This window comes from Sarcophilus harrisii, chromosome 5 (genome assembly GCF_902635505.1).
Source record: "Sarcophilus harrisii chromosome 5, mSarHar1.11, whole genome shotgun sequence".
In the NCBI taxonomy this organism is placed as follows: Eukaryota; Metazoa; Chordata; class Mammalia; order Dasyuromorphia; family Dasyuridae; genus Sarcophilus; species Sarcophilus harrisii.
Window position 1 is genome coordinate 233,851,198 of NC_045430.1, and position 72,089 is coordinate 233,923,286.

Genomic DNA, 72,089 nt, shown 5'->3' on the forward strand with positions numbered 1-72,089 from the left:
GTTCCATGGCTAGTCATGTGGTTTTTGCTTTTCTATGAAGAGATATAATAAAAAAGCTTCTCTGCTTTAAAAGAGTGCTGGCAGTGGTCACCTATTTTTCTATGCCAAATATATTGGGTCTTAGATGAGGGATTAAAAATTAGAAATAGAAATTAGGTTTAGGGAAGCTAAGGGACACAGTGGAATCATGCTGCTGAATAACAGAAAATGACACATATACTAAGTCCTTATTATATACTAGACACTGTACTAAGTGCTGATGATACGAACACAAAAATAAAAACCAGTCCCTATTCTCAAGAAGTTCACATTCTAGCAGATAAAGGCAAAACATAATAAGTACAGTGTCTGGAACATAGTAGGTATTTAATGTATATTGCTCAGTTGATTAATTATTGCCTCTGTCATCACCACCATCACCACTCACCACCATCATCATTATCATCATCATCAATTAAGAGTAATTTTATATACTAATGGTATATATATAGTCATGGGAAAATATGCTATATTTATGAGATTTTTATTGCTAAGTTTCCTGCTATATCAGGGCAACTAGATGGCATAATGGACAGATAGCACACTGGACCTGGAGTCAGGAATATCTGAGTTCACACATACCCTCAGAAACTTATTAACTATGTGACTCTGGGCAAATGATTTAATCCTGTTTGCCTCAATTTCCTTATTTGTCAAATGAGCTGGAGAAGGAAATGGCAAACCACTTCAGTGTCTTTGCTAAGAAAAAACCCACTAGGTCACCCACAAATTCACATATTTGAATATGACTCAAAATGACTGATGTACCACAAAGACATGTTAAATCCCCCCCCCCCCAATATTTTCCTTAGTTTATATAGAAGGCAGCAGCATCTGCCCAGTTCCTCAGTCATCCTGGACTCTTCACTATATCTTTCTTCCCTTATCCAAGCTACCACCAAGCTTTGTTGGCTTATCTTTAAAATGTCTCTGGGCAGCTAGGTGGTGGAGTGGATAGAGCACCACCCTTGAAGCCAGGAGGATCTGAGTTCAATTTTGATCTCAGACACTTAACACTTCCTAGTTGTGTAATCCAGGGAAATCTCTTAACCCCAATTGCCTCAATAAAAACAAAACAAAAATCTTTCTTAAATATGCCCCCTTCTTTCCTCTGGCATTACTATAACCCATGTTGATTGCCCCCTATCACCTCATTCATGGACTATTGGAATAGCCTGCTGGTAGCTTTGTCTGAAGGATGCAGAGTATCAATTGAAAGGATGATCCCCCGAAGCTATCTTCCTTCTACCTATTGTTCTTGATTGTGCTATGAGAAGCCAAGTAGAACAAGTCATGAAGGTTTGGTAAGGAATAATGGAATCTGCCTGCCTTAATTCTCACCCTACTCCAATCCATCCTTCATTCAGTCACTAAAATTCTTTCCCTAAAAAGTAGATCTGATTGTTACCCTTCACCCCCCTCCTACCCCCCAAATAAACTCAACTAGTTCTCTTCTGTACTCAGGATTAAATATAAAATATCCTGTTTGGCATTCAGACCATTCAAAACCTAGCTCCCTCCTAGTTTTAAAGTCTCCTTATATCTTGCTCCTTGATTATTCTTCAATCCCAGCCACTGGCCTTCTATTTCACAGAGGCTCAATATATTAGTTTAGGGCATTCTCTTTAACTAGCCTGCATAGACTCACCCCTGAACTATTTTCCCTTCTCTCTCACTACTGACTTTCCTGACTTCCTTTAAGTTCTCATTCCAATCTGACCATTCCACAACATTTAATTCCAGTGCCTTCCCTCTGTTAATTATTTATTTACTCTGTTTATAACTCATTTTGTATATATTCGTATATTGTTTCCCCCATTAGATTGTAAGTTCTTTTATGACAGGGATCATTTTTCCCTTCCCCCTTTTCCCTCTTTTCCCTTTTCCCCCTTCTTCCCTTCCCCTTTTTCCCCCCTTCCTCCCTTCCTCCCTTCCTTCCCCCTTGCCTTTTTCACAGTGACTGGAAAATTGTAGGGGCTTAATAACTGTTTATTGATTGATTTAGATGATATTTTAAAGCACTTGGTAAACATTCAAATACTTCATAAATGTTAGTGATCCTGTCATTCTCCTCCTCTTTTAGTTAAATTTATAAACATTGCTTTTGAATGATCTAGAACACAAAGAGTACATTGCCCATGGGAAAGCTTTGTCTGGAGATTCAGTATATCAATTGATAGGATGTTCCTGAAGCAATCCTTCTTTCACCTATTGTTTGTGATTGAGCTATGAGAAGCCAAGTAGAACAAATTATGAGGGTTGATAAGGGTGGGTAAGGAATAATAAATTCAGTTTTGGATATGTTGAGCACATGATGTCTACAACACAATTTGAGATGCCCAGTAGGCAGTTTGGATTTGTTTCTGGATTAGTCAATTTACTAACCATCAACATAGAAACAATTGTATACAGGGAAGTCATATGCCCTATGATAACCTTTCAGATAGTCAAAAACAGTTATCCTTCTCATCCTAATTTTTTTTTTTTTAAATTTTCCGGCTTTTAAATAACTCTAGGATCTTCTACCTCAGTCATCATAAGACTTGATCTCCAGAACTTTAACCATCTTAGATTCTCATCTGGTTATTCTCTATCTTATCAGTATCCTCTCCAAAATTGGTATCTGTAACTGAATACCATGCTCTGACTAAGGAATATAACCAGGGAAGAGTACAGTGAAGTTATTACCTTCTTATTCCTTGACTGAATTAAATTGTCTCCATTATATAAAGCCCTAAGGGAATTATTCTATTCAGTAAGTAATTGCTCTATTTAAGACCTCAGATTGTGGGAGGAAAAATAGAGAGGTCCCTGCTGATTCAAATCTGTTGTACTTGGTCCTTCATAAAGGTTTAATGTTTTGACCTGCTGAGTTTCAGGAGAGGGATTAACTGGATTCTATTAAAGGGACAGGGAATTTCAGGTGCTTTGAATTCATATTTTATGTTCTTATATTTTCATTTAAATATTCCTCACCTTGGAAAGTGGAGGAGTAGTTTTCGTTCCTCCTTCCTAGAGGAAGATGGAGAAGCCAGAAACAAAAAGAGGCAAACTATTATTTTAAAAGATTCTGTTTAAAATAATATGCTTGTTTTATTTCTTTCAGTACAAATTCTGCGTCCTAATGCAATTTCCCAGAAACACTTGAGCAATCTATTACAGCTGAAAGAATAGCAGCTGCAATTCCAAAGCTGGTAGGACCATCTACCTGGTTATAAACTAGACTGAGAGGAATTTTTTTCATATCATAAATCACATAAAACATGGTGTAAGGAGTTCATAAAATCAATGAGTAGGTTCTAAAAATATACTGGCAAGGAAGTTGGTTTGGGAAACTTTGAAAAAGTTTGTATTTCCTAGAACAGCTGAAGACAGAATTATATATTAGTCTCACCTTTTGCCACTGTTATATCATAGGGAGAAAATTCGACAGGTGTATATAAAAACAATAAATTTGACAATATGAATGCTTCCAAAAGACAAGGCCATATTTTGTGTTGGGAATAAAAGTGTGACCTTGTGTACAATATAAAAAAAAAATTCTCCCCTTCATTACTATTTTGCCTTGGCCATTATTATGTTTAGGCAAATCAGTTTTGTTTTTGCATAATTTCAGTCAAAGCAATTATTATATTTTTTGTATAATTTTTTCTTCCCTTTCCTAATATTTTCTCCACCTTCAAATATTATGGGAAAAAATTACTTAGAGTGAACCAGTGTAGCCAAGAGCATAATTTCTGGGCTAGACCAAGCCTGCCTCTCCTTTGGCTTGCCAATATTTCAAAGAGCACTTATAACCATGTAAATATAATAGGATTAGACATGAACCTGCTTTGGGTGAGGTGTCTAGTTTGTTTAATTCCTAGCAAACCAGTTTAAATTTATATTAGGGACAGCTAGGATTTGAGGATTATATTTTTACTTCTAGGGAAAATAGACTGTCCCCTAGTACCCACTATCAGCATACCTGAAAAACCTGTGGTAGAAGAGAATATAAGGAATACAACTTTTATTGATCTTGTAAAGTAGATTCATGACATCCAATTCCCTTAGGTTATATCTGGGATTTAAGTTCTAACCTATTTGAACAATGAACATATATCCTTCATGATGATTCCCCTGAGGCAGAGGAGAGGGGAAGATAAGAAAGATACATATAATAAAGCTTTCCAGAGTTTTCCCCAAGGGAAAGCCATTCAGACTGGGCTGAAAACACCCTAAAGGAGGAGAACCTGGAGAATTTCTAGTGTTCTCCTGCAGACTGCATTACAATCTGATCCAACTGACTCAAGTTATTATTTTGCATATAATATTAATTTACTCTGATAATTGCAGGTTCAAATAAAAAATGAATTATCAAACATTTCTTAAAAACCTATTACATGCCAGTTAATATTTCCGGTTACTGAGTATATAAAGATAAAAAGGAAATACCCTCTGTCCCCAAAGTTGGAGAGACAATACATATCTAAAATCTATATGTAGCACAAACTCCATATTCTTCCTTTCTCAGCAGGGAGGGGGTGGAGGGGGTGTTGTGTTCCTAAATGGTGAGAGTTGTATCTTCTCCCAGGGAGATCTAGCAACAAAATATCATGTACAATGTAGCAGTGGCCTTGTTCAGGTTTGATTTGGGATGGAAGTATGCACTAAATCATTGAACAATTGATAGAAAGGATCCCTAAAACAGAAGGAAAATGCAGCAAGAATGTAGTGAAAGTTACTTAGTTTCTCTAGATGTCCCCTCATTCCCTTTTCTCCATAAGGAAAAACAAGTCTGGTCCAAAGAGCAAAGTAACTCAAGTGATCTTTAAACATATGCCAAGTTGGAGGGACCCTGATCTATATATATATATATATATATAGGAATTTTTATTGCTTTAAGTAACTAGGATGTTGCATCACAGGATGCAGGAGTCAGTCAGCTTCTAAGGACAATTTTGTTGCCTTATAGAAAGTACTGAAGAAAGGAAAAAAGCATTTATAAATTACTTATGTGCCAGTCATTGGCTAAGGACTGGAAATACAAAGAAAGGAAAAAAGATCATCAATCTCTTTCCTATTATCCTCTATAATATGGCTCCTGACTTCATCATTCAACAGAAACTTCTTTCTCCAAAGTGAATAATAATATCTTAATTGGCAAGACCATCTCTAATCACATTTTTTGAGTCCTTATTCTTTTTTTTTAATAACTTTTTATTGACAGAACCCATGACTAAATAATTTTTTACAGCATTATCCCTTGTACTCACTTCTGTTCCGATTTTTCCCCTCTCTCCCTCCACCCCCTCCCCCAAATGGCAAGCAGTCCTATACATGTTAAATAGGTTACAGTATATCCTAGATATAATATATGCATGCAGAACCGAACAGTTCTCTTGTTGCACAGGGAGAATTGGATTCAGAAGGTAGAAATAAGCCAGGAAGAAAAACAATGCAAGCAGTTTACATTCATTTTCAGTGTTCTTTCTTTGGGTGTAGCTGCTTCTGTCCATCCTTGATCAATTGAAACTGAGTTAGGTCTCTTTGTCAAAGAAATCCACTTCCATCAGAATACATCCTCATATAGTATCGTTGTTGAGGTATATAATTATCTCCTGGTCCTGCTCATTTCACTCAGCATCAATTCATATAAGTCACTCCAGGCTTTCTGAAATCATCCAGTTGGCCTATTTCTTTAGAGAACAATAATATTCCATAACATTCATATACCACAATTTATTCAGCCATTCTCCAATTAATGGGCATCCACTCAGTTTCCAGTTTCTAGCCACTACAAAGAGGGCTGCCACAAACATTCTTGCACATACAGGTCCCTTTGCCTTCTCTAAGATCTCTTTGGGATATAAACCCAGTAGTAACACTGCTGGATCAATGGGTATGCACAGTTTTAAAACTTTTTGAGCATAGTTCCAAATTACTCTCCAGAATGGTTATTCACAATTCCACTAACAATGTATTAATGTCCCTGTTTTCCCACATCCCCTCCAACATTCCACATTATCTTTCCCTGTCATTCTAGCCAGTCTGACAGGTGTGTAGTGGTATCTCAGAGTTGTCTTAATTTGCATTTCTCAGATTAATAATGATTTGGAGCATATTTTCATATGGCTAGAAATAGTTTCAATTTCTTAGTCTGCAAATTGTCTGTTCATATCCTTTGACTATTTATCAATTGGAGAATGGCTTGAATTCTTATAAATTAGAGTCAATTCTTTATATATTTTGGAAATGAGGACTTTATCAGAACCTGTGACTGTAAAAATGTTTTTCCAGTTTATTGTTTCCCTTCTAATCTTGTCTGCATTAGTTTTGTTTGTACAAAAACTTTTTAATTTGATATAATCAAGATTTTCTATTTTGTAGTCAATAGCGATCTCTAGTTCTTCATAAATTTCTTCCTCTTCCATAGGTCTGAGAGGTAAATTATCCTATGCTCTTCCAATTTATTTATAATCTCATTCTTTATGCCTAGGTCATGAACCCATTTTGACATTATCTTGGTGTATGGTGTTAAGTGTGGGTCAATGCCTAGTTTCTGCCATACTAATTTCCAATTTTCCCAGCAATTTTTGTCAAATAATTCATTCTTATCCCAAAAACTGTAGTCTTTGGGTTTGTCAAACACTAGATTATTAAAGTTATTGGCTGTTTTGTCCTTTGAACCTAATCTATTCCATTGATCAACTAGTCTATTTCTTAGCCAATACCAGATGGTTTTAGTAACCACTGCTTTATAATATAATTTTAGATCTGATACAACTAAGCCACCTTCATTTGATTTTTTTTTCATTAATTCCCTTGAAATTATTGATCTTTTGTTTTTCCATATGAACTTTGTTGTTATTTTTTTCTAGGTCATTAAAATAGTTTTTTCAGAGTCTGATTGGTATAGTGCTAAAGAAATAGATTAGTTTAGGTAGTATTGTCATCTTTCTTATATTTGCTCACCAATCCAAGAACATTTAATATTTTTCCAGTTGATTAAATCAGGCTTAATTTGTGTGGAAAGTGTTTTGTAGTTTTGCTCATAAAGTTTCTGATTTTCCCTTGGCAGATAGATTCCTGTATATTTTATACAATCAGTAGTTACTTTAAATGGAATTTCTCTTTGTAACTCTGACTGTTGGATTATGTTAGTGATATATAAGAGTGCTAATGACTTTTATGGGTTTATTTTGTATCTTGCAACTTTGCTAAAGGTGTGGATTGATTCTAATAACTTTTTAGTAGAATAATAACTTTTAGTAGAATCTCTGGGGTTCTCTAAGTATACCATCATATCATCAGCAAAGAGTGATAATTTAGTTTCCTCATTGCCTACTTTAATTCCTTTAATCTCTTTCTCAACTCTTATTGCCAAAGCTAGCATTTCTAATACAATATTGAATAGTAGTGGTGATAGTGGCAACCTTGTTTCACTCTTGATCTTATTGGGAATGGTTGCAGTTTGTCCCCATTACATATGATGCTTACTGCTGGTTTTAAATAGATGCTACTGATTATTTTAAGGAAAAGTCCATTTATTCCTATACTCTAAAGTGTTTTAATAGGAATGGATGTTGGATTTTATCAAATGCTTTTTCTGCATTTATTGAGATGATCATATGGTTTTTGTTAATTTGGTTATTAATATGGCCAATTATGCTGATAGTTTTCCTAATATTGAACCAGCCCTGCATTCCTGGTATAAATCCTACTTGATCGTGGCGTATTATCCTGGGGATGATTTTCTGTAGTCTTTTTAATAATATCTTATTTAAGATTTTAGCATCAATATTCATTAGGGAGATTGGTGTATAATTTTGTTTCTCTGTTTTCAACCTACCTGGTTTAGGTATCAGTACCATGACTGTGTCCTAAAAGGAATTTGGTAGGACTCCTTCATTCTCTATTTTTTCAAATAGTTTATAAAGCATTGGGGCTAATTGTTCTTTAAATGTTTGGTAGAATTCACATGTAAATCCATCTGGTCCTGGGGATTTTTTTAAGGGATTTGATTAATAGCTTGTTCTATTTCTTTTTCTGAAATGGGACTATTTAAGCCATTTACTTCCTCCTCTGTTAATCTGGGAAGCCTATATTTTTGGAGATAGTCATCCATTTCTCTTAGGTTATCTAATTTATTGGCATAAAGTTGGGCAAAGTAACTCCCTATTATTTCTTTAATTTCCTCTTCATTGGTGGAAAGTTCTCCCTTTTCATTTATAAGACTACTAATATGATTTTCCTCTCTCCTTTTTCTAATCAAATTTACCAAAGGTTTATCAATTTTATTGGTTTTTTCATAAAACCAACTCTTAGTTTTATTTATTAGTTCAATAGTTATTTTTTACTTTCATCATTATTAATTTCTCCTTTTAATTTTAGAATTTCAAGTTTAGTAATTGATTGGGGGTTTTTAATTTGGTCTTTTTCTAGCTTTTCAAGTTGCAAGCCCAATTCATTGATCTTTTCTTTCTCTATTATTCAAGTAAGCCTCACAGGATATAAAATTTCCTCTTATTACCGCTTTGGCTGCATCCCACAAATTTTGGTATGATGTCTTATCATTGTCATTATCTTAAGTGAAATTATTATTATGTCTATAATTTGCTGTTTTGCCCAATCATTCTTTAAGATGAGATTATTTAGTTTCCAATTACTTTTTGGTCTATTTATACCTAACTTTTTGTTCAATGTAGTTTTTATTGGATTGTAATCTGAAAAGAAAGCATTTACTATTTCTGCCTTCCTGCAATTAATTTTGAGGTCTTTATGTCCTAATATATGGTCAATTTTTATGTAGGTTCCAGGAACTGCTGAGAAGAAAGTATACTCCTTTTTGTCACCACTCAGTTTTCTCCAAAGATCTATGATACTCAATTTTTCTAATATTCAATTTACCTCTTTAATTTCTTTCTTATTTATTTTGTGATTTGATTTATCTAATTCTGAGAGTACAAGATTGAAATCTCCCACTATAATAGTTTTGCTGTCTATTTCTTCTTGCAACTCTCTTAACTTCTCCTTTAGGAAGTTAGATGCTATACCCCTTGGTGCATACATGTTTAATACTGATATTTCTTCATTATCTATGGTACCCTTTAGCAAGATATAGTTTCCTTCCTTATCTCTTTTAATTAGATCAATTTTTGCTTTTGATTGATGTGAGATAAGGATGGCTACCCCTGCTTTTTTTTGTCTTCACCTGAAGCACAATATATTCTGTGCTTGCCTTTTACCTTTACTCTGTATGTATCTCCCTGTTTTAAATGTGTTTCCTGTAAACAACATATTATAGGGTTCTGACTTTTGATCCAGTCTGCTATCCACCTCCGCTTTATGGGAGAGTTTATCCCATTCACATTTATGGTTAAAATTACTAATTCTGTATTTCCTGCCATCTTAATATCCCCAGATTATGCTTTTTTTCCTTGCCTTCCTTCCCAACTTCCTTAGTATTAAACTTATTGGTCCCACTTGCATCACACAGCTCTCCCTCTTTAGTATCCCTCCCCCCTGCCTTTGAATTCCTTCCCCTTTCTTGTACCCTTTCCTTATTACTCTTTTTCCTTTTTCCTTTTCCTCTCCCACTTTTTAATGAGGTGAGAGAAGATTCTTTGTAAAACAAATATGTTAATTATTTCCTCTTTGAGCCAACTCTGATGAGAATAGGATTCACACAATGTTCCTCCCCCACTCTAAGTTCCCTCAGATATGATAGGTTACCTTTGCTTCATCATTGCATGTAGTTTCCCTCTTTATCTCCCCTTTTCCCCTTTTTCTAACACTATCCCATTTCCATTTCAAAGTATACATGTGGTTTTTATGTATATCCACAACAGAAATACAGTTCTCTAGAGTTCCTTTTACCTTTTTCTACTTGTCTTGAGTCCTGTGGTTGGAGATCAAATTTTTTATTTAAGTCTGGTTTTTTCCTTAGAAACAAATGGATTTCCTCTTTCATTAAATGTCCATCTTCTTTCATGGAAAAAAATGCTCAGCTTAGCTGGGTAGTTTATTCTTGGCTGCATTCCAAGTTCTTTTGCCTTTTGTAATATCAGATTCCAGGCCCTTTGGTCCTTTAATGTTGAGGCAGCCAGATCTTGTGTGACCCTTATTGTGGCACTTCTATATTTGAATTGTTTTTTCCTGGCTGCTTGTAATATTTTTTCTTTAGTCTGAAAATTCTGAAATTTGGTCACAATATTACTTGGAGTCTTTATTTTAGGGTCTTTTTCAGAAGGTGTTCGATGAATTCTTTCAATGGCTATTTTACCTTCTGGTTCTATTACTTCTGGGCAGTTCTTTTTGATGATTTCTTGTCAATTAGTATCTAGGCTCTTTTTTTCATCATAATTTTTGGGTAGTCCAATGATCCTCAGGTTATCTCTCCTAGATCTATTTTCCAGATCTGTTGTTTTTCCAAGTAAGTATTTGATGTTTTTTTTCCAATCTTTCATTGTTTTTTGGTTTTGCATGACTGATTCTTGATGTCTCAATGAATTAGTCATTTCTATTTCTTCAGTTCTGATTTTTAGTGAGTTATTTTTTTACCTTTTTTTGTACATATTCAATTGAATTTTTCAATGAGTTGTTTTGCTCTATGGAGTTTTTTTTTTCCCCATTTCATTAATTTTTTTTTTAGTGAGTTATTTTCTTTTTCCAATTTACAAATTCTGTGTCCCTGCACTTCTTGGAAGTTTTTTACCTTTTCCAATTCACATTTCAGGAAGTTGTTGCTCTCATGCATAGCTTTACTTTCCTTTCCCCATTTTTCTTCTAGTTCTCTTTTAAGTTTTTTAATAGTCTCTTTTAGGAGACTCTAGGAGAGCCTTTTGTTTTGGGCACCAACAATTGTCTGGAGACTGTCTGCTCTTAGACTCTTCAGGGTTGAAAAGCTGCTCTCTTTCTGTATAGAAACTATCAATCATCCTTCTGATTTTTTTTACTCATTTTTTAAAGTCTATAGGGTCTGCCTTCAGGGCCAGGAGGTTACCCGTTTCCTCTGCAGAGCAGTGATAGGTGTATGGATGGGTAGCTGTCCTGCCAGCCAGGTACAAAAAGCTGCAACGCACTGGAGTGTTCTGGGAAAGAGTTCCCCACCTGGAAGTAACTCAGGCCTGCAGGGCCAAGCTGGGAAAGTACTCTGCAAAGAACTCCAGCTGTGTGGGATAACAACTAACCTGGGCCTAGATGCTGAGCTGGAGAGTCTCACTACCCCAAGCCAAATCCTGCCCTGTGGCTGTGGGTATTAGCAACTGAGCAGTGAATGGCCCTTCAGGGACCAGAAGTGTTTCTGCCCAGGGAAGCACAGTTGTGCTGGGGAAGTTCTATTGCCCCAGGCTGAGCCCCCTTCTGTGCAGATTAGAGGCTTCCCCATACTGTGCCATACTGCCGATCCCCACAAAAGCTCCAAATTGCAGTATGTGGGCACAGGGCTGTGTTAAGGTCTGCTTGAGTCACTTCCGGGTTTGAGTGGTTACAGCCAGATCTTGTTAGGTTCTGGCATTTTTTAGAGTACCCTCTGTTTTAGGCTTTAATTTCTCTGCCAGTTTACTGCTTTGTAATCAAGGCAGAGCAGTTAGCCTATAATAGAGTGGTCTCTGTAACTTCTCTAGCCACAGAGATCACCCCGTCCCTGGTTTGCTCAGGTTGCTAGTCTCTCACTGCCTGCTGCTAGTCTATTCCTGGCCCCTCAGGACAAACCTTTCCTGGAAATCTTCCAGATTATCTTCTGCTGGTAAATTGTGTGCTTCTAATCTTCATGAATTTAAAAAGTGAAGAGCTATTTTTGAGGCTGAATTAAATAGTTGGTTGAGGGGATGAGAGGAGCTTGGAAAGTCGATTGTGCCTTCTCCATCATCTTGGCTCCGTTCCCACTCCCCACCCTGCCATTCTTCTTGTTCTCTCTACAACCTTTGGACACTTCCAGTCAACATCTTCTCTAGGATAGTCTCTTCTCTCTAGGTTTTCTAGATTATTTTCTCTCTAAATTATTATCCTCTTACACAGCTGATCATTTTTCCACTTCTTTTGTTTGTTTTTCATCCAACCAATACATATGAATTGCGGGCATCCTTGTACCAGACTCATTTTTTTTCTCTGTATGCTATTTTATTTAATGATCCTATCAACTCTTCTATATCTCTATGCTGATGATTAGTAAATGGACTTAACCAGTCTTGCATCTAAACTGACTATTGGTCAACTCAAATTGATTTTGCTGTAGACATCATGAACACAACATATCCAAAACAGAACTTATCCCCACCCCCAACCCTTATCTTTTCTTAATTCTCTATTTGATGTATTCCTTCTGGGTTAATCTACAAATGATCTTGTCAATATTTGATTTGGTTAATATCAAGTTCTCTGCATATTTCTTTTCCCTTATGGTTCCCCTTTTTCTCTTTCATAAATTGCTATTGCTTAATTTATTTCAAGTATTTTCCACAATTATTTGCACATGAATATCCACTTTCAACCTGGATGTACTTGGTTATGCCTTCCTGTTGCACTAGAAGATTGTGTTTTTGTTTGATATGATTTCTGATTTGAGCAGTTTTGTTGAAGTAACTGTTGTGAATGAAACTTCTTTGAAAAACGGTGATAACAAGAATCAGTTAATCAACAATTATTTATTAAACATTCAGGTGCTAGGGACTGGAAGGAATGGAAGAGAGGGAGGGAAGAAAAGAGGGAGAGAGGGATAAAAAGAAGGGAGGGAGAGAGGGAAAGAGGGAGAAAGAGAGGGAAATAGGAGGAAGGGAGGAGGGAAGGAGAAGGGAGAGAAGAGGAAGCAAGGAAGGAGGGAAGGAGGAGGGAGGGAGGAGGAAGGAAGAAGAGGGAGGGAGAGAAGGAGGGAAGGAGGGAAAAGAAAAGAGAGAAAGGGAGGGAGAGAAAAAGGGAGAGAGGAAGGGAGGCAGGCAGGGAAGGAGGAATAGTCCCTGACTGGGAGGAGCTTATAATTTAGCCAGGAAGGTATTTAAAAAAAAAAAGAGAGAGGGGCAGGTAGATGGCAGAGTGGAGAGAACACTGACTTAGAGTCAAGAAGACTTGAGTTTAATTCTCGTCTCAGACATGTAATAGCTGTGTGATCATGGGTAAATCACCTAACCCTGATTGCCTTGCAAAACAAAAACAAAAACCCCAAACCAAAAAATTCTCCCCACCAAGAACAAAAATAAATAAATAAATAAATAAAAATAAAAATAATAGGGATGGAACCTAGACCTGTGATTTTATTGGCATAAAGAACTTTCAGATAAAAAAAAAAACTGTGCTAGGAAGTACAATGGATAGAGCTAGATCTCTAGATTGCATAATAACTGAATATTATCCATAACAATATGAATTATGTATGGCCTCAAACCTTCCAAGTAGTGTGAACTGGGAACAATCACTTAAACATTGCCTATCTAATTTACCTTATCTAAATAATAACCCTTACCTTCCAGGAATATTATATTAGTAAAATAAGATCATATTTATGAAATGTTTTGAATAAATGTTATCATTTATATTATTATTTTATTTGTATTTTATTTTATATATTATATATTTGTTTTCATTCTATTATAGAATAAATTATAATATCAAATTGTTATTTTTGTCATCATTAATATATCAGTGTGGCCCAATATCTTTTGTGAAACTTAAATAATTTTAGATGATAGTCTAGACCAAGGCTTCTTCTTAAAAAATATTTATTTTAGTGCACATTACTTTATGAATCATGTTGAAAGAGAAAAATCAGAACAAAAGGGAAAAATCCATGGTAGAGGGGAAAAAAATCAGAAAGAAGACATGAACATAGCATGTGTTGATTTGTATTCAGTCTTCATAATTCTTTTTCTGGATGCAGATGGTATTTTCTATGTAAACTCTATTGAGATTGCTTTGGACACCAAGGCTTTTAAAACTTTTTCCTCTTGTAACCACTCTTTTCCTAAGAAATCTTTACATGACCTGAGGTACAAAAAAAAAAAAAAAAAGTATACAAATCAAATGAACTGATAAGAAAGCATAATTTTGTGACTGCCACCTTCTGTTATGAGACCCTATATGGTGTCACAACCACAGTTTACAAAGCTAGGACCCAATACACTGAGAGGTACGGGGACTTGCTCAAGGTCACATAGCCAGCATATGCCAGAGGAGGGATTTGAATTCATGTTTTCCTGGTAGTAAGGCTATTTCTCCATCTGCAACAGTGTGCTGGTAAATAGAATGCAAAGTAAATATGGGTTTTAAAGATCATAAGTTTCTTTGAGCTTGATGTACCATCCAACAGAGCCAGAATATCATTGTAACTTAGAGCTCAGACAAGTTCATCCACTTAGTGTGGACTCAGCTGCATAATAGAATGACTAAGTGGTCCTGTTAATTGTTGGGCAGGAAGAATGCTCTGGTTGCTTGGATGGAAATGATGGTTGGGGTCTTTGATGACTACATGTGCAATTTCAACCATGCTTTTGAAGAAGCATTTGGCTCAATAAATATTTTATCATCACTGTTTTCCAACACTTAAAAATAATTATTATTGAATGGTAGTTACCAGATTTGCTACCACATTTCTTTTTCTGATCATCAGCTGAGGAGGAGCAGAAGTTGATGGGGGTTGTGGGAAGATGGTAGGGAGCAGGATTCCCAATTTCTTCATATTTCATCATGACATCAATAACTTTCACAGCATTGCACTGAGTCATTGTTATTAATTTTACACAGAACACATTAAATGTTAATTATGATGATGATGATCCCCTGAGAAAACTTTTATTAGATTGTTAGTCCTTTTCTTGGACCATTAATTACTAAAATACCTGCTAATGTTAGCCATGAAGCACATTAAACTAAGTGAGAAAAATTAATTTTTTGCAAGATTGCATATAAACTTTAAATTCATTATAGAAATTTTACTCTAGTAAGAAAACAGTGGAATTCAACCCATAGAGCCTGTTATTCCTAGTATATACTTTTTTTTATTTTATCAGTTTAAAAATGGTGATCCCACATAGATCTGATTGATAATACAGTCTTTACCTCTTAAGACTTTCATTTTGGTGTACAAAAATAATTTATTCTCACCAAAAGGTGCTTGCTCTTATCTCTTAATATATATATTTTTTAATATTCCATTTTTGGTTTTCATTTAAAAAAATCTTAAAAGTGTAAGACTCCACACTGGTTTAAAAAAAAAAAAACAAACCTCTTCCTCCACATAGACATACAATACTTCATTTTCTTGTCATTCCTGATTCTTTTCCATCTCTTTTCACTTCAGCTATTGTAAGCAGTCTAGGAACCTTTTTTCTTCATTATTTTTCATTTTCACATGTCTTCTGGTTTTAGAGATGTGGGAGGCATATGTACACACATACACATTTTCATGTCTTTTATGACTGAACTCTGAAGAATATGAATAGTCCAAATTATCAAATGAGCTCTCAGTGCTCCCTCTTATCTAAAATTAACAGACTGTGTGGGTTATTTGGAGCTTTACTCTCCATTTCCTATTGCTGAAGGATTTGATGGGAGTATCAGAAAAAGTAAACAGCTGGGGAGGGTATCTGTGAATGTGGCAGGACTCAGAAGTAGCTCAATGCAGGACTTTGCCATGAGAATATGTGGATAAGGTTCTCTTTTAGCATTATGATCACCTAAGCATTTCTGCTTTATACTGTTCCTTAATAGAAGATTCTCCTTTGTTATTCCCATTTCATTTTATTCACATAGAGCTTTTACCTTTTGAATAGCCATGAACCAGCGTGATTTGTCAGCTGCCCTTGTTCCCCAGTAAGCAGCATGAATAGCTCCATACTGTATTTCATTGTGTCCCAGAAGCTTTCTCTAGTACGAATGGCCTTCCTTCAACTTTCCCACTAGCAGCTGGTGAAGCCTCAGAGAGCCATTTAATGTTTTCTTCAGACCAGCTGAACTCCATGACCGTCTTCTCATTGAAGCTTCCCTCCTCCCTGAACCTGGAAGACAGGCTTGTGGTCAGGGCCATTTAACAGAGAAAAAACAACAACTGCCTGGAAGGCAATCAGCTGTGTTAAAAAGCCAGTATTTTCTTTATGAAAACAGTAAAATTCTCAGCAAAAATTTTCCAGTTTAAATTCTTCCAGAAATATAAATACAGAGGTAGTAGACCAAAGTAAATTAAAGGAAACCTTTACTATAAAACTATATAGTTTGTATGTCTCTATATAGTTTTCAATCATCTGATTACTTTTATTTTTTTTTTCCTTTTCTTTTAAACTTGACACTCAGAAAAATCAAGGACTACATGTATCTCCTGAGGCTAGACTCTATACTGCTATTTGTGAGACATTTTTAATGTAAAGCTTTCTTTAATAGGGAGTCAGGTGGAGTGATAAAATCTGAAAGCTTAAATGTGCTATAAAAATGGTTGCAGATTCTTCCTTTAATTTATTAGTTTGTCACAAAAGAGAAAGATGAGCACTGACAAGCTTCAAACCTAGCTGCAAATGACTAATTGTAGAAATTTTTAATGAGCTAAAGTACAAAATAAAATGTCTTTTAATGGCTTCTTCCTAGAGATCAGCATATAAAATTTCATTGCGTTAAAGCAGGTAAACACATACATACATATATTCCTATATCTTCATATTCATAATAAATATATACCTCTAAGTAACAAAACATATCATCTTTGTAGATGATATGATGATATACTTGTGAATCCTAGAAAACCATCCAAAAAACCTACTGGAAACAATTAGCAACTTTAGCAAAGTTGCAGGGTATAAAATAAACCCACACAAATCATCAACATTTCTATATATTACTGAGAAACCCATAAGTAAGAGAGAAATTCCATTTAAAATAACTGTAGACAATAAATAAATACCTCTTCAGGACTTCAGGTACTTTTTGTCAGGTATGAGGGCTTTATCGACAGATAATAAATCGTGTACATTTTAGGAGATAGTTTTTATAAAGAGTTGTTATGTCTGGAAGCACACAGCACTCTGAAGTCAAATAATGATGAGCCTTCTGAACTTAACTAAGGTAACCTTTGGAGAACAACCATGAAATTCATCACTGGGTCTCTCCTTATGGTAGCATTTTCCAAAAGTCAAGCTTTTCTGGAATAACCTTACTTAATCCTTCATTACTTCCATTTCAGAATGAGACGATAGTAGATGAAATGAAAAGAGAGATGGGCAGCTAGGTAGCTGCCATAATACATAGAGTGCTGGGCCTGTATTTTGGAAGACACATCGACTGTGTGATCCTGAGCTAGCCATTTAATCTTTTTTGCCTCAGTTTCCTCATTTGTAAAATGAAGTAGAAAAGGAAATGGCAAACCGCTCCAGTATCTTTGTCAAGAAAACCCCACATGGGGTCATGGAGAATCAGACATGACTGAAATGACTGGACAACAAGGAAACATGTCTGAAATGTCTGGAGTATACACATAGATATATGTAGGAAGTTTCCTTATTGATAAAATAAGTATAAGAGCATCATTTACCTCCTAGATAAAATGAAATAGCACTTAAGAATAAAATGAAATAATATTTGTAAAGCCCTTTGCGAATCTTAAAGCACTAAGGAAATGTTATACATTATTTCAAATGATCCTCATTTGGCATGGTTTTAAGTTCCCTTTTCTCTCTTTGGACGAAATTGTACTCCTCTGGACCCTAGCTAAAAATGTCAGTGTCTCTTCTGTGATAAAGTAGACCAGAGCTGAAGATGATGCTCATTTTAACTTTTTAATCAGTGGCTGACATGAAGATAATCTTGTCAAATCTGTAGATAACATGAAGCTGAATGAGCTCACATTTGGATGATAGAACCTTAATCCAAAGTATGTCACAAGACTACAATTATGGACAAACTTATACAATCAAAATCATCATGGATCAATCTAAAGACCTGCTTTTTGTTTAGACAAAATCACCAATAAGAGAGGGGAAGATGAGGTCAAACTTTTTAGAGCCAGGAAGTTCTGCAGTGTCCTAGGATATGGTGCAGTCTGTTAACCTCTAAAGAGAACCCCTTTTCAATTTCTTCATAAAGTTTCCTCAATTATTGTGGCAAATATCCTTACTGAGGATCCTTTTTTTGGAAGTATACTGTGTTTTTGTACTCTTCATGTAATGTAGTGTTCTCTTTTCTCAAATATAATGGTTCTCTGGGAGCAGATTTCTGGGGTGGGGGGGTGCTTCTGGAGGCAGCCTTAGTTTTCAGTTCAGATCAATAATCACCTCAAATCAACAGCAGCCAGCTGTTAAAGTACAGTCCTTTATTGTCTCTTCCAAAATAGCCCGGTTGGTTCCAAGAGCTCTCGTTGCTAGTCATTTGCCTCTGCCAGTTTCAGCCTCTCCTCTTCCGAATACTTCATTCTCAATCTTCATCAATGGACTCCTCCTTTTATGTTCTTTTAGAGGTGTAAACTCAAAGGTTGACTCCTCTTCCAAGAGTGGGATTGTGGGTTCCTGACTGGTGAATCTCCCTGACTTGTGAACTCTAATGTGTGAACTCTCAAAGGTGTAAACTTAAGTACATAAGCATTGTTTCTATCAATTCCAGTGAGTTAACACTTTGTAAGGATTCTAACACTGGGATTTATTTTTGAAAGGTGAAGCAAAATCATCTCATTATAGATTTGAAAGAACTTGATGTCTGGAAGAAGTGTGATTTTAATGAATCAAATGCTTTAAAAAATTCAACAAATCATTAGCATAATGGGATCTTATTATCTACATGTTTCAGTGAATTGATTCTTGCTGTTCATCCTTTGTTTTCAAAGAAGACCAATGACATCATGGGGCTATATCTTGACTTGGGTTAAGGTGGAAGCAGAGTTGCCCAAAATGATTAGCTTCACTCTCTCTTCCAGAATCATTGAACTCCAGGAGCAGGACAAAAGTCAGGATGATTAGTTATAGCCTGGGATTCAGAGAAAGATCTTGGCATCTTTGATGTCTGACCTAGCTCTAAATGCTCCACAGCTCTGGCTTCAGCTGCCTTCAGGTCCATTGGAATAAATTGTTCTCTTCCATCCATTCCACGAGGGTCAGAAGTGATAGTAAAGTCAAGTAATACATCTTCAAATTATCATTGAGTATTACTTGTGAAAATCTGACTGTTCCTTACTGATATCTTCTTCAAGGAGGTGTTCAATATGTATCATGGGTTATCAAGATAGTAAAATAGACTTCCATGTCAACAGCTGTCAGTATTTTCTCAGAATTCAAATGTATCTGGAAATCACTTATCTGTCCATTTTGTTATGCTAGAAATGCTATTTAAGTGACATATTTAAAACAGATATGTCCCAATATACAGTAATATATCCTCCAAGATAGTCCTGTTATTTGAATTCTCCTTGTATATTTCTACTGGACTGGAATCAAGGATGATATATTAGAATAAGTGAGTAGTATAAATTTATGTAAAGTAAATTAGGAGAGGCAGCATACTTATTGGAAAGCAAAATGGTCTTGATTGCTGACTTCTGACACATAATGGTGTGTAACCTTTATACAATCACTTCTATGTATTTCTTTAAGATAAAGTATAGAGAAGATGGGATTCTGTATTAGTAGAAGTATTTTCCTCACTTTGGAGTTCACTGCGCCAATAAAATCACATTTCTAGTCCTTCTCTTTGAGTAATTACTAGCATTCCTTAAAAACTGAGAACGTACTCTTGGAAGAGGATTCAAAATATGAAACTACAGCATTATGTACATGGAATGTCATAATTTTTAATTATGTATCTTAAATTTGGATTTAGTTGCCAAAAGCCAGTACTCTATAAATAAATCACTTCCCTAGGCCAACGCCTTACCACCTGTGTTGGTTTGGTTGTTTTCTTAAGAATGGATTCCCAGAAATAATGAACTTGTAGGACAAAAGGGTACTCTTAAAGATCATCTGAACATTTTCTTCCTCAATGCAATAGGACATCAGGGAATATCTATTCCTGGGCAGTATTTATCTGCTTATAAAAATATTCACATATATCATCTTGTTTGATCATCATGATATTTATGATAGGCAGATCCTATTGTCCATAAGGAGGAAACTGTTCCTTGAACTCTTTTATTTTTAAGAATTTCCCAGGCAAAATCAAGGATGTCCAAAAAAAAAAAACCCTTAATGTAGGTTTAATGTCTTAAAATTGTTGAAGTTTAAACCTAAAGAAAGACTTTATAGCATGTTGCTTAGACAGCACTGAATAGCAGATATAGAGTCAGAAAGAATGAAGTTCAAAAGGCACCAATTACACCTATTGACTATGTCACCTCAGCAAGTCATTAACTTTTCCTAATCCTTAGACAACTACCAAATCGTATATGTAGTGGTATTAGTATCAATGAAGAGACTCCCCATGTCAGGAGTTCCTTCTACTGATTAAATAAATCATGGATTCTTATGTATTTATTAATAAAGCATTTGTCAAAAGCATTGGTGGAGATTACAATTTCAGTTATAAGATGGTAGAGCAAAAAAGCACCTTAGAATTCTCTCCATCTTCTTATGTAGAGGAGACAACAGAATTCCAAAGAGTTTGCCTACAGTTTCAAAAAGAATTAATGACCCAACTGAGATGACAACCTATATCTCTTGACTTCCAGAATTTGAACCTTTATGGCAAGGATTTTAGAAATAGCAATAAAACACCATAATTTACTTTCCCAGAAATTTTGTACTTTTCTTCTCTTTTCAATATCAGGTTTTCCTCAAATGAGACCCATATATAAAGAACATGACAGCTTCTTCTCGTCTATCTATATTACGCATCATTGATATATCTATGTCACTATTTCCATCATGTAATAGGAAGATAATCAGTCAATTTCCCTGACTGTGAAAGGCAATATGGTAGAGAATCTGACTGTGATAAGAATGTAGAAAAATTATTGCTTCCTCCCTCCATTTTTGCCTCACTATAAGGTGAATTATAAAGGCAACTTTGGACAACTTTGTTTACATTAAATTAAAAAAGGTTTTACACAAACAATAAAAAAAACTAGTATTAATCAAATGAAAAAAGATACAAAAGCTAACTAAAGAAAATCACATGTTAAAAAGTATGACAGGGAAATGGAAGCTAAAGATTGTGAGACAGCAAGAATCAGTCAAACAAATTAAAACTATGAAAAAAATGGAAGAAAATGTGAAATATTTCATTTAAAAACAGCTACCCTAGAAAATATATACAGAAGAGATAATTGAAAAATTATTTGTCTACCTGAAGGCCATGACCAAACAAGCAAAAGTCAATAGCCTGGATAACATTCTTCAAGAGATTATCAAGGATAACTCTCCCAATATTTTACAAATGCTTTTGGAAAGAGATCCTACAAGGAAATCCCCAAGGAACATTTTGTGAAACTTCAGAATCACCATCTCAAGGAAAAAGTACTACAAGTTGCCTGAGAAAAAACAATTCAAATATCAAGGAGTAATGGTCGGAATCACCCAAGATCTGACAACTTTGATTGGATTGGAATATAAGGATTGGAAAGCCTGAGATACCATATTCCATGAAGCAAAGAACCTGTGGTTATAATCAAGAATTAACTACCCATCGAGATTCAGCATCATTTTTCAGGGGAGGTGATAGAACTTCAGTGAAGTAAGAGACTTTCAATTATTTCTATTGAAAAAATCAGAACCAAAAAGAAAATTTAATCTACAATCAGAGGACTCAAGAAAAACACAAAAAGGTAAACAGGGAAAGATATATATTTCTTAAAAGTTAAACTATTTTCATCCCCAGATGGGAAAACAATGTCTGTAACTTTTGAGAATTGTATCTGTTCTAAAATTATATTATAGAGCAGCAGTTACCAAAACCATTTGGTATTGGCTAAGGAATAGATTAGTTGATCAGTGGAATAGGTTAGGTTCAAGGGATAAAAAGTCAACAAATATAGCAACCTAGTCTTTGACAAACCCAAAGACCCCAGCTTTTGGGATAAGAACTTACTGTTTGATAAAAATTGCTGGGAAAATTGGAGACTAATATGGCAGAAACTAGGCATTGATCCACACTTACACCGTACACCAAGATAAGGTCAAAATGGGTTCATGACCTAGACATAAAGAATGAAATTATTAATAAATTAGAGGAACACAGGATAGTTTACCTCTCAGACCTGTGGAAGGGGAAGGACTTTATGACCAAAGCAGAACTAGAGATCATTACTGATCACAAAATAGAAAATTTCGACTATACCAAACTGCAAAGTTTTTGTACAAACAAAACTAATGCAGACAAGATTAGAAGGGAAGCAATAAACTGGGAAAATATTTTTACAGTCAAAGGTTCTGATAAAGGCCTCATTTCCAAAATATATAGAGAATTGACTCTAATTTATAAGAAATCAAGCCATTCTCCAATTGATAAATAGTCAAAGGATAACAGACAATTCTCAGATGAAGAAATTGAAACTATTTCTAGTTATATGAAAAGATGTTCCAAGTCATTATTAATCAGAGAAATGCAAATTAAGACAACTCTAAGATACCACTACACACCTGTCAGATTGGCTAAGATGACAGGAAAAAATAATGATGATTGGTTGGAGGGGATGCGGGAAAACTGGGACATTGATGCATTGTTGGTGGAGTTGTGAACGAATCCAACCATTTTGGAGAGTAGTTTGGAACTATGCTCAAAAAGTTATCAAACTGTGCATACCCTTTGATCCAGCAGTGTTACTACTGGGCTTATATCCCAAAGAGATTATAAAGAAGGGAAAGGGACCTGTATGTGCACGAATGTTTGTGGCAGCCCTTTTTGTAGTGGCTAGAAACTGGAAACTGAATGGATGTCCATCAGTTGGAGAATGGCTGAATAAATTGTGGTATATGAATATTATGGAATATTACTGTTCTGTAAGAAATGACCAACAGGATGATTTCAGAAAGGCCTAGAGAGACTTACACGAACTGATGCTGAGTGAAATGAGCAGGACCAGGAGATGATTATATACTTCAACAACAATATTAAATGATGACCAGTTCTGATGGACCTGCCCATCCTCAGCAACGAGATCAACCAAATCATTTCCAGTGGATCAGTAATGAACTGAACCAGCTACGCCCAGAGAAAGAACTCTGGGAGATGACTAAAAACCATTACATTGAATTCCCAATCCCTATATTTATGCCCATCTGCATTTTTGATTTCCTTCACAAGCTAATTGTACAATATTTCAAAGTCTGATTCTTTTTGTTCAGCAAAATAACGTTTTGGTCATGTATACTTATTGTGTATCTAATTTATATTTTAATGTATTTAACATCTACTGGTTATCCTGCCATCTAGGGGAGGGGGTGGGGGGGGTAAGAGGTGAAAAATTGGAACAAGAGGTTTGGCAATTGATAATGCTGTAAAGTTACCCATGCATATAACCTGTAAATAAAAGGCTATTAAATAAATAAAAAAAAAGAATTGTATCTGTTACTAGGATAGACAAAATGGGACATGACATGGACCTCTGATGTGATGACAAAGAAAAAGACATTAAGGATTGGAAACAGGTCTCTACTGGATAAAGAGGAAAGGGGTGGTATTATGGTGTTAGAGTCGCTTGAAGAGGTATAAAAGACCTATTACAATCGTCGAAAAGAAGAGAGGGGGATGAGCATCATCAAGCATGATCTCATCAGTTTTGGCTCTAAGAGGGAATAACTTATTCAGTTGGGTATAGAAATTTATTTAACCCTATAAAGAAGTATCAGGAGAATTCTCAGTGAGGAGGTGTGGCAGCCTCAGAGGGGTGGGGAAGTCCTGGGTAAGGTCTCTTCTTTGCTATTGGGGATGGATCTAGGGGGCTCATCCCTCCTCCAGGCACCCACCCCCCAGCCATGGTGGGTGATTTACCCCCACTAAATGCTTGATGCTGTAATGGACTCAGCCCACAAAATGGAGAATAAGGTCTGATGAGAACCATGTTGATAGGAGCATTCTATTGTGAAAGAAGAAAGAAGAGGTCCTAGAGCCATCATAGAGGTGCCTAAATTTGTCCTGGAAAAGGTATCAATTGGTAGCTCTGTCACTACCTAGTTCTGGGTCCTCATCAAGGGTAGACTGAGAAGGGGACCTGTGCTGAGAAATGGCATTCTAAGTTGGCATTTGAGCATGAGTTTTCTTATGATTATTGAAAATGTAAAATTGGCTTGTGAATATGCTTTGCTAGTAAACTCTGACATGATCTATTATCAGAGAATGTCTGATCAAATGAACAAATATCTGTATTCACTCAAAGATACATATCTCCAGAAAAAATGGCAATGTATTTGGCAACAGACAAGTGTGGAAGATAAGCATGTTAAGGATATCATGAAAATACTAGAAAGCTTTACATTAGTTAGCACTGCTTTGAAAGCTGCTCATTAGGAACTTCCCACTTCAGACTTCAACTTTTCCCTTTCAGAATCAGAAAATTTTGTTTACAAAATAAATAAGAAAGAAACTGGGGAGATTAATAGAATCCTAGAATATCTAAATATGATAGACCAAAAATTGTTTTATACAACTAGAAACAATAATAACACAATTCATGTGGAAGAAAAAAGATCAAGGATATCAAGGAAATTAATAAAAAAATTCAAAGAATTATGGCTTAAGCAATACTAGACCTAAAACTATATTAAAAAGAAGCAGTCATCAAAACCATTTGGTATTGCTTAAAAAATGGAGTGGTGGATTAATGGAATAGATTAGATGACACATGACACAATAATCATAGTTGACAGCAATCTAATATTTGATTAAACCCCCAAACTCCTGCTTCTGAAATAAGAACTCACTATTTGACAAAAATTGCTGAGAAAATTAGAAAACAATATGTCAGAAATTCAGCATAGACCTACATCTCAATAACACAACAAAATAAGGTTAAAATGGGCACATGATTTGGGCATAAATGATATTAATTTGGGCATAAAGGATATATTAACATAAACAACTCAGGAGAGCAAGGGATAATTTACTCATCAGATCTTTGGGAAAGGGAGGAATTTATGACTGAAAAAGAACTAGACAACTTTATGAAAGACACAATGGACAACTTTGATTACATTAAATTAAAAAGTTTTTGCACAAGCAAAATCAACACAAACAAGATTAAAAGGGAAGTACAAAGCTGGGAAAAAAATCTTTACAACTATATTCCTGATAAGTCTCATTTTTAAAATATATAAAGAATTGTCTCAAATGTATAAGAATACAAGGCATATCCCAATTGATAGTAGTCAAATAATATGAAAAGATAATTTTAAGATGACAAAATTAAAGCCACTTACAATCATATAAAAATGCTTTAAATCACTATTGATTAGAGAAATACAAATTAAACAACTTTGTGGTATCACCTCATAGTTCTCATATTGGATAAGATGACAGGAAAAGATAATAATAAATGTTGGTAGGGATATGGGAAAACTGGAACAACAATGCATTATTAGTAGAGTTATGAAATGAAAGAACCATTTTGGAGACCAATCTGGAACTATGCCCAAAGAGCTGCAAAACTGTGCATACCCTTTAATCCAGTAGTGCTATTGATCTGTATCCCAAAAAAATCAAAAAGGGAAAAGGACCCACATGTGCAAAAAATGTTTGTAGCAGCTCATTTTGTGGTAGCAAAGAATTGGAAAATGAGTAAACACCTATCAATTGGGGAATGGCTGAACAAATTAGGGTGTATAAAGGTAACAGACTATTATTTTTTCCATAAAAAATGATTAACAAGATGATGTTAGAAAGGCCTGGAAAGATTTACATGTACTAATGCTGAATGAAATAATCAGAACCAGAAATATATTGGTCACGATAACAGCAAGAGTGTGCGATGATCAACCATGAAAGTCTTGGTTCTTCTCAGTGGTTCAGTGATCCAAAGGAATCCCAATAGACTTTGGACAGAAAAAGCTATCTGCATCCTGAAAAAGAAATAAAGAGACAATGTTAATCAACACATGCTATGTTCACTTATTTTTATCTTATTTTTAATCACTCCCATGCTTTTTTCCCATTTGCTCTTTCTCTTCCAGTATGATTCATAAAGTAATGTATATTAAAAAATAAATAAATTTACTAGAAAAAAGTAGGCCTTAGGGGGAAAATGCTATTCTATTTGGCATTTGAGAAGCCACAATAAAGTAAGAGCTAGCCTTTTGCAAAACATCATATTGCTTTAATATTCATGAAATACTTTATCATTATCTTATTTTTTCCTTACACTAAAGTGAGGCAGATGGCAGATTTGGCCAGGGTTGTACAGCTAATATAAGCTCATGGAAGGATTTGAGCTCAGTTTTCATTGATTCTTGGACTAACATTGGTGCCTTTAAAGGGGAAAATTTCAGTTGAGAAATGGCATATATAATCAATTAAAATATATTTTCCACTGTAATTACAAGCAGTTTCCCCGAGTACTTGATAAATAATGTCTTTCTTCACTTTATTTTTTGAAGGTTGCCCACCTTTTATATACATTTGATTGAATGTCTGGCATCTGTATTCTATTTTGATCTATTTTTCTATTTTTTCCATTTCATCATAATATTTAATATTCTTATTTGTCCTCTTTTTGCCATACAAATTTAATTGCGATTTTGCTTAGTCTTCTTCTCTTTCACCCTGAAAGCAAGGTGGTATTGGGAAAGATATTAGAAGAAATAAACAAATTGATTTGAGGTTTATAATTAGTAATGGGAGAGCATAAATCAGGATACTGATTATGAAACAATGTCTTTGCTAGTATTAACTCTTCTGGGACATGATGAATAATTTCCTTGATATACATTTATCTCAATCTTGGCTAATATATTATTTAGCATTTTTGTCTCTATCTGCTAGTAAAATTGGTCTATAATTTAATTTTACTGTTATATTCACTTGATTTTAAAGTCAACACTATATCTTTAAAAATATTGGATAATATTTTATCTGTTTATTTGTGAATAATGTATGAAACTGAAATGATTGCTTCTTTGAAAGTCTGAAAGAATTTAGTTTACAAATTATATGAATCAGTTTGTGTGTGAGTGTGTGTGTGTGTGTGTGATACTTTGGCTTTTTATTTTCTTCTTCTAAGATCAGTCATTATAAATTATCTATTTCCTCTTGTGTCAGTTTTGGAAGCTACGTTTTTCCAGATAATTATCTCTGGTTTGAACAGCTATGTTTGCTGTTTCCTAAAAATACTCAGGCTTTCTTTTTTTGTTTCTTCCAAACTTTCTTTTTTCATTTGTAATTCTGATTCCCAATTTTGTCTCTCATCTTAAAATTATATTTGGTAATGTTTTTTCCTGTTTATTGGTCTTTTCAAACTTATCTCCTGGCTTAATTTACCAGTTTTATTTTTTCTCTTTTATTTGATATCTGTTTATAATTTTTTTAAAAAATGTAACTTGGAATATTGATTTTTTTTATCTTATATGCAAGCTTAATTTGTCTTTCATGCTGATTCATTATTACAGTCTATCTTGATTTTCTGATTTGCTAGTATATTTCTCCAGAATTTACTGTGAATATTTTGTATTTAATTTTCTCCAATGTAATGTAAGCCCCATGACAATAGGGGCTATTTTTCTTTTGTTCTAGAGGCACAGTGATACTATGAAAGAGTACCAGTACTAGACCTAGGAATACCTGAATTCATATCCAACCTCAGAAACTAATTAGTTGTTACCCCAAGCAAGTCATTTAACCTTTGTCTACCTCAGATTTCTTAATTATAACGGGGATAATTATAGGATCTATCTCCAGGATTTCTATAATAATCAAAAATAGGTTTGATTTTTCAACTAATATTTTCTTCTTTGACATTACCTAAAGAAGTCAAAATGTTTTGATTTTTATCTATTAAAATTTTTCAGTGCAACATTTAATGATATAATATTTTATCTACTAAACATAGTGTCTAGCATTGGTAGGTGGTGTATAAATGTTTATTGCATTCCCTTTTATATTATTAGTATCTGCTATATAATGGGTGTTCAAATGAAACTCTGTGGAATATATATCAAATATAACTTTTCATTTCAGAACAGATATCACATAGATTCTCATAATTGGTGTTTTTCATCATTGTCTTTAAGATGTTTATTTTATTACTTTTCTTTTAACTTTTTAAAATTCAAATCCTTTTTTAATAGATTGTTTTTCGATTTCCTTATAATTTTTTTAAAATGTGCAATATCACTAGTAAATAGCAATGTATATATACCTATATCTATACATGTCTATATATAATGATATACATATATAGATATATAGTTTTACTTTATTGCCTATGGCAATATGTAATATAAGGAATATATGTGATTATTAGAATTTTTGATCTGTTGTATTCTGTTAGTAAAATGTTAAGATTCACTTATTATTGTAGATAATTCCCCTCCTTTTTATCTGGATAGCCAACAGTGTTTTATGAATTGTAAAATTACAGGATTGTAGATTTAGAACTACAAAAATACTTAGAAATCATCTGTTCTACAATCTTCCCACATTTTTCAGATGAGGAATTTGAAGCCTGGAGATCTTAAAAAAATTATGTTAGGACTTACCAACAAGGCACCTGAGTAGTTTTTAAAATCTACATTATCTGATCTCACATCTAGCAGTCTTTTCATTGTATTACTATGTGGTTCATATAATTTGAAAATTGTTGCATATATTATACATTTTGTTTGTGAATTTTCAATGATGCTCCATCTATCTACTTTAATGTCTTTCAGTTTATTTTACTTTATAAAATACTACTACTTATGTTCTTGACTTTAAATAACTTTTAGTATCATGATATTTTGAATAATATACCACTTAATTTAAATATAATTTTTTACATTATATTGTGAGCTTTGTAATGGCAGAAATGGTCTTTTGTTATCCTTTGTATTTTTAAAAGTTAGCATGGTGTCTGGGATATAATGAGTGTTTAACCAATGTTTATTGAATGGTATTGATGGTTTTTTTTATTTATCCTTTTGTTAGTAACAGTTTTGTGGTAGAATTCAGATAATTCACATTTACAGTTACAAGTAAATATTTTGATTTTTCTACCAATGTTTTCCTATTTGATATTGCTCAAAGAGATTAAATCTCATCTCAATAATTTGCTTCCTTTTTATCAATCAAAAATTTTTCACTTTTTTTCATTGTAACATATATTTACCATTTTTATGCTTCTTTAAAAGTTTTGCTCTTGAGATTATCAACTTCTTTTCCTTCCTTTTTTTGTTTTTAATATCATATGTTTCTATATTAAGTACCTTTTTACCAATTTAAATTCACCTGATATATTTTACTCAGTTTAATTATTTAAATAATATATTATTTTAAAAGATGCTTATTTATTTATTTTACTGTACTTACAAAAGAACCCTCAAGTACCAAAGACATATTGATTAAAATTGTCCAATTCCAATTTATAGTATAGAGTTGGTTATAATCTATAAAGAAAAACATAACATTCTGGCTTTTTAAAATGTACTCTGAGTCATAAGAAAAAATTTAGAATATGCTTGGTGATTTTAAATATTATTTTTTCTAATTCCTTGAAAATTATTCCACTGATGAATATTTAGGCCATGGTAAACTAAAATATTTGACTAGACAGAATATACCATCCTCTGACACTCCCCATATAAGAGATTTGACCTTGACTACCACTGACATAAGAATTATTATTTAAAAATCAGAATTTTGATTTTTAAAAAAATTCAAAGCTTTATTTTATACTATATTTTGTTTACCCATTTTGGGAACCTGTTTCTCTCTTTTTTTTTTTTTTTTGTTGTTGTTGTTGTTGTTGTCATTTGTGATATCAGTTACCAGAAAAATCAACGTAGATATGAATTATTTTAATTCTAAATAATCTGTAGCAACCTCAAATGCTAATTGTAGTTATTAATACTTATTTGTGAATGAGTTGTTTCTCCTGAGCCAAACTTCTGTTTCTGAATCTCAGTAAGTCAAAATCATGCATATACAAAAATGTATAAAAATGGAAATATTTGCTAAAAATAAAATTGAAAGATAAATGAAGAGAAAATTATAGTAAATAATCCACATTCCTTACCCAACTTTCTTGAAACATTAAGGCATAATAAAAAGTCTTAAGTCCAACTCATCATTTTTTATTGTGATGGAAAAATGAGTTAGTAATTTGCCTATCTGATGAATACAAAAAGCACTGTGTTTTGATACATGAAATGTGATCCTTTCAAATGTGATGAAACCATTAAATCCTCAATATTTTGAAGCTTCTGTTTCATGACTTAGAATAGTGCCCTGGAAGGTTGCCAAAGTACATCTTCGTAGTAAAGAAATTCTAATATGAACCTGGGGGGAGGGGGGAAGAAAGATGTTTTGGTATGCCGGCATCATTAGGAGAAAATGAAACTTAGACATCTTTGACCTCACAAGCATTTCTTCTCATAACGTTTTTATCTCACCTGTTAGGTTCTTTCCAAAATCTGTCCAATCTCAGCTGTTAGCCTCCCACATGACTTCCTTTGAAAAATTCCTCAGTTATTGGATTTTTATCCTGAATTCTGTGGAATGTAGTTCCACAGACCATGGCACTGAACAAACATTATTTGAGAATTGCTAAAGAATTCAGCAAGTTAAGATTGTAAGGGAAGGTGTAAGTGTAGTTTACCTAAAAAAGATGGATATTAGTTCTGTTTATTTTCAACAATAGAATGCATGGAGAAGAATAACATAGGAATGGATTTATTATTTCTATCATTCTTCAACTCCGTCTAAACACATTATAGCCACAATCTGTTTCATCTTTATATGATAAGCTCTCTTTAATGATAAAATGATATCATTTTATCGTGCTTAAAGGTGAGCAAAACCCTTTAAACCATTTCATTTGATGCACAAAGTAACTGTGTGTAGTATACATATTTTTATATGAAAAAATAAGAGTCAGAAAGTTCAACTGAGTAGGCTATGTCTGTACAATTGGTTGTTGTTAAAGATGAACTTGTGAATCTGAACTAAAATACTAGTTCCATTTGGCTGTGATTCCAATCAGTTAGGACCTTTCTTCTCAGACCTCATATAATACTTCTTTCTAATATGTTCCTTATACAACATATGTTATACTTACCTGTATTTGAGTCTTTTCCTTCCATTAAGCTCCCTGAAAACAGTGATAATGTCAGAACTTTTTATCTTCTTTGGCTTGCTCTTCTGAGCATAGTCAGCAGTTAATAACTATTTTTGAATAAATAGATGAAAGAAATCTTTTTCCTCTCTTTTATTCACATATTTCTGTCCTTTTGAGAAATTCAAACAAATAAAATAACTGTGATTACAATTTATAGAAGTCATGACCTTTTCCCTCAAGTAACATATGTTAGACTAAGTGTTCACAGCAGTTTCTTAATTCTTTCACATATATTTTATGTGTATATAGATGCACATGTATAAAGATGTGTGTATATATATATATATATTTATACAGCTTTGCATTATATATGTATATATGCAATACCTACATCCTCAACATACACAGATAGCCTAGTGTTTATAGGCATACATGTATATGTATACATACACACATATATAATAGATATGGATGATTTACAAATTTATGATGGCATATGTATACAGATGTGCATGTATGTGTGCATGATTGTGTTTGTCTACTCTAAATCAGAATGTGAACTCTGAAGACAGGAGTACTTTTTTCTAGATTTATGTCTTCAACACCTGCATGGCAGTACCTTATGCATGCTAGGTGCTGAATAACTGCAGTGAACATAGACATATGCCAAAGACATATGTTGAAAACTCCCTAGTGATTTGAGTTCTCTGCAGCTAGGATTTTACCATGCTTTATCCTTGTTGCCAGATAGAAATGATCTGTAAGCCAGAGGAAAGCACTTTATTTTTCATACTATGTAAATTTTCTTAACATGCAAAAATAAATAAATAAATGAAATCTGATCTTATAGTACATATACAATCCTTTGGATGCAAATGGCAATATCCTTCAATTCTAGATATAGTAACAGGTTTGAGTAACCTAGTATTAAGTAATCAAAGTTATTTTATTCTTTTGTATTTCTTTCTCATAAAAATGAAGGAAATTCAATAAAAAGGAATAATTCTTGCTATCTGAATCCATGGTACCAATTCTACTAGACACTAATAACATTAATTTATTAATGACACAATTAAATGTATTTTACATATTTTTCCAAATTTAAATAAATGTGTAAAATTTTAAATATTTTAAAAATGAAATTGTCTTTGCTTGAATGTCTTTTATTTTAACATATATTATGTTTCCTTCTCCATCCTGAGAGGAGTCAGTTCACTTTTCAAACACCTTCAGGAGCTAAATATGGCACTGTGTCTTTCTTCTAGGATCTTTGCAAACAACAAGAATTATTTTGCGGTCTGAACATCCCATGAGTTTCTGTAAGCCGGATGGCATTGCCAAGGATACTAGGCTGCCAGATTTGCAGCTGCCAAAGGGCTAGCCAGGATTTATAAGGAAAGCACAGACACAGATATTCTCTCTCTCTCTCTCTCTCTCTCTCTCTCTCTCTCACACACACACACACACACACACACACACACACACACACGCCATGTGCTTGACTAACTTGCTTAATACCCCTTAATTTGTGGAAGAAATAAATCTCCCAAGTCTTGTAAGATATGGCTACCATCTGGTCAGACCCTATTTTTATTTCCAGTAACACTCTCCAGCACCAATAGCCAAGTGTTGGAAAAGCTTCTAGAGTTAGACAAGGTCATGCTTCCAGGGTTAGTGCCAATGTCCTAATTTTAGATTTCAGCCTCATTAGAAAGAGAAGCAACAGATTGGTTGCAACCTGTGGACTCATCCCATTCTTGGCTTGCACACTGAAGGGCAAATGTTTCAAACACTGGGGCTTTGAGCAGTATAATTGCTGGCCCTGTTGACTATCTGTTAAATTCTTGATCCATCCCCAGATAGTCCAGACAGAACTAGCCCACAAACACACCAATGTTTGCTCCACATGATTTAGGGCAACATGATTAGAAAGAGTTTCAAAAATGTCCCAAGAGTACTGAACACTCTCCTTATCTTCTGGCCAACTTTTTTAATATTCAGAACTGCAGATAGGAATGACAAAACCTTTAGTGTTCTTCAGACAAGGGAGCTAGAAATTCATTTAATGTCTTTTAAATATGTCATTACATTAAAACTAAAGTATATACATGTGTATGTGTTGAAGTATTCGTGTACTTGCTATATAATTAAATGGAACTTTATACATATGTTATTTGATGAATATTCCTGATCTGTCATCTCACATTAATTATGTTAATTCAGTACATTTCTCCATGATGTACTCTAAATTTGAAATATTTTTAAAATGGCCAATTTTGTCAGTATTTCATATTATCTGACATATAACAGAAGTTAATGTGGAGTGTACTTACTTATGAAGAATATAGATGTTTTCCTATTTTAGGAAAATTGTTCCATCATTTTATATCATTTATATGAAATTGTAATACTATGAAATTCTTCATTCCCAGTCTTTGACATCATTAACGTTTAAATAATCAAATTGTAGACATTTTAAACATATAGTATATCTTTTAAATCATTTTGTTTTTTTCCTCTACCTTTGGAGAAATATTTTTTATTTTTGCTTTAACAAGTTTGTCTTAGTATATGGACAACTGATTAACCTTCCCACCATCAACAATCCATTTACTATCTGTTAAGTTTTAAAAGATTTTGTTGTTGTTATTAAATTGTTTTCTGCTGGGGAAGTTAGATGGTACAGCGATAGAGCATTGGTCCTGCAATCAGGAGGAACTAAGTTCGAATTGGACTTCAGACATTTAATAGCTATGTAATTCTGGATAAGACACTTAACCTTCATTACTTCCAAAAACAAAAAATATAAATATGAAATAAATTCTTTGAAGCTTTTCATGCTCAGTACCTTTTGATTCTTTTTTTCCACAGAAAGTATTTATGAACACTTCATGAAATTTATTTGAGAGTGCATGATTGCGTATACATACATATGTGTGTATATATGCATAAGCTGACAACTAACTGATGTTTAAGAAAGAAATCTTGCTTCCTTAAATGTCAAAAGTATTGTTTGAAAAATACATAAAAGAGTAACATAGACAAATTCCTTATCAGGAAAAAATCTCCAGTGGCATTTCTTCTTTCCTTCCTTCCTTCTTCCCTCCCTCCCTCCCTCCCTCCCTCCCTCCTTCCTTCCTTCCTCATTTCTCTGTATGCCTGTTCATTCTATGTTGATATAAAAATCAAGTATAATGATTTCCTTACCAGAAAGCATTCTGGTGGTTTCTAGGGTGGTTTGACTTCAGATTTATTAGTTAGGTAAGGAGGGTAGTTTCTTTTTGAATTTTAGTTGCTGTGCATATTTTATTTCTAAACTCAAGCACATGTAACTTAAAGCTCATAAACACATGAAAAATAAATTAGGAAAAAAAAGAAGAAAAATAAATTAGGATTTGAAATTAGAGATTACAGGGATATTTACCCTGTGACTTGTTAGTAACCTTGATACTGCATAAACAAAAAGTTAAAACTTTCATGTCTTAGGGATTTCTTTTTAATGACATGCATTTCCTGTTTGTCCAAATGAAGGAATGTAAATTAGTGTTTCATAAATGATTGTTTTTGACATCTGAAGCATGTAAACATAATCTTTGAACCCTTCATGAAGATGTTATGTTTTCATTATGTAAAGACAAATATAATGCTGAAACAATAATTTCAATTTAGGGAGGGGACACCAACAAACTTGGGTCTGTCCTTTTAATTATGAACTTGGAAAGAGGAATCAAAAGATGCTCATCTTTATATATATATATATATATATATATATATATATATATATATGCACCTACATATATATATAGTAATATATACTAACATATATATTTATATATGGTATTCTTCCTTTGATAAGTCCAATTCAGACATTTGTTTTCTATACATGAAGGGAAGGTCTACTAGTGGTAATATTTTATACTGAAAAGGATAATATTGAATAGTCCAGAGAGTATAATCTTTGAATCACAAAACAGTTATGATAATTTTCTTTATATATAAAGTAATCTGTTTTTAAAACCACCTGTATTATATTATCCAGACTGATGTTACATTTATAATACATTAATATGGCTTAGCTACTTTCTATCCCCTCCATCTCTATTTCTATCAAGTTGAATTACAATTATTTTAATGATCCCAGGATAATAGATCTAGAGCTAGAAAGAACCTTGGAGACCATCCTTTTCAATTGCACAATTTTAGAGGTTAAAATATAACTGGGGCTCAGGAAGATAAAAGGATTTTTCTAAGGTCATGAAAGCAACAAACTTCACAAGTCAAATATGAATCTAAATCCTCTGATTTTTTGCTAATCAAAATGTCTCATAATAGCCCTTTGAAATAGTAATGGTAAGCATTTATCTCTATTTTACAGTTGAGGAAACTGAGGCTGAGGAAAGTTAAGGACTTGAGATTACAGGTATTCTATTGGTGCAATGGATTGAGTTCTGGGACTGAAGTCAGGAAGACCTGAATTCAAATGCAGTTCCAAACACTTCCAAGTGGTGTAAGTTTTCCTCCCCTCATCCTTTTTTCCCCCTTTTTCCTCTGTCCTGCTATTCCTTCCTTTCCCTTTCCCCAAAAATCCGAACTTTGTATTATGAAGTTGACCCATTTTTAAAAATTATTCTACCTCCCCAACCCCCAACACCAACCCCTCCCCCCCACCATGAAACATTTTACCATAAAACATTTTGGATACAGCAATTCAAATAATATGTTAAAATCACATCACTCTAGAGCTCTCCTGGAATCATTATACTTAAAGCTAAAATAGAATGCACAGAGGCAGTCAGTGTTTTATCATTCATTAAATAAAGACCTCACAGAAAATCAATAACTCAAGTAACTAAATAAATCTTTAATTTGCATAAGATGCCAATCCCTTGTGACAATCAAAAATTGTATATTGCTATCAGTTAGTAGGATAGGTTTATCTCATCTCTTGCCTGGATTTTCATTTATATTATTCACATATTGCGTATATTCTTACATGGGATTGTGCTGCTTCTTGTTATGTCATTATATCAACTATTGCTGTTTACTATTACATAAATGTGTTTTGAGTTGGTTCTCTCCATGAAATGGAATTTTGTAAAAACTATATTTTGTCCTTACTTCAGCAAAGCAATGGAAGAGCCCCTCATTGGTAGACCAGATCAACACCAGGATGCATAATTTGCTTAACCATAGCCAGACGAACCTGCAAAATCTAACTCCAAGAACCACCATGTGTTTTAGTGTCTCCCTGGACAAACAGGCATCCTTCAGTAACTAGACATCTCTGTGCTTCAGCACAACCTGGGCAAACAGGTAGACATTGATCCTTTGTGTACCTAAGCAAATAAGCAGTCTCCAGATGTCAGACCAGGGCAGCTCTAAGGAAACATGGAAACAACCCTTTGTTCTCAGTACATGATAGACACCAGTATTAGGAACCCACTCAGGGAAGTACTCAGATTCCTACAGTCTCCAGCAATATCAGCTACTTTCCCGATGTCACCCTCATTCCTTCAACACTCCCTCAACCATATCAAACACATAGATACCCTATTGGCCTCAGGGCAACATCAGTGTAATATTAGGTGAATAATAGCCAGGATCTGCAGCCACTGACCCAAGAAGTTTGATAGAGTGTTCCTTCTATTTTGGAAGCAAAGCTCAAATTTAAAAGAAAACATAAAAATGAGCAAAACTAAAATAAAACAACTCCCTCACAAAATATTTCAAAAAAATTCAAGAATTTGAGCAAGAAAGTTATTGTGGTGACAAGGAGGATAATGACACAAACTCAGAAGAGGACAACAGTATTAAAAAAACAAGTCTGGACAAAATTACAAAGAAAAATGGAAAGTGCTTTCAAGTCCAGAAAGAACTCATCGAAGAGCTCAAAAAGGAGTTTCATAATAAGAAACTAAATAAATTGAAAAATGAGAGGTAGAAGAAAAATTGGAAAAAGAAATGAGAGTGATGCAACAGGATTATGAAGCAAAAGAGTCAATAGTTTGAAAAAGAGAAACCAGCTGCTTGAAAAGAATTGGTTAAATGGAAAAGGAGTTACAAAAATTCCCCGAAGAAAAGAACTAATTAGCCAAATGATTAAGGAAATGCAAAAGCCATTTGAGATAAAACAACTTCTGAATAGCTAGAAATGGACAAGTGCAAGGTAATGACTATGAGACACAAGAACTAAATAACCAATATTGAAAAAATAAAATAAAATGAAAGAAAATGTAAAATATCTCATTGGAAAAACAAATGACCTGGAAAATAGATGCAGGAGAGATAAGCTCAGAATAATTGGATTGATTACTTGAAAGTCATAATTTAAAAGAGGACCTAGGTAGCATATTTCAAAAAAAAATTATGTAGGAGAACTGCTTTGATATACTGAAACCAGAGAGCAGAAATTTTTTTTTTTATTTAATAGCCTTTTATTTACAGGTTATATGCATGGGTAACTTTACAGCATTAACAATTGCCAAACCTCTTGTTCCAATTTTTCACCTCTTACCACCCACCCCCTCCCCCAGATGGCAGGATGACTAGTAGATGTTAATATATTAAAATATAAATTAGATACACAATAAGTATACATGACCAAACCGTTATTTTGCTGTACAAAAAGAATCAGACTGAAATATTGTACAATTAGCTTGTGAAGGAAATCAAAAATGCAGGTGGGCATAAATATAGGGATTGGGAATTCAGTGTAATGGTTTTTAGTCATCTCCCAGAGGTCTTTTTCTGGGCGTAGCTGGTTCAGTTCATTACTATTCCATTGGAAATGATTTGGTTGATCTCATTGCTGAGGATGGCCAGGTCCATCAGAACTGGTCATCATATAGTATTGTTGTTGAAGTATATGATGATCTCCTGGTCCTGCTCATTTCACTCAGCATCAGTTTGTGTAAGTCTCTCCAGGCCTTTCTGAAATCATCCTGTTGGTCATTTCTTACAGAACAATAATATTCCATAATATTTACATACCACAATTTATTCAGCCATTCTCCAACTGATGAGCATCCATTCAGTTTCCAGTTTCTAGCCACTACAAACAGGGCTGCCACAAACATTCGTGCACATACAGGTCCCTTTCCCTTCTTTATAATCTCTTTGGGATATAAGCCCAGTAGTAACACTGAGGGATCAAAGGGTATGCACAGTTTGATAACTTTTTGAGCATAGTTCCAAACTACTCAGAGAGCAGAATAGTTATTAAAATAATTTACCAACCACTTCAGGAGAGAGATTCAAAAATAAAAATTCCAAGGCACATTATAATGAAATTTCAAAACCATCATATCAAGGAAAAAATAATTTAAGTGGCCAGAAAGAAACAATTCAAATAGTAGGGCACAATAAAGACCTAATGGCTATAACATTTAAGGATCAGAAACTACAGAACAAGAAATTCTGAAAGGTAAAGGAGTTAAAGATATAAGTTAGGATAATCTACCTGTTATGGGCCAGAACTCTGTATTTGAAACAAGGATTCTTACAAGGTGCTAACTCAGTAGAATTGATAATACAATGGTTATCTAGTTTAGCATGGTGTTTAATAATCCTCTAGTTCAGTATGACTGATTTAATCTTACAACAAATGATGGTTTCTTATATAATATATATGTAATATAATAATTGGTTTATACTCAGTGTGGAACACATAAGCAAGGACTGAGAGCTAGAGAAGAGAAGCGGACTGGAGGCTAAAGCACAAGCCCTTGGACTCAGATTCATTCATCCCATCACACCACCTTGGTGGCAGGCTCTCCTCCTGCACTTTCTCCACTGAAACCAAGTCCCCTCTGAAGGCCATGAGAAAGCTAACTGAGCACTAGATGAAGGAGACAATAAAGACTTTTGGAGTTTAACACTTGGCTATTCTTGTGGTGATTACTTTACTGAAAGGAAGTCTGTCCCAAAGACCTAACTAAGAACATTACATTTTGGTGCCCAATGTGGGGCAAAGAACCTACATCTGTAACCCAGAAATTAGGATAAGTACAAAAATAGACAAGAAGGAAACTTTGTAAAGGGCTAAACTAGTTCAGCTGAAATGGGACAAATGTTTAGAAAGGAGACTTTTACACTTAAGGAAAATGTGTAGAGAGCATTGTTAGACTTATGAAAAGCCAAGGTTTGATTGTAACTTGGATGCAGATCATTGAACTCTTTGAAATATTAAAATATACATCTCCTTGGTTCTATAAGGAAAAAAGAATTAGATCTAGATGAGTGGAAATTAGTAGGAGAGCAACTATGTGAATACTACAATGATAATGGCCCTGATTCAATTTCTAAAGAAACTTTTTATACACATAACTTAATACAATTGGCTTTAGTAAATTATATAAGTTATAGAATAAGGATAAAGAAGAAAGTGCAGGAGGGGGAGGATATTGACAAACTGGGTGAAAAGGATGAAGAATAAGACAAGAAAGGAGTTAAGTAAAATTCTGATGAAATTAAGGAGTGTGGTGCTTCACAGCCAGAGACATTAGGGCATTCCACATCCCCTGATCTCCCCCCCTAATTAACCCTTCATGGGTGGAGGGAGAAAAAGGAGGGTGAGGGGCAGTGACACCATCAGCACCACCCATGCAGGAGCTTTGTCCATCCCTTATGACAAGATTACAAAAGGTGATAGTTAAAGCTAAAAAAGAAGGACATGATATATCTGATTTAATAAATGCATACCTTGTGATTTAAGAATTTGATTTTTCAGGTCAAGCCAGGAGAAGATACACTCCTTTTGATCTGGAAATTATTAAAGATTTAAAAAAGGGTTGCACTCTTTATGGGGCTACATCATCTTATGTTAAGATGGTATTAGAGAATTAGGCTTATGAAATTTTAACCCCTAGTGTCTGGAAATCTATAGCAATGACATGTTTAGAACCTGGGAAAATTTTTTTTTGAACTCTGTAGGATACAAGCCCAATGAAATAGGCAAACTGGAGTTAATATACAAATCACCTTTGACCAACTAGTAGGTAAAGGTCAGTATGCAGATCCTTCAGCACAGATTAATTATCCCATGGCAGCATATGAGCAAATTGCTGCTGCTGCTATAAAAACATGGGACTATAAAAGCTATAAAAGCCAGGAAAAGATGGAGGGGAAGCCTTCACAAAAATAGAACAAAGTCCAAATTAATCTTTTGCTGATTTTGTGGGATGTCTGCATACAGCTGTCACAAGAAACACAGGAGAAAATGCAGCTATAGGAATAATGATCAAAAAACTTGCTAGAGAAAATGCTATTGAGGTTTGTAGAAGAATAATATTGGGACTACACAAAGATGTTTTAGAGAAGATCATAAGACATTGTGCCACAGTGGGCACAAATGCCTTTTATACCCAGACTGTAATGCAGAACACGGGAATATGGGGTCCCTCTTGGCAAAGGACTTCTAGAGAGATTCGTCAATGCTTTCAATGTGGTAATGTAGGGCATCTGAAAACTCAATGTAGGCATAGAGATAAAGTGAGAAGATAGGGTGAGAGAAAATCCAAACCCTTGTTTCCAAAATGCAACCAAAGCTTCCACTGGGCCTTAGAATGTAGATTCTGAGGGAATCAAGAGGTGGGGCCCAGCTCTAAGACCTCAAACTAAAAATGGGAGGGGTATGGTTGCAGCCTAGTTTACACCCAGAGAATCTTTAGAAACTCAATAATATGATCAATCATCAGGGAAGCATTCAGATGGGAGAAAGGTGTTACATGATCAATCAGCAGAGAAGCAATCATATGGGAGAAAGGGATCACATGATCAATCAGCCAAAAAGCAATCAAATAGGAGAAAGAGATTACAATTGGAGAGAATATAGGCTTTTTAACCCAACAAAAGGGCAGTGTCCATTGCAGGCAGCTTCAATGTAATGGCCAAGTGATAAGGAAAAATCTAGAAAGTGGTGAATGGAAGGAACTAGATAGGTTAACTGCTTGGGAGAAAAGGTTTGCGTGTATCTCTACAAATGGAGAAGGAACCAGATGGGTGTCAATGAGCACTTGGAGAGAAACCAAAAAAAGAGAAAAAATCTCAAAACAAAGGAGAAGAACTAAGAAACATCTGACACTAAAGGAGCATGGCTGATATTAAACTGTTACAGAACTTTAGAACCAGCAGAAATCATTGGATTTCCTGAGATGAAAAATTGTTGATAAGACTGTTGCAGAAACAGCAGGAATCCAAAATCTGCAAGAATCATTGGATTCCCTGAGACATGATAAGACTGATGCAGGACTTCAAAATTTGCAGGAATCATTGGGTTCCCTGAAACGTGCAGGAATTATTGGATTTCCTGACACATGAAGTAATGGACAATAAATAGATTGGTTTTGGACTATTTCTAGGACTTATGGACATGTATAATTATTCATGTTGATTCATGTTTGTTACATCACTATTAGCCTGTATTACTCTGTGCTTGTGTAACGACCTCCATGTTGATGGATTTATGTATACCTGTTTCAAATGAGACCATTCAGAAACCTGCTAATATGATTTGATTCCCCATTTTCCTTTGGTTTTCATCTCCCTTCTTGAGACATCAGGGAGGACATGATCACTTCCTTTTTTGATGTTTTCACCCTTTTTGGGGAGTCAGGGAAGGTATGAAAAGAAGGAAACTACATCTTGCCAAAAGGTACCACAGAAAATGAAGTTATATTAATACTAAGTATATATGCACCAACTGCTGTAGTATCCAAATTCTCAAAGGAGAACTTGAGTGAGTTATACGGTCTTGACCAAACAAAAGATAGCACTGCAAAATTTAAAATTTAACTCCTTTTTTTGTAATTCTCACCTCCCTGAGAAGCTAGTGAGGACATGACCACCTATGTTCTAAAACAAAATAAAGCAGGAGATATTATTGGGCCAGAACTCTGTATTTGAAATAAGGATTTTTACAAGATGCTAACTCAGTCGAATTGTTAAGACAATGGTTATCTAGTTTAGCATGGTGATTAATAGTCCTTTGACTGATTTAATGACTGATTTAATCTTACAGCAAATAATGGTTTCCTAGTGATATAATGATTGGTTTATATTCAGTGTGGAGCATATAAGCAGGGCCTGAGAGCTAGAGAAGACAAGCGGACTGGAGGCTGAAGCACAAGCCCTTGGATTCAGATTCATTCATCCCATTTCACACCACCTGGTGGCAGGCTCTCTTCCTGCACTTTCTCCACTGAAACCAAGTCCCCTCTGAAGGCCACAAGAAAGCTAGCTGAGCACCAGGTGAAGGAGACAATAAAGACTTTTGAACTTTAACACCTGGCTATTCTTGTGGTGATTACTGAAAGGAAGGCTGCCCCAAAGACCTCCAGAAAACTGAACTAAGAATATTACATCTACCTGCCAAAATTAAGCATAATACTTCAGAGGAAAATGATTATTCAATGAAGTAGGATTTCAAGGTTTAATAAAAAGAAGACCAAACCTGAACAAAAACTCTTATCTCCAATATCAAGACACAAGAAAAAATTAAAAAAGCTTTAAAAGGGAGAAGAGAGAGAAAACATAAAGGATTCAATGGAAGTGAACTGTTTATATTGTTACATGGGAAGATGATACTTGTAATTCTTTAAAAAATGTACCATTAATAGTATAACTAGAAGGAATATACGTAGATAGAGGGTGTGGATATAAGATAAATTTGAGGAAATGACATAATATAATTAAAGGATGAAAAAGAGGGTACACTGGGGTCCAGAAGGAAAGGAGATGTAGAATAAACTAAATTATTTCACATCATGAAAAGAAGTAATAAGTTTATTAAAGTAAAGGGAAAGGGGGGGTGGCCAATGGGAATTTTTTAAACTTTCCTTTGCTTAGTATTGATTCAAACAGGGAATAATATACACAATCATTTGAATATAGAAATCTATCTTACCCTCAGAAGAGTAGGAGGAGAGGAAATTAAATAAAGAACAGACAGAAGAGAAGGAAGATTGGTGGAAGTAGTAGACAAAAAGCAAACCACTAGTGAGGAGGTTAGTTAAAGTTGAAAGGAGAGAAAGGATAAAAAGGAGGGTTAGGGTTAAGATGAAGGGAAAAGCAGTTAGTAATCATAAATGTGGATGTGGATGGAATGAAATCTCCCATAAAATGGATAGCAGAGTAGATCAAAAAACAGAATCCTTTAAAGTGCTTTTTCCCCCTCAAGAAACAAACTTGAAGCAGAGAGATACAGAGTAAAGGTAAAAGGATGGTATAGAATTTATCATACTTTAATTGAAGTAAAAAAATGCAGGAGTAGCAATCTTGATCTCAGATAAAACATTAGCAAAAAAAGACCTAATTAAAAGAGGTAAAGAAGGAAACTACATCTTGCCAAAAGGTACCACAGACAAGGAATTAATATTAACACTAAGTATATATGCACTAAGTGGTGTAGTATCCAAATTCTCAAAGGAGAACTTTAGTGAGTTATAGGGTCATGACCAAACAAAAGATAGCACTGCAAAATTTAAAATTGATAATTTTGATTATATTAAATAAAAAAAGGTTTTGCACAAACAAAATGAATGCAATAAAGACTAGAAGGGAAGCAGAAAGCTGGAAATAATTTTTACAGCAAATGTCTCTGGTAAAGGTCTCATATCAAATATATAGAGAATTTATATATATATATATATATATATTTATAAGAATACAAGCCATTTCCCAATTAATAAATGGTCACAAATTATACATAGGTTGTTTTCAGATTAGGAAATCAAAGCTATCTATAGGCAAATGATTGATTTGTTGGTTGTTTTCCTTCCCTTTTGAAGAAGACCAAAAGAAGACCAAATTGACATCACTGTGTTAGAGTCAAGTTACAACATCTCCAGCTATGGACAATCAGACCAGTATGAGCTCTGAGTGCTCTGCCACAGGTCAGACACAATTAATCCCTATGAATATTTGGGACAGTTTCTTTAATTTTCTACACCTCACATTTCCTTTGGCATATGAAGAAGTGTTCTAAATCCTTTTGGTTAGAGAAATGAAAATTAAAACAACTCTAAAGTACCACTTAACTTCTATCAGATTGGCTAAGATGATAGGAAAAGATAATGATGAATGTTGAAGGGAATGTGGGAAAAGAAAGTGTACGCCTTTCTGTCTCCATTTCGTTTTCTCCAGAGATCTAACAAATCAAACTTTTCTAGTATTCTATTTACCTCTTTGACTTTTTTCTTATTTATTTTGTGGTTTGATTTATCTGATTCTGAGAGTGCAAGGTTGATATCTCCCACTATTATAGTTTTGCTGTCTATTTTTTCTTGCAGCTCTCTTAATTTCTCTTTTAAGAATTTAGATGCTACACTACTTGGTGCATATGTGTTTAATATTGATATTGCTTCATTATCTAGGCTACCCTTTAGCAAGATATAGTGCCCTTACTTATCTCTTTTAATTAGTTCAATTTTTGCTTTTGCTCGATCTGAGATCAGGATGGCTACCCCTGTTATTTGACTTCACCTGAAGCACAGTAGATTTTGCTCCAACCTTTTACCTTTACTCTGCATGTATCTCCCTGCTTCAGGTATGTTTCGTGTAAACAACATATTGTAGGATTCTGGCTTTTAATCCATTCTGCCAACTGCTTCATGTTTATGGGGAGTTTACCTTGTTCACATTTATGGTTAAAATGACCAATATTACTTGCCATCTTGTTAACCCCTGTTTATGCTTTTCTCCCTTCTTTCCTCCCTACCCCCCTTCCCAGTATTAAACTTGTGAGCACCACTTGCTTCTCATAGCCCTCCCTTTTTAGTATTCCACACCCCCCCCCCCGCCTTAGAGTTCTTCTCCCTATCGTACTCCTTTCCCTCACAGTTTCCACATTCCCTTCTGCTTAGCTTATTCCTTCTCTTTTCACTTTTCCCTTCTCACTTTTCAAGGAGGTGGGAGAAGTTTCACCATAAATTGAATATGTCTAAAATTTTTCTCTTAAAGCCAATTCTGATGACAGTAAGATACCCACTATATTCATCCCCCTCCATTCTCTCTCTCGGATATAATAGGTTTCCTTTGCCTCTTTGTGAGATGTAGTACCCCCACTTTACCCTTTTTCTGGTACAATGTCCTTTCTACCTCTAGTTTCTAGAACAAGGTATACATGTATTCTTTGAACATCTTTATAGCAGAAATATAGTTCCCAAGATTTCTTTTTACCTTTTTAGGTTTCTCTTAAGTTCTATATTTGTAGATCAAACTTTTTGCTAAGTTCTGTTTTTTTCATCAAAAACAGGTGAAATTCGCTTATTTTGTTGAATGGCCATCTTCTTCCCTGGAAAAAGATGCTCATTCTGGCTGGGTAAGTTATTTTTGGTTGCATACCAAGTTCCTTAGCCTTTCACAATATCATATTTCAGGCCTTTCGATCTTTTAATGTGGATGCTGCAAGATCCTGAGTAATCCTTATTGTGACTCCTCTATATTTGAATTGGGTTTTTCTAGCTGCTTGCAGTATTTTTTCCTTCATCTGAGGGTTCTGGCATTCGGCCACTATATTTCTTGGTATTTTGATTTTAGGATCCCTTTCAGTAGGTGATCAATGAATTCTTTCAATGTCTATTTTATTCTCTGTTTCTATGACTTCTGGGCAGTTCTCTTTGATAATTTCCTGGAAAATAGTGTCCAGGCTCTTTTTTTTCATCATATTTTTCTGGGAGTCCAATAATTCTCAGATTGTCTCTCCTAGATCTATTTTCCAGGTCTGTTGTTTTCCCAAGAAGGTATTTCACATCTTTCTCCATTGTTTGATTTTTTTGGTTTTGTTTGACTAATTCTTGTTGTTTCCTTGAGTCATTCAATTCCATTTGTTTGATTCTGATTTTCAATGAAGTATTTCCTTCACTCACTTTTTTTATATCTTTTTCTAATTATCCAATTGAGTTGTTTTGTTCTATGGAATTTTTTTTCCATTTCGCCAATTTTATTTTGTAGAGAGCTATTTTCTGTTTCCAGTTCACTAATCCTATTTTTCAAGGATTTGATTTCTTTATCCATTGTCTTTAAATGAGTGGGATGACTTCTCTAGGCTCTCTTGCCAAGCCTTCCTCTCCTTTTCCCTTTTTTCTTCTAGCTCTCTTGTGAGAGCCTTTTTAATTTCTTCTATGAGATTCATCTGTGCTGAGGAACAGATGATCTCCTCCTGTGGGGATTCACCTGGAGACAGTCTGTTTTTAGTCTCCTCAGGGTTTAGAGGCTGCTCTCTATCCATATAGAAGCTGTCAGTCGTTAAGGTCCTTTTCAATTTTTTGCTCATTTTGTCAGAGAAGGATCAGAGACAAATTAGCAAAGAAAAAAAGAAAAAAAATGCAAATGGAATCTGCTTTTTTTGGGGGAAGGGCTGGGTGGTGTTACTGAGCTTCCTCTACAGATTAGGGGTGAGGGGAGGGTAAGTAGCAAGGCACTATCAGGACCATGCTGTGCCTGTGCTCCAAGATTCTGAGAGTGTGCTGAGACACTGTGGGGGAGGGGTGACCAGGTCTTGGAGAGACTCCAGCTGTTGGGGGTTGTATTCTTCACCCCCAGTGTTTTTAGCTTCTCTGCTGGGCTACTGACTTGCTGCCAGGGCAAAGTATCCAATCCTGTAGCAAAGCTCTTCCCACAGAGATGGCTGAGATCATACCCTACCCCACTCTGGTCTGCTTGGCTGTGAGCTGCCTGCCTTGATCTCCCTGCAGCTGCTGGCCCTCAGCCTGCGCCCTATCTAAAACCGTCCTTGCCTTCAGGCAAAAACAGACCTTTCCTGTTGAATCTCAAGAATGTGTTCTCTTGCTAACTATTTGTGGGATTTTTTTTCAGTCAAGCATTAATTCAGAGGCTTGTCATGAAATGAATTCTGAGAGAAAATGGGAGCCTACACAGCTGTGTGCCTCCTCTCCGCCATCTTGGTTGGAAATCCCAAAGGAAATGTGGGAAAACTGGGATAATACATTCTTCTTGGTAGAGTTGTGAACTCATACAGCTATTCTGGAGAGCAATTTGGAATTCATTCCAAAGGACTATAAAACTATGCATGCAGAAGTGACACTAATGAATCTGTATCCTAAAAAGATCATAAAAGATGGAAAAGATGATCCACATGTGCAAAATATTTACAACACTTTTGGGTGAAAAGAATTGGAAATTGAGGGGATGCCCATCAATTTGGAGAATGACTAAACAAGCTGTGCTATATGATGGAATAATATTGTACAACAATTGAGGGTATGTCCATCAATTTGGAGAATGACTAAACAAGCTGTGCTGTATGATGGAATAATATTGTACAACAAGAAATGATGACTAGATAGACTTCAAAAAACCTGGCAACTAATGCAAACAAAAATTATCAGGACCAGGAAAATATTGTACACTGGATCAGCCACATTGTATGATGATCAACTATGAATAACTCAGCTCTTCTCAGCAACATAATGATCTGACAAGTACAAAAGACTCACAAAGGAAAATGCTATCCACATGCAGATAAAAATTTATTAATGCTTCCTGCAGATTGAAGCATACTTTTTCACTTTTCCCCCCTTTTGATCTGTTTTTTTCTTTCAATACTGTGAATAATATGGAAATGTTTTACATGATAGCACATGCTTAACCTATATCAAATTGCATTCCATTTTAAGAAGAAAAGAGAAGGAGGGAGGGAGAAAGATTTGGAACTTAAAATACTGTGAAAATGAATGGTAAAAATTGCCTTGACATGTAATTGGGCAAAAGTAAAATATTATTAAACATATTTTTTACATTTTACATTGCCTACCTGGGCAAAAATCAAAAGAGATTCCTGGTCTATGACTTAGAGAAGCATGTGGAGAAGGACAGGATTACGGAGAATCATTCTTCAAAATAAGTAATGTCTTAGGTTATTTTTCCTTACAGTGCTTCCAGCCTCCCCTTCATCTTAAGTTACCTCAACCAGGAAAAATCCTTTATATTGGTCACCTTAACTGTAACATCTCCATGAAGTTCAAATTGAGGCAGTTTGATGGCTCAAAAGATAGAGAACACTGGGCCTGAAATTAAGGAGACCTGAGTTCCAATCTGGCTTAAAAAACTTAATAACTGCATGGCACTGGGCAAGTCACATAATATCTGTTTGCTTTAATCTACTGGAGAAGAAAATGATAAATACCTTCCTTGTCTTTGCCAAGAAAACCCTATGGATGGTATTGACCTTATGGGGCCAGTAAGAGTTAGACATGACTAAAGCACTGATCAACAATAAAGAATTTCAAATCAGGAATTGTCAGCATTTTCTCCCTTTGGGAGGTTACTCATTCTCACCATGATATATTTGTGCCACCATCTGGTAGAGTATGCTATGACAGAGATGATATATGTTGATATACCAACATTTATAGATTTTATTAAGAAATATTTCTGTTTCTTAAGTAAGCAATAAAATATTGCTTTCTAGTGGTAAATAACAACACCATATTTGGGATATATTGCATGTCTGTGGATTATATATCTCCCTTCCCTTTCACAACTGACCTACTTCCAAAGAAGAACCAAGTGGAAACGTTCCAAAAAACACTACATTTCCAATAGATTGAGTTAAGAAGTAATCAAGATAGACAGCACATTGGATTGTTCCCTCACAACACAATAGATAGAATAGCAGACTGTAAGTCAAAATAATCTGAACACAAATTCTATCTCAAATACTAACTCTGTAACCATGAACAAGTCACTTAGATTCTGGATTCTGTAACCCTCGCTGTCGTCAAACACAAAATGAGGATGATAAGCATCTAACTCAAAGTGTCTAAAAATTATTGGGAGATTATATGTATACACATGAAGGTTTATGTACACATATCTATACGAATATGTATTCACACATGTGTATATGTGCATATATATAGGCATACATGTGTATATATTTGTGTGTATCATCCAAACTCTAAATCACCATTACAGATGCTAGTTATTATAAGGGATTCTGGCTGCTTGAAGATATAAAGATAGAATTTTAATAAAATTTTGTCCAAAAGGGTTTATATATGTATATATATGTGTGTATATATATATATATATATATATATATATATATATATATATGTGTGTGTGTGTGTGTGTGTGTGTGTGTATGGAAATTTGTCTATATAAAATAAGAGTGCCAAACTTATAGTTGGGCATGATTAGACTCCAATTTTGCTTCAGAAATATTTTCTTCAGGAAAGTCATCTAATGTTTTTACGGACTTACTTTCCTTATCTCTAAAATAAGGAACATAATAATCTCTAATTTATAGAATTAAAAGGATAATTAAATGAGATAATAAATATCAAGCACTTTGTAAACATTAGAGTACCCTATCAAGTTCAGATCTTATCATATTGTTATTTTTTTCCTAAGTTGAGACTCAGTAGAGATTTTCTCAATGCTATATATTTAATCCCTTAGGAGAATCAGATTTGACTTTTTCTGGGGGCTTGTCATAACCCATAAGGAAGATGCCTCTTTCCAATATTTCCCAAAAGAGAACTTTAAGTCAAACCCTGAAAAATTAACTGTCCCCTAGAAAACTGATGTCTGGGTTCCTGCAATTAAGTTACAAAGACACTATATAAGTTCCAACAGACTTGATCAATCAAGTTAAATTGCTATTCAAATAGCATCACTCTCAGTTCCATTAAAAAGGAGAAAAAGAGGTTGGTCATTTCCAGTGGCCAAAACTTATTTGGATCTGCCCAGTGAGGGTCTTCTGGTTAGGTGCTGCAAAGCCATATAACCACTAACAAAGCTGCAATTTCCTTTCCAATCCAAATGGAAAAGATAACAATACTATAAAAACAGCAGTCTAATGACATATTAATCTCATCTCCATAGCTGAGAGATGGAAAATTATTATTGAATGAGACTTTTTTTTTCATCAGAACAAATATTTCTTTGCTCCAAAGTCCATATCTGGAATGGTGTTTTGCACATCTGCTTTTCTTTTTGAACCCTGTTATTAATCTGAAGGTTGTATGCAGCTGCCCAATTTGGAGATAATTAGCTCTTTCCATTATATGTTATGAATAATTGGGTAAATCTCAAATAACATTTAAAATGCTGCTGATTTTCCTCAACTCTGAGAAGTGAAGCTTGGGACTTCCCCCGAATTGATATGTCTGCTAAAGATTTACTCTCTTTCCTTATCTCTTTCTGCTACCCAAAAAGACTTCATATTCTTCTGTTTACAGATCCATTTCTTAGTTCATTTATCTGTATTTCTCTACCTCTAATTTGTCCTTCAAGAACCTTCTTGCAGTCTTACAATCACGCTTCCCCTAGAGATAATCTGCTTTCTTAATTTTGTTATTATACAGCACTTTTTCTATGCCAACATAATTTGCTAGGAGTTTGAATTCTTCAAGAAACAGAACATTTCCCCATTAAAATATCTTTTGAGAATTTAGCAGTAATGATGATAGTACTGATTTCCCTTCTGTGTCTCTGAGTATTAATGACTAATCATTTGTATTCTGTTCAGTTATTTACATATTAGTGGGGATGAGGTCAAGAAGTCCAATGTTAGTTTCCATTAATTGCTTGCTCACAACTGGCCCTAACTTGTTTTACATTAAATATATTCTGACTCATCAAATTTACTAATTCCATGGATGCTCTTTATCCCAATGGAACTTTCATAATGAATGATTTGGGTTTTGGAAAAGATTTGTCTCTTCTCCACTATTACCGTTATTTATTTATTTATTTGGCTTTCATGCAGTATTTAGGAGCATTAAAACATATCAAGAGAGAAGCTAAAGAGAATATCAAAAAGGAAAAGAGAGGAAAGGATGTGGCTAAAGGAAAATAAAATTAGAAAGGAGAAAAGAATGAATTTAATAGCTCTGGGCTTCTTGCTCATTAAAACAATTTAATCTGCTCTTTTTCTGGCTCTAAATCTATGATTTCATGATCTTCTTTCACAACATCATTGAGAGGGGCATCTTTTTTGACTGTTTTTTTATACTTTTGTCTCATATTTTTAATTTTAATTTTAATTCATCATAATTTTATTTTTTTAAAAACATTATTTTATTAAAGCTTTTTAATTTTCAAAAGATATGCATGGATAATTTTTCAACATTAACCCATGCAAAACCTTGCTTTCCAATTTACCCTTCCTTCCCCCTACCCCTCCCTAGATAGCAAGTAATCCAATATATATTAAACATGGTAAAATATATGTTAAATACAATATATGCATGCTTGTTTACACAATTATCTGGCTACCCAAGAAAAATCAAATCAAAAAACTGAGAAAATAAAATGCAGGCAAACGACAACAAAAATAGTGAAAATCTTATGTTGTGATTCAGACTCAGTTCCCACAGTCTCTCTGGGCATAGATGGCTCTCTTTATCACAAGATCATTGGAACTGGTTTGAATCATCTCATTGTTGAAAAGAAAGGGGCATCTTTTATAGAGCAGATTAACCCAAGTTTCTGTAAGCATTCATTAACTTGACTTGAAAAGGAAAGCTCATGTTGCCAACTACAAATTTACTTGGTTTGTAAAAACTTAGCTAACCTAATTATGTATATTTTAGTTATTAATTTTCCTAGGAGTTTAACTGTCTTCTTAAAAAAAAAAACCAAACATAGCAGAAGATAAACAAAGGACATGAATGTTATAGGAAGTTCTGATCCGATTTTGTTTTTGCTGCTATTTCAAAGACATTACTATGCTTTCCATTTTTCCTGCACGTTATTTCCATTCTACACAATTATTTTTTCATCATTTAACTGAAGCAAGTTTCAAATTTATTGTTACTATATTGATTTTCACCAAAAAAAAATTATGGTCCCTAAGAACTTTCTTACTTTTTGGGAAAATATTAATAAAGCTAACCTAAGTCTAGTAACTTGGTAATCAATTTTAAGCTGATAGGAAAAAATGTGGTTTTTATTTGTTACTTCCTATAGAACATTGGGTTAAATTGGAGAGATGCCTAATAAACTAAATTGCAGTAGGGATTTTTTTTTATCCTACCATAATATCTGAGTAGTCTTTGCTGTTATGTAACACTTTCCATCCAAAAATCTTAAAAATGAAAAAATTTTTCATTTTCCTGTCATTTTACCAATAATATTCCTGAAATACACACACACACATACACACACACATACACACACACACACGCACACACATGCATGCACAATCCTACTGTGATCAAGCATTGTAATGTGACTGGAAATTAAACTGAGTTTTTGATAGCCATAAAATCAGAATTCAAGCCCTATCCCATTCTGCCAAGATAGAAATGTTTCAAGTACATTTCCAGTTATGTTTCTGGTTTCGGAACTATCCTAGTTAAATACAGAGATTCATTAGCAGAAGTTAATTGATCATGTTATTAAATTTTCTTGGCCATGGTGGTAATAGTGTTCATTTTCTAGACAAAATCAAATTAGCTCTATATTTTACATAGTAAAGAAAACAAAGAGTGGCAAGATTCTTAGACCAAGTGAGAATCTTAATTTGTTTGTGTTCTTAATGTTTTCTTTTTCAAGTGAGTACCACAAATTGCTAGAATTTTATAAATGATAAATTATGGAAAACAAGGCCCACAGATATTATTGAAGAAATGTTAAAAAACTTCAATACTCCAAGGGTTTATGTTGTTGTTAATTTAAGTATTCCTTCTAACAGTGTAGGTTACTCATTTTATACAGTTCTTCCCAATGTTCTACAAATTCCTTAAAGAGAAATCACCCAATGATCTGGAGAACCTCATCAGTTTCTCTTGATATTATGATGTGATATATACAGCATTGAGGCTGTAATTATCCATTACTTTTACCATAATTAGCCCATCTTGTTCAACTATATTTATGTTTTACATGATTAGTTGTTCAGTAAATAGAAAACTGCATCTGGATTTAGTTGAAATCTTGTCTCAGACATTTATTGGCTGTGTGACTATGGGCAAATAATTTCTGTATGCCTTTATTTCCTCATTTGGAAAATACAATTATAATAGCACCACCTATTTGGTGTAGTGATCAAATGAGATAATATTTGTAAAGCACTTATCCTATGTGTCTGGTACATTGCTGTTGCTCAGTCTTTCAATAACATCTTATTCTTCAAAACCAATTTGATTACATTATCCATAGGATTTTCTTGACCAATATACTGGAGTGGCTTGCATTTCCTTCTCCCCTGGATTAAAGCAAATAGAGATTGTGACTTGCTTAGTGTCACATAGCTAATAAGTTCCAGAACTAAGATTTAAACTCTGGTCTTTGTGATTCCGTACCCAGTACTCTATCTACTCAGTAATCCAGTTTTCTTACCTAGAACATGTTAGGTCCTTAATAAATGTTTTTCCCCTTTTCCCTCTGCCTTTTTCTATCCTGCAAGCTATTATTTTTATGGCATCCTTTATCCTGTTTTCTCTTGAAAATTTCCTGTTGGTAATATGTTGTAATCCAATTATATCTGCAATGCATTTTTCCATTTCCACTTTGTTGATCTTCAATTTGAATTCTTTTGAGAATTTCATGATTTTTAGCCATACAATTAGAGTAAGATTTATTTCAAAAGAATTAGGTCTCTGTTTCGAGGACAAATTTAAAGACATTCAAAGAGCTTGAAAATTTTGTAAAATTATTCCTGGTCTCCCTTCTCCTGTTCAGATCTGGATCTAATTCACTGTCCATTTGTATTATTTAATTCATCTACAATGATGTATAGGAACATATTCAAATATCAAATATATATATATATATATGTATATATATATATATACATATATATATATATATATATATGTATATATATATATATATACACATATGCCCCTATAGATATAGTAGATTTTCCAATATACTGCATATTATCCTGTGGATGAACAACATACTTCATGTGCTTGTTTTTTTATCCTATATGGGTCATTAGATCAAAGTCTTTTAAGTGATTTTATTTAGGAGATCTTCCCTGATTCTAGGATTGGACCCCATTGAACAAGCCAGAATATTGGTGGACTCTTACTGTAATATAACTTAAACTCTCTACTGGATTTCCTCCATGACTGGTACAAATGTCTTTGGTATGCAAATCCATCTTATAATATTAATTATTAGGTAGTTATCCAAAAACATCATCTCTGTTCTGTTTGTCAAGAATTTTTAACATATGTAAGGAATACACTTTGTTATAGGAGAGCTTATAAGGCAGTATGTTGCTCTACTGAAGAATATGAAGGATATACACAATTAGAAAATAAGATAGGCTAGAAGTGAGCATGACCCACTATACTTTTTGTCTTCAACTTATTAATTATCTATAGCCCCTGTTTATATGGAAGAAGTTTTGAAAGACTACTCAGTAACTATCCCAGATCACCCATTGGTGCAACCAAGATAATAAATGAGTAGAAAAGCATATGGAAAATTTTTTCAAAATCATACAATTTGAAAATATAAATACATAATTTGAAACTGAGAAAATTTAGCCTTTTGCATTGGATTATACTTCCTTTTCATTTTGAGATAATGTATTTCTCTATTTGCATACAAATAGAACTCTGTACAAGATATGTTACCCTGTTTCCTCATCACATTGAGAAGGTGACCACCTTGAGTTCTCAGAGGCATGTCAGAGCACAATATCTGATGGGTCCTATTGTGTTAGAATGGTTTCATATATGGGCTTGATAATGGTTATGTATTTTGTCATTATAGATCATTAAAATTATAAGATAATTATAATTTTAGAGGGTCTCATCCCCTTATTTGATGAAAGGGTGATGAAATTTTTCATCAATTTGTCAAGATCAGTTATTAGGTTGTAGAATGGCCCATATTTGCAGTGGTGATTGATGGAAGTACTCATGTAGAACAATTGATCATTAAAGTGCAAATGAAATATTTAGATAATATATTAAATTCATTGTAAAACATCACAAATCCATAACTTTTTATTGCCATGTCACTTCCTAGGCCAAGAATTAATAAGCTAAGACCCTTTAGGAACAGTCTCCAGGGAGAGATTAAGGTAGTATTCTGCCTTCAGGGTCTTCTCTATGCAAGGACATTGTCAGGTCCTAGACCTCATCTCTGAATCCAATTTTAAGAATATTTCCTGAAGCATTACTTCATTTCTCTAGCTTTGAAACTCTGACTTCTGACTGTGGCATGTTTACTTTCTTTACTTAAATTATTTCAGTTCTTCCTTATCTTAGAAAGGGAAATTTATGCATAATGCTTCAAGGTCTTGCTTTAGCCTTCTCTTAGTCTCTAAACCTCATGTTCAAAGTCTCACATCCATAGCTTCCGGACTGCAGCCCAGTCTATACACCAAAATAGTTTTCTCTGCCTCTATACTGCTAATAATTATCCAAGGACTCTGACCTTGCATTTGATGGAACTTGACCTTTCATGATGCAATGATTTGGTAAGATTATTAAAAAGGTTTTTAAAGATTATATTTCAAACTGGAAACTCAGTATTGGCGCACATTGCTTATATTGTTAGACACAGTCATGACATTTTTGATAATAAAAATCTACGAAATGTCCAGAGTGAATGCCAAAGTGCCTAAAAACCTTTGAACAAAATCACCAAAAACTACATTTGCAACTTTTATTCAATGTTTAGATGCACTTTAATAGAATTAAAGATAAAGCCCACTTTTGCACTCAAAAATAAATAACACATAGGCAATCAAAGAAGCTAATACAATTTTCGGAGGAAAAAGAATGACGGTGTGGCAGTGTGGATAGATACCTGACCTCAGAATTAGGAAGTTCTGCACTTCATTTCCATCTCGGATACATACTGGTCATGTGACGATATAAATCATTTATCTTCCCAATGGCTGAGATAATGGTTTTCAATCAGTACTAGTAAGGGGAATGGGCCTTAATAAGAGTGTTTAGTAAAAAGATAAATTATAAAGATGGATTAAAAACATCTTGGATCATATTAAGAATATCCTCTTTGAAATATACTTGGAATATTAGTCCTGCATTATTAGAATGCTAGAATATAGTTCTATGTTCTGTTTTTAGGAAGGTAATTAAGTAATTCAAAAGCCCAGAAAAGGAACATCAAAGAAGGTGACATTCCTAGAAAACATGGTATTAGAATAGATTGAAGTATAAGTGGAAATATGAAAACTGGAAAAGAGGAGATGGAGAAAGGCATGCCAAGTGCTTTAATATTTTGGGGGGGATTATCATGTAGGAGAAGGATCATTGCTCTTTTTTCTTTAGAGAACAAAGCAATTGATGAAAGTTTCAAAGGGCTTGATTTTAACTGTATTTACTATTAAGCACTTTAGCTCTATGTACTATTAAGTACTGAGACTACAATTAAAACAGACAGTACTTTATGAATTCCTTTATTATTTACTCTTTCTCATTACATTCATTTTCCCACCACTTTTTTTCTCTTTTATTCTCATTCATTGGTTGAACAGAAATATAAATAATGAGCATGTAAATGTCATACCCACAATTTTCCTTCCATTCTATTGTGATCTAGAACTTTTACTCAGATATTCATCTTATCTAGGTCCCTGAGCTTCTTAATGATAAAACCTTCACTCCCAGTCTATCTTAATCTTCCTACTAGGGTTGAATCTTCTTATTGTACCATTAGATATTTTACCTGAAGAAAAAAATAACATGAAGGGAAAACCTGTAATGTTCTTTTCTCTAAAAACATAATGTTCTCTCTGGGAGCAGGTTTCTTGAGGAGCTTCTGGAAGGAGCCTTCCTTTCAATAATGAGTAATAATCCCAAATGCAGCCAGGGCCGTTGAAGTCCAAATCCTTTATTTTCTCTTTCCTTCACTTGGAGCTCAGCTAACTTTCTGGAGGCCTTCCGGATCTTGGTTTCAGCGTTCTCCACAGGACAGCCTGCCACCTCTTCTCTGTCTTCCTCAGTTCTGCCTGACTGCAGTCTCTGGCTTCTCATCTCCCAGAGTGCTCTTTGGCCCTGAGAGCTTCTTGCTTATCTGCTGCACACTGAGTATACTCCAATCATTACATCATTACATAGGAAACCATTATTTGTTGTAAGATTAAATCAATGCTAAATTAGATTTAACCATTGTCTCCTCAATTCCACTGACTTAGCACCTTGTGAGAATTCTAACAAAAACCATTTGTAATAATAATTTTGGAATTCAATTTGGAAATTAAAGTCTTTTGGAAGAGTTGTTTCTAAACAGACCTTGAAATGAAATGAATGCATTTAGCATAATCAAAGAGAGAAAGTGCTGTTAAATTGATGGATAATACCATTGTGTTTCTCTGCACAATTATTCTGACAAGAGTATATCAAGTTTCTTGATGAGCAATACAAGTATCACAGAAAAAACTATCTCTAAGGAGGAAAATATTTTAAAATATATACTCTAAAAAGCAATTGAATTTGGATTGTTGAACTAAATCCATCAAAATTCACCTTTCTTCTTAGGGGCTGCTTAAATAAGTCATAAAACACACATACACACAAAAATACATAAATAAATGCTACCATGTGAATTTTTAAGATTAGACAATTACTGTGACTGTTTAAGTATGATAGAGGCACACTCAGCAAGATAAACAAGTAATCCTCAAACATACTATTACATGTGAAAACTTTTATAATATTGGAATTTATCCATAGGAAAATAGGGGAGCATTTAACTGTTTATAAATGTATATACACACACACAAATATATACACACACACAAATACACACACACACATACCTATATAGTCTTGGAGAAGAAAGAGAGTGTGTTATTCATGTTGATGCCTTTGATATTTGAGATAATTTTTCTATGGGCACAAAAGATGTCCACTATTCAACTTTGAAATTTCCTTCTTCAAGGCTATAAGTGACTGCTTGACTGATAATTCCAATTTGCTGTTATTTTCAGGCCTTATCCTTCTTGACTTCTCAAGAATATGGCAATATCCAATATGTAATTATATGCCACTCCTGATAACTCCTTGATCCTATTTACTCTTTTTTCCTTACATTATTGTGATGCTGGTAACCATAGGAATTACAATTCCTTTTCACCATTGTTGGTCACTGTTTCCATTTTCTTACCATTCTTTCTCAATCTCCTTTGCTGAAGTACCATCTGGGTTTTTTAAATTATTTAATTTTTAATTTACAGAATAAAACAAGAATTTCCATAGTATAACATAATATAAAATTGATTGCATATGAAACTACAGATATAACTGTATGTGTATAACTTGGTTATTCTATTTAAATATATAATCATTATTATGTAAATTATTTTTTCCCTTCCCCCCTTTCCCCGACCTATCCTGGAGATAGGTAATACATACACAGAAACATACACATACACACATACACATTTACATATCTATATATAAACATATGTATAGATATATAGAATATGTGTGTATACATATATATGTGTATGTGTACACACATATATGTATATATGCATATGTATTCACATATATTATATTGTTTTATACATTCTTCTATCAGTTCTTTCTCTTTTTTATTCTTTTAAAGTTTATGTTGATAAACCCTAAGGCTCTATTCTGGGCCTTTATACCTTTTCCATTCGATTTCTCTTTTCTTTTTATACTTTCTTAATAAACTCATCAGCATCCTCCTGTTAAATTATCTCAATGACCATTATTTCCAGATCTTTAAATTTAGCTCTAGCCGCTATCATAACTCTAGTACTACATCACTAACTACTTTTTGGGCAATTCTACCAAAATGTATCATAAATATTTTCAACTCATATCATAAATACAACTTACCATATTACTGAAATTCACTACTCCTTCAAACTTCATTTTTTGTTAAGGATTGTAATGCAGATAAAATAAGATAATATTGGTAAAGATCTATGTAAAACTTAAAGCTCTATATAAATGCTACTTATTGGTATTATCATCATCGTCATCATTATTATTTTCAGTAGTATATCTGCTTGTTGTCACTGGAAAAAATACAGCTCTTGGTTTTATAAAAAAAACATAAAGTAGATAAGCCTTTGGTAAATCTAATTAGGAAAAGGAGAGAGGAAAATCAAATTAGTAGTCTTAAAAATGAAAAGGGAGAACTTTCCACCAATGAAGAGGAAATTAGAGAAATAATAATGAGTTACTTTACCCAACTTTATACCAATAAATTTGATAACCTAAGTGAAATGACTGACTACCTCCAAAAATATAGGCTTCCCAGATTAACAGAGGAGGAAGTAAATTATTTGAAGAGTCCCATTTCAGAAAAAGAAATAGAACAAGCTATTAATCAACTCCCTAAGAAAAAATCCCTAGAACCAGATGTGAATTCTACCAAACATTTAAAGAACAATTACCCCCAATGCTGTACAAACTATTTGATAAAATAGGGAATGAAAGAGTCCTACCAAAATCCTTTTATGACACAGACATGGTACTGATACCTAAACCAGGTAGGTTGAAAACAGAAAAAGAAAATTATAGACCAATCTCCCTAATGAATATTGATGCTAAAATCTTAAATAAGATATTAGCAAAAAGACTACAGAAAATCATGCCCAGGATAATACACCATGATCAAGTAGGATTTATACCAGGAATGCCGGGCTGGTTCAATATTAGGAAAACTGTCGGTGTAATTGGCCATATTAATAACCAAATTAACAAAAACCATATGATCATCTCAACAGATGCTGAAAAAGCATTTGACAAAATCCAACATCCATTCCTATTAGCAACACTTGAGAGTATAGGAATAAATGGACTTTTCCTTAAAATAATCAGTAGCATCTATTTAAAACCATCAGTAAACATCATATGTAATGGGGACAAACTACAATAATTTCCAATAAGATCAGGAGTCAAACAAGGTTGCCCACTATCACCACTACTATTCAGTATTGTATTAGAAATGCTAATTTTGGCAATAAGAGTTGAGAAAGAGATTAAAGGAATGAGAGTAGGGAATGAGGAAACCAAATTATCAGTCTTTGCTGATGATATGATGGTATATTTAGAGAACCCCAGAGATTCTACTAAAAATTATTAGAAATAATCCACAACTTTAGCAAAGTTGCAGGATACAAAATAAACTCACATAAGTCATCAGCATTCTTATATATCACTAACAAAATCCAACAGTCAGAGTTACAAAGAGAAATTCCAATTAAAGTAACTACTGATAGTATAAAATACTTAGGAATCCATCTGCCAAAGGAAAATCAGAAACTTTATGAGCAAAACTACAAAACACTTTCCATACAAATTAAGTCTGGTCTAACCAATTGGAAAAAATATGAAATGCTCTTGGATAGGTCAAGCAATTATAATAAAGATGACAGTACTACCTAAACTAATCTATTTGTTTAGCACTATACCAATCAGACTCTGAAAAAACTATTTTAATGACCTAGAAAAAATAACAACAAAGTTCATATGGGAAAAAAATGTCAAGAATTTCTAGGGAATAAATGAAAAAAAATCAAATGAAGATGGCCTAGCTGCACCAGATCTAAAATTATATTATAAAGCAGCGGTTACCAAAAACATTTGGTATTGCAATACTAATAAATAGATTAGTTGATCAGTGGAATAGGTTAGGTTCAAAGGACAAAACAGTCAATAATATTAATCCTCTTGTGCTTGACAAACCCAAAGACCCCACCTTTTTTGGATGAGAAGTCACTATTTGATAAAAATTGTTGGGAAGATTGGAAACTAGTATGGCAGAAACTAGGCATTGACCCACACTTTACACCCTACACCAAGATAAGGTCAAAATGGGTTCATGACCTAGACATAAAGAATGAGATTATAAATAAATTAGAGGAACACAGGATATTTTACCTCTCAGACCTGTGGAAGAGGAAGGAATTTATGACCAAAGAAGTACTAGAGATCATTACTGATCACAAAATAGAAAATTTTGATTATATCAAATGGAAAAGTTTTTGTACAAACAAAACTAATGCAGACAAGATTATAAGTGAAGCAATAAACTGAGAAAACATTTCTACAGTCAAGGGTTCTGATAAAGGTCTCATCTCCAAAATATATAGAGAATTGACTCTAATTTATAAGAAATCAAGCCATTAAGGAATAGATTAGTTGATCAGTGGAATAGGTTAGGTTCAAGGGACAAGACAGTCAACAACTATAGCAAGCTAGTCTTTGACAAACCCAAAGACCCAGCTTTTGGGATAAGAACTTACTGTTTGACAAAAATTGCTGGGAAACTTGGAAACTAATATGGCAGAAACTAGGCATTGATACACACTTTACACCGTATACCAAGATAAGGTCAAAATGGGTTCATGACCTAGGCATAAAGAAGGAAATTATTAATAAATTAGAGGAACAAAGGATAGTTTACCTCTCAGACCTGTGGAAGGGGAAGCAATTTATGACCAAAGAAGAACTAGAGATCATTACTGATCGCAAAATAGAAAATTTCGACTATATCAAACTGCAAAGTTTTTGTACAAACAAAACTAATGCAGACAAGATTAGAAGGGAAGCAATAAACTGGGAAAATATTTGTACAGTCAAAGGTTCTGATAAAGGCCTCATTTCCAAAATATATAGAGAATTAACTCTAATTTATAAAAAATCAAGCCATTCTCCAATTGAAAAATGGTCAAAGATATGAACAGACAATTCTCAGATGAAGAAATTGAAAATTTCTAGTCATATGAAAACATGCTCCAAGTCATTATTAATCAGAGAAATGCAAATTAAGACAACTCTAAGATACCACTACACACCTGTCAGATTGGCTAAGATGACAGGAAAAAATAATGATGATTGTTGAAGGGGATGCGGGAAAACTGGGACATTGAGGCATTGTTGGTGGAGTTGTGAACAAATCCAACCATTCTGGAGAGTAGTTTGGAACTATGCTCAAAAAGTTATCAAACTTTGCATACCCTTTGATCCAGCAGTGTTACTACTGGGCTTATATCCCAAAGAGATCATAAAGAAGGGAAAGGGAACTGTATGTGCAAGAATGTTTGTGGCAGCCCTTTTTGTAGTGGCTAGAAACTGGAAACTGAATGGATGCCCATCAATTGGAGAATGGCTGAATAAATTGTGGTATATGAATATTATGGAATATTATTGTTTGGTAAGAAATGACCAACAGGATGATTTCAGAAAGGCCTGGAGAGACTTACATGAACTGATGCCGAGTGAAATGAGCAGGACCAGGAGATCATTATGTACCTCAACAACAATACTATATGATGATCAATTCTGATGGACCTGGCCATCTTCAGCAATGAGATGAACCAAACCAGTTCTAATGGAGCAGTAATGAAACTGAACCAGCTACACCCAGTGAAAGAACCCTGGGAGATGATTAAGAACCACATTGAATTCTCAATCCCTATATTTTTGCCTGCCTGCATTTTTTTTTATTTCCTTCACAGGCAAATTGTACAATATTTCAGAGTCCGATTCTTTTTGTACAGCAAAATAACGCTTTGGACATGTAAATTTATTTTGTATTTAATTTAGACTTCAATATATTTAACATGTACTGGTCATCCTGTCATCTAAGGGAGGGGGTGGGGAGAAGGAAGGGGAAAATTGGAACAAAAGCTTTGGCAATTGTCAATTTTGTAAAATTACTCATGCATATAACTTGTAAATAAAAAACCATAATAAAAAAAGAAAAATTACAACTCTCCTATTCAGAGTATCACACATTAGGTTTATATTTATAGATGTTTTAAAAATTCTGGTATTTTGAATGCCATTTGTCCCCTTTTCCTCTACTTCACTATTGTTCCTGATGAAGTAGAAATGGGTTTAGCATGATTGAGGGACACTTTGTATATATCCACAGATCATCAAGATTAAAAAAAAATCATCAAGATACTAGATGTACTAATGATAGAGCTCTCTGTTCAAAGCTTTTTGGGAAAAAAATGTAATCAGTTGCTAATACCCAGCTTTCCCACTATGATGGAACCTGCTAGAGTTTGCACATATTATTGATCTCACAAAGTATTCATGTGAAATTCATCTCCATCTGCATAGAATGAAGACCCAATACATCCTGAATCCCTCTATAAAGTTTCTTAAACAGTATATTTGTCTTTTATTCTCCCAATTACAACCGCACTTCCTCCCCAATATTCTGAGGACAAACTCAATGAAGATTCTGTATATTTTTGGAAAAACTTAGACATATAAAAAAAAAGTAATGACATTTTGTTTTATCTTGTTTTTGCTGACATCTTGTACTTTATTTCATCTTATGATACTAAGCAGAAAAACTTTCCTTAGAGATGTTCATTCATATCTATGACATTTCATCAATTTGTAAAAAAAAAGCCGGTAAGTAAGATATAGTGCTTGTCAAGACCAGTGAGTTTATTTATGCTAAAATGCATAATTTAATAGCCTTTCTTATTAAAGATGACTTACATAGTTGACTATTGAGATAGTGGTTCACTATTTCAGTGTTTTTCTTAGTGTGCAGCATATACAGTTCAACTCTATAAGCAAGTTTAATAGGATCCTCAAACTTAGAAGAGAAATGAAAGTGGAGGATCAATAAGACCCCAGTATATTAGGCATAGAGTCTGTAATATATACTCATGATGATTCTTTTGAAGATATATTGGTGATTTATGAGGACCTGAGGACATATTAGTGATTTATGAGAACCTGGGTTCAAATTGCACTACTATTGGTAATCTTGTGACCTTCTCAAATGACTTAATCTCCGATTCTCAGTTTTTCTCATCTTTAAAATGGAAAAAAATGATATCTAAGGTAATTCTAAATTTATATTACTATTATTAGTTCTATGAATAGCAGAAAATGTTAGCCAAAGAACAACTTTTAGCATGATCATTAAAAGGCATTATACATTAATTTGGGGGTTCTATAATTGAAAAAAACTGAAGAATCTAGACAGAGGTCCAGTAAAAACTACAAAGATGACATTATACTGTCATATCTTGTCACAAACAATGACCTACAAATAGGAATTGTGGCAGTATATTAAATAATTTTTCCTCATTTTTGCTAGACATTTTCCTTGTGATCAATCATATATATCAATACCTAGTTTCTTCCTTGGTCTCCATTCCTCCTACTGCCAACTGCCTGATGCCTCCACCTTGGTATTCCAGAGATGTTTGACACTAAACACTTTCATTATGGAAAAAAAATAATTATTCCCATTTCTAGTTAATATCGGTTGTTATAAATTGAGTTCCACAGAATCAATGCTTTCAAATTGTAACTTTGGAAAAAAAATTTTTGAGAGTTCTCTGGATGGTAAGGAGATCAAATCAATCAATTTAAAGAAGTGAACTCTTCATTGGAAGGGCAAATTTTGAAATTGAGGCTTAAATACTTTGGTCATATAGTGAGAAGACAGTGATTATTGGAAAAGACTGTGCTGCTGGGAAAGATTGAAATCAAAAGAGGAAGACAAAACAGAATGAGATGGAGAGATAATGATAATGTGATGGAAGCAATGAACATAAACTTGGACATATTTTGGGAGATAGTAGAGGACAGAAGGGCTATATAGTCTATGGGATCAGGAAGAGTCAGACTAAACAGAATTATGGAACAACAGGCAATAAGCTGTCATAAAATTCAGGATGATTTGTCTGGCTTTTCACATTGCTTCTTGGCCACGCCTAGAGTGTCTTATAGAGGTAAAACCCATTATACAAATATATAATACACACAGTTTGAATGCAAACAATACCAGCTCTCTAGGAAATGATGAAGCAAGTAAAAGGAAGTATAGAGGATCTAAAAGTCACTAGTTTCTAGGATGACTAAGTCTATGAATGTCACTCATTGGGTAATTCATTGGGCCAGACAAGGCTATAATAGCTGATTATTATATGTAAATCGAGGTATTGCCTTACCCTGTAATTCATCACCTGCCATTAGGGCTCCACATTTCCCAGGTTTCCCTAGTTTCAGCTTTCTGTGATCCCTAAATCTTCCCTTACAGCTGAGTAAAATTATACTTTCTATCATCCTCCTTACCAAAAAGTGACTAGGAATTTCGTAAAATATAGTGTCCAGTTATTGTCAATTTCTAATGAAAAGGAAAATTAGACTTAAATAGTATCAGATAGATTTAGATTAGGTTCCCTCCCTGTCATACTGCAAAGGTTCTTCTCTCTATCCTGATTTATTAAAATCAGATTTTCCAACAAGCCTTGGCCCCCCAAAATTGAAGACTTACTATTTTACAGAGAATTTCATGAGAAAATAGCAAGTATGATGGTCTTGTTTCTTGTTCATATGATTGGGAGGAGTGATAAATTTTGATTCTTTAAAAAATATATTGAGACAATGAAATTACATACTTAAATGAAAAAAAAAGATGCTTAAATTCAGGATAAACAATCATTCAAAATAATTTCCTGAACTCAAGAACTATTTTCTGAAATGATCACCAAGGAATATGCAGTTATCTTTAGTGTATAAGATAGTATTTTCAGGTCTCTCCAGCTCTGGTGTTCATCCAAGCAGAATCGGCTGTCCTGGTCAACCCTTAATCCATACTAGATTGATAACCATGAAGTGCCATAAACATGAATTTTCTCTCCAGAACAATTAGAATCATCCTGATAATTTGAAACAGTAAACCATTCTGTTAACTCTGTAATGTCAAAGATAGGTTTGCATCTCAACTTAAAAAAATTCATTTATGTATTTTGCAAATACTACCATTCTCCAAATTCTAAATATAAGATATATAATCTCTCTGAAAGAAAACATCAGCAAAATAAAGCCCTTTAGTTTTTAGATGAGAAAACTGAGGTTCATAGACATTAATTGGCCTACCCAAGGCTACACAGGGCATATGGACCACAAGATGGTCTTGAACATAGGTCCTTGACTACTACACTGTACTGCTTCCTACATAAATAGATATAGGTAATATTGGCTATAATGTTATCAGAGTATGGCATTTCTTCTTTTTAAAAATATTCATGCTTCTTTTATAAATATTGCATACCTTGAAGAAGAGAAGTTGCATCATCATGAGGAATCTCTCCATTGATGAAGAATGAAGTAGTTCTACAGTTTCCTGTTAGTGGTTTTTCCCCCAGTCTTTCTATAAATCCTGACTATATAGTTACCCTATGTGCTGCCGGCTTTTCCTTGTTCAGCATAACCGCAGTACCAATCTAGCACTTGGATAGTTCTTCTGTAGTCACTCTTTCTTCATGATCAACAAATTGCTTTTTGAGATATGCTTTTTTTCAATATTTTAAGGCTTTTCTCATGCAAGTCTTCATAAATAATATGCTACAGCTATTTAACATTTGTTTTTATTATTTTTGTGTAATTTGTACCTTTTTTATTTGTTGCTACTTTGGTATCATTGTCATCAGGATCACTCATTAAGGAAAAATAATCATACTTTCTCATAGAGAGAAGCTAATTCCAAAAAATGAATTTTGACTTTGTATTTGGTAGGAAATTATTTTTATTACTTTGTCAAGTGGCCTGACATCTTAAATATTTAATGGATCTGATCCCAGGAGTTGGACACAGTGGATAGAATGCTGGACCTGGAATCAGAAAAACCTGAATTAGATACTTTTGATATATGGTATCTGTCTGACCTTAGGCAAGTGACTTTAGTCTCCTTTAAACTCACTTTTCACATGTGTAAAATGGGGATGATAATCACGGTGGTACATAAAAACTGCAGGGTTGTAATGAAGTTCAAATGATATAACATATTTTGCAAACTTTAAAGTGGTATATAGAGCATTACAAAAGTCTTAAACTCTTAGAAACCCAATTTCAGAAGCCCCACAAAGCAAATGTAGGAGTCCAAGTGACTCGAAGAAAACTGAAGAGCTCTCCTCTCTCCTATTCTTGCCAACTCTATCTTGTCCTTCATGCAGGTATAAGGCATTGACCTCCACCAACAAGGAAAAAATCCTATACCAATGAGCTTTAAGGCTTGGGCTACATTTTCATACCTGAAATCTCTATTAGAAACTTTTGGACATCATGTTAGTTATTATTAAGAATTATTGAGCATTAATTTACTAAGCATCTGCACACATAAAGACAGCATATGTGATACATGACTACATAAAATAGTCTTTATTTTGATAATATAATGGTTTATAGGTTGATCAGATGCTAAATACTGGAATAGTGTTCTCTTTGAGAAGAGGTCAATTCTAGATGTTCATCTGTCTCCTGTTTATTTTGCAGGAGAGTAGTTCCTTTATCATTAAGAAGAGTTGAAGTTCTGACTTGTAGTCACTGTGTTGTTAGCTGCTATACTCTTTTTATTACTAAAGAATTATTTGAAATTGTGATGTCCATAATCCACTAGAAAAAAGATTGATAACTATATAGAGCACTAAAATTGTTGTATTGAAAAATTGAGTTATATGTCAGGGGAAGACATTTGTAGGCCTGGGTCAAATTTGAACTTACTGGCTATACTAACGACTAGTGGAATGGGATCTGAGCTTGCTATATGGCACTGGGAAGTTTTAAAAATAAATTAATATGTTGGGGTAGAATTATTTTTTTTATGAAGAAATACTCATGTAGAGGAATCTAGGAATTACTCATAGGGAGAATTACATGCATGTAATGCTTCCCTCCACCACCACTCCCAAGAGATCAGTTCCATTTTTACAAGGAAGAGATAAAAAAAAAGGTAGCAAGCCCACAGAAGTCTGTTATCTCCCTTTAGGAGTTCTCAATATGGGGTACTCCTCCACCTATGTTCCTTCCTCTTGGATTCCAGACAGACAATCAATTGGGAAACAATCTTCAAATTAACCTGGGAGAATTCCCCTTACCATCTCCTCATTTTTAAATAACAACATATATTTTATTTTAAAAAGATAAAGAAGGAAAACCCAGTAATCAGAAGATGGAAGTACATTGTAGAGAGAACATTTGGGCCAAGATGAAAGGAGGCAGAAACTTAACAGGATATGTTTATAAGAATATATTGCAGGCCACCTGCACAGAAAAAGAGAAAAATTAAAAAAATATAATATGTGGTATGGAACATAATATATTAGGATGAAAGGCTGATTATTCAGACATCTGCAAGCACATTGTCTTTGCCAAAAACAGAACAATTAATCATTTCTTCATTTGCTTTACAGATAATTTCATAATATGAATGGTAAAGGAATCAGTGAGAAAGAGTCTTTTTCTATACTTGATTTTTCTTCAACAAAGAGTAACTGATTAAAGAATGGGGAAAAACAAACAAAACAAAATGATCCTTTTATGGTAAATGACCAGTCTATTTGAGATAGATTTCATCTTTATTGTGTGGATCTGGATAATTAACTTAACCTCCTGTGAGTTACCTCATCTATAAAATTGGATTAATAATATAAGAAAGTGTTTTCAAAAATTAAATGAGGTTATATGCATATAAATCATTATTCAAATTTTAAAGTGCTTATTAAATGTTAGTCATTGTTGATATTACTTTATATTAATAATTTTCTATATTGTGATTGAAGAGGGGGAAATGCTTATATTAGTCTGTTATGTACCCTAGATTTTTGAAGCTTGATTTCTTTTTTATTATTATTATAGCTTTTTATTTACAAGATAGATGCATGAGTAATTTCTCAGCATTGATAATTGCAAAACCTTTTGTTCCAATTTTTTCCCTCCTTCCTCTCACCCCCCTCCTCCAGATGGTAGGTTGACCAATACATGTTAAATATGTTAAAGTATATGTTAAATACAATATATGTATACATGTCCATACAGTTATTTTGCTGTACAAAAAAGAATCAGACTTTGAAATAGTGTACAATTAACTTGTGAAGGAAATAAAAAATGGAGATGGACAAAAATAGAGGGATTGGGAATTCTATGTAGTGGTTCATACTCATCTCCCAGAGTTCTTTTGCTGGGTGTAACTGTTTCAGTTCATTACTCCTCTATTGGAACTGATTTAGTTCGTATTATTGTTGAAGAGGGCCACGTCTTCACAACAATACAACACAACAACAATAGAGTTGTATGCAGCTGGGACAACTGAGATACCCCCTGGAGAGGTGAAATCTGTTCCTCTCCAGCCTATGGATCCCTTGCCTCCAATCACAGTTGGCTTGACCATTTGGCCTTCTTTTTGTACATACAAAACAGTGTCCATACACACACTGATGTGGGAAACTGGGGAATGTGTAGGTAATACCCCAGTCACTAATATAGGGAGACAATGTGTGACTTATCACCCAGGAGAAGTAGTAGCATCAGGTTTACTCATACAGAATCCTAATAAGCAACCTGGTGATAGCCACCCAGGTTCTGACTCCAGGCCACAAAATCCAGGAATATACTGGACAGCAGCTGTAACAGCTGACCGACCTATGCTCACGATCTTTATAAATGGCCTACCATTAGAAAGATTGGTAGACACAGGTGCAGATCATACAGTCATTAGAGGTGCCAATTGGCCCAGTCACTGGCCAAAGATTAAAGCAGACACCTACATGTCTGGCGTAGGAGGACCAATAGCAGTTGAAGTTAGTGCTGCCTCTATGAGATGGACTTTTGAAGGCAAAAGAGGAGTTTTTACTCCTTTTATAATTGAAAAAACCCCCATCAATCTGTGGGGAAGAGATGGTTTACAGCAATTAGGGTTAAAAATGAGTACTTCGGTTTTTTAAGCAGAGCTGCTGTTGAAGGCCTACCAACACTTTCACCTGTTCCTATCCAATGGAAAACTGATACACCAGTGTGGATGGAACAGTGGCCCTTAGGTAGTGATAAAATTCAGGCCTTATTAGATATAGTACAGGAGCAGCTTGACCAAGGACACTTACAACCTTCTCTAAGTCCTTGGAATTCCCCAGTGTTTGTTGTAAAAAAGAAATCTGGAAAATGGAGGATCTTAACAGATTTAAGAAAGGTGAATGAACAGATGGAAACTATGGGAACTCTTCAGCCTGGACTTCCACCTCCTACTCAATTGCCTAGAGAATGGCCTCTTTAGGTCATAGATATTAAGGATTGTTTCTATTCTATCCCTCTGGATAAGGAGGTTATGAAAAGATTTGCCTTTTCAGTGCCCAGCATTAACTTAGCTGAGCCTTATAAAAGATATGAATGGACAGTTTTGCAACAGGGAATGAAAAACAGCCCTACTGTGTGTCAACTGTTTGTTGCTGCTGCTCTTGCTCCAGTAAGAAAAGCATTTCCAAAAGTTATGCTATTACATTATATGGATGATATATTGGTATGTGCACATGAGGAACAAATGTTAGAAGCATGTCTACAAAAGACCATAGAAACACTAAAGACTTTCAAATTATAAATAGCGCCAGAAAAAATTCAAAGACATGCTCGTTTTCAATATTTAGGATATGAAGTATACCCTAAGGTACTTACAGTTCAAAAACTGTCCTTAAGAACAGAGAAGCTAAACACATTGAATGATTTTCAGAAATTGATAGGAGATAAACAATGGATGCGGCCAGTGTTAGGCCTGACTACCTATCAATTGCAACTGTTATATGACATTTTAAGGGGAGACAATGGTTTAAATTCATCACACTAGCTTACAAAAGAAGCTCAAGAGGCTTTGAGAAAAGTAGAACTGGCTTTATCCAATGTGGTTGAAAGAGTCACTCAAAAACCCTTGGAAATATCAGTTTTTGCCATACAAGAGGCACCCACAGCAATTCTTCATTAAGGAGACAGTGTGATAGAGTGGGTAAACCTCCCAGCACAACCAGACCAAAGCCTTACTCCCTACCCAGTGCTTGTGGCTAGAATTTTATTAAAGGCCATTAAGCGAGCAGTACAATTATCTGGGACAAGACCTAACAAGACATACACCTTTTATACCAATATACAAATTAATGTGTGTTGTGAGACCATTCCAGAGTGGCAAATTTTATTAGCCATAGCTCCAAATTTTACATATGGGTCTCCATTAAAGATAACCAGACTATTACATAATTGGCGATGGATTCTTGAAGAAAAAGTTTCTAAAGTTCCTCTTAAAGGACCAACTATCTTCACGGATGCATCCAAACATAATATTTGTGCTGTGTACTCTCATGATCTAATTATAAAGCAAGTAGTCAGAACTCCTTTTCAGTCCACTCAGCAGAATGAATTGTACGCAATCATTCTAGCTTTACTTATTATCCAGGAGACATAAATATAATATCTGATTCGGCCTATTCAGTAGGTGTGGTACAAAGAATTGCCATAGCCCAAATAAAATTTGTAGCCTCTAATATATATCAGCTCTTTAAGAAACTTCAAGAGCAAGTGAGAAAGCATCCAGGTAAGATCTATATCTTGCATGTCCATTCTCATAGTGGACTTCCAGGTCCCATTTTTTGATGACAATTCAAAGGCAGATAGGCTTCTAACTATGTTGGTCAATACTCCTTTATTCCAAGAAGCCCAGGCATCTCATTCTAAATATCATCAGGCTGCTTGAGCTTTATGTTTACAATTTGGAATAACAAGAGAGGAAGCTAGGAGCATAGTAAAAGCCTGTATGGCTTGCCTTCCTTTCCACGCTCCTACACTGCCTCCAGGGAAGAACCCTCATGGTTTGAGACCCAATGAAATCTGGCAAATGGATGTGACCCATTATAAATCTTTTGGTCATCATCTGTCTTTTATCCATGTTGTGGTAGACACCTCTTTGGGATTCACTTTTGCAATACCAGCAGTAAAAGAGACAGCCCGAGTGGTCACTGAATTCCTCACACAAGCATTTGCCATTATGTGTGTGCCACAAGCAATAAAAACAGATAATGGTCCTGCTTATACTTCCAAACATTTTGCACACTTTTGTGCACAGTATAAGATTTTACACACCGCTGGCATACCTTTTAATCCTCAAGGACAGGCAATAGTAGAGAGGAGAAACAGAGATATTAAGATGCTCCTCCAAAAACAAAAGAAAGTTGGAGCCACAGGTAACCCTAGAGAACTTC